General features: G+C 32.9%; 4 protein-coding genes across 5 annotated transcripts; 2 read left to right on the top strand and 2 right to left on the bottom strand.

Moving 5' to 3' along the window:
* The first annotated feature begins 1,330 nt into the window (after nt 1-1,330).
* Nucleotides 1,331-4,259, top strand: LOC132745847 (uncharacterized). The gene is made up of 3 exons (XM_060734842.1): nt 1,331-1,510; nt 2,501-2,626; nt 4,090-4,259. Exons 1-3 carry the CDS (start codon nt 1,459-1,461, stop codon nt 4,257-4,259), a joined length of 348 nt encoding a protein of 115 aa, XP_060590825.1. The 5' UTR covers nt 1,331-1,458.
* Nucleotides 4,260-16,745: 12,486 nt separating this feature from the next.
* Nucleotides 16,746-21,376, top strand: LOC132745844 (uncharacterized). Its single transcript, XM_060734838.1, has 3 exons — nt 16,746-16,903; nt 18,261-18,386; nt 20,937-21,376. Exons 1-3 carry the CDS (start codon nt 16,852-16,854, stop codon nt 21,101-21,103), a joined length of 345 nt encoding a protein of 114 aa, XP_060590821.1. The 5' UTR covers nt 16,746-16,851; the 3' UTR covers nt 21,104-21,376.
* Nucleotides 21,377-32,822: 11,446 nt separating this feature from the next.
* On the bottom strand, nt 32,823-37,762 carry LOC132745846 (uncharacterized). The gene is made up of 3 exons (XM_060734841.1): nt 37,628-37,762; nt 36,164-36,283; nt 32,823-33,452 (listed from the first exon to the last, which is right to left on the bottom strand). Exons 1-3 carry the CDS (start codon nt 37,692-37,694, stop codon nt 33,286-33,288), a joined length of 354 nt encoding a protein of 117 aa, XP_060590824.1. The 5' UTR covers nt 37,695-37,762; the 3' UTR covers nt 32,823-33,285.
* A 12,974-nt stretch (nt 37,763-50,736) lies between these two features.
* On the bottom strand, nt 50,737-67,043 carry LOC132745845 (protein Mo25-like). 2 transcript variants are annotated; one of them, XM_060734840.1, is made up of 8 exons: nt 66,849-67,043; nt 62,388-62,537; nt 61,428-61,592; nt 59,280-59,398; nt 58,323-58,491; nt 55,744-55,869; nt 53,669-53,812; nt 50,737-52,872 (listed from the first exon to the last, which is right to left on the bottom strand). In XM_060734840.1, the coding sequence occupies exons 2-8, from the start codon at nt 62,493-62,495 to the stop codon at nt 52,690-52,692; spliced, it is 1,014 nt and encodes a 337-aa protein (XP_060590823.1). In that variant the 5' UTR covers nt 62,496-62,537; nt 66,849-67,043; the 3' UTR covers nt 50,737-52,689. The 2 variants fall into 2 exon arrangements, with proteins under 2 accessions (XP_060590823.1, XP_060590822.1); XM_060734839.1 differs by having other exon boundaries at nt 66,911-67,043.
* Between the last annotated feature and the right edge of the window lie 4,122 nt (nt 67,044-71,165).

Below are 71,165 nucleotides of genomic sequence, written 5' to 3'. Positions count from 1 at the left end.
AAAAATAATTGTGAGAAATAACCATTACCAATCAAAAAAAAAAAATGTGAAAAATTTTTACTAGATTTAAACATTAATTCGCGTTATTATATAAAAAAACGTTGTCAAAAAAAACACAATTTGTCACTGCCTATATTTTTTTGAATTTTTAGCAGAGTAATCTACTTGCTTTTCATAATTTTCCCCTTTTAAAAAAATCAGCAAATCATTTGATATATTTCTGCATCACTTTACATTTCAAGTGTTATCAATCTACGTCCTTTCATCAGCGGGAAATTTCCATTTTCAAATGGAGATGAATAAAAGTAAGTAGATTAAACATATTTTATGAAATATCATTCGGGTCCTTGTATTCCCGCTGTCCATGACCATGAAAAAAACTGTAGAGTGCCATGTTAGTAGTTGTACGGTGGAAGTGTCTGTGAATTGCACACCACTTTAGTCCTTGCTCATATTTGTAACCATTAGTGTTAACGAGAAATGTAAGGTCCGATTAAACGGACTGTTGATAATCATGAATTAAACGCATATCTATGTCTTTATTAAATAGATACGATTTATGTGTGCAAAAGTATACACATTCAATAAGAGTCAAAAACTATTTAATCTTCAAATTGTCATTATCCCTAAGTCTACGAGATGATTTAGAAATACATCAAAGGAGGACCTTTATGTTTTGCCCACAGAAAATGTAATTGTTGCAGGCTCTTTTTTATATAAACAAGTTTAATTGTTCATTTGATTAAAAAAACATATAACTATGAATAAAAACCTAAAAAAACTGTGCAGTTAAAAAAATTTTAAAAAAAAAATGGTTTTAATTTTCTGTAATATTGTTAAGCATTATACATGTTAACTAAACAATCATTATTATGTTTTATTTCCCTTTTAAAAAGTTTCATAAAAAAAAAGAAAAAAGAATCCCAAAAAAAAGTAACAGCAAATTGAAAATTTTTGCAGGCTTAATATGATTGAAGCCGGTTCATAAGTATTGAGATAACTTTCTTCTGTGATAAAAAAAGGACATGCCTTACTTTGATATTTAAATACAATTTTTTTATGAGTCTGATTGATTGATCATGATTGACTGTTTGATTGATCTACTGACGTTTGATTAATTATATAAGCCTATATGTAATAACATGTCGTTTTAATGGTCGTGTAAGTTTGATAAAATTGTATCAGATAAAGGAAACAGTTTATTCTGTATCATACAATATCACCTGTATCATGCATTCACATAAAACAACCGCGTAGAAGATAAAAGCTTAATTTCGACGAAATGAGGTCGGTTTTCAGCTTTTCTTAATAAAAGTAGTCCGATGAGCCTGGGAACGAAAAAGTAGTCCGATGAGCCTGGGAACGAAAATTTGCTCATTTAAGGCCTGGACAGCGTTAAAGAAGGATTAGTCAATATAATAAATATCAGTTATTTATAATAGCTTAGTTTCTTTCAAAATGAACAGTTCAAATATATTGATGTTTGGCATTTTGATATTTCTCATGACTGGTGAGTAATAAAACTATAATTATTTGTTAAAAATATGATACGTGTATGAATACACATATAATTATACAGAACAGTTCATGAATCGTTAATTAATCATGAAATAAAACAAAGCATTGATGGTCTTTTTATAATAAAAGACTTATAATAGTAAAAGGTCAACTTGGAAGTCAGGTTGTGTAACAAACTTTTTAGTAAATTATACTGAAAACTGTTGGTATTGCTTGTTTTGTGAAATATCCCTCGCAAATACACACACTTAATTTTTGTAAGGTGTGATATTTTATATTGTTTCAGTAAGAACGATTTTTACAGAGTTACGTTTTTTTCCGTGTACATGCAATAATTTTACAGTAATGTTACTTTGATTTCAATACTTAAATATCGTCCTTTTTGCAGCATTTGGTTGGTGTATATATGTAAGCGATTGAGAAACAGTGTAATTTTATTGAAATTCACTGTTTTTTTTTTTTGTTGTTGTTGTTTTTTCTGTTGTTGTGTAACCTCCTTTTTTATTAATACCCTATTATAGATATATACATAACTATACATATATAATTATATCGTGCTATAATGCATATGGCAAAATTATAAAATGTTGCGGACGGTACTAAAAAGTCCAGGTTACGGTCAGCGAACCTTAGCACTGGCTTACGCAGCATTTAATATGTGAACTTTTTAAACATCCGCAAATGTGTTCATACGGCGGTTATCATGAAGCCTTAAATTCATACGTCAGGGCCATTCCATGAAAAGCGATTTGTCCCCAAATAAAGAAGTTCAGTTTCTGTCCGATACAAGGTCAATCCCAAATTTTGTGATAAAAACGCTTTTAAAAAGAATATCTGAGCATGTCAATTAGGTGTTATTTCTTTAAATTTTCTAATATTCCTGAATTGAAAACCTAATTTGAACTCAGAAAATACCCAGTGACGTCGGCAGCAGGTTAACAATGACCATGTTTTTTTATAATGTTTCTTCTTTATGTTTCAGTAATAAGCGTACAGTCTATAAAATGTTACCAGTGTTTGAGCTGCAACGACCCTTTCAATGAAAAAGATAGCGATGTCACAATAGAAACGTGCGCGGGATCATGTGTTAAGGGCAAATATGAAGGTGGTAAGTGATATAAAGATAACAAGCCATGTCTTTGGAAACAGACACAATGCACCTCCATACAGACAGGGCCCAGTCAGGTAACCATGACCTTTGACTTGCAACAAATGCATGGTTATTATGAAAAGAATGTTACAAGAATACAGACACAAATACTTTTATTCTCAGTGTATCCATAAAGACATTACCAGACAAAACCATCAGTATACTATCTTGACATTCAAGTATAACCTTTACCTTTCTGTCAACCTTTTCCGTTTCTGTGTTACAGACAAACTTTCCTAATGTGCAACAAAGTAAGCTTAGTTATTTCAAAATCTAGTCATGAGTGACATAGATGACGACTTGAAAAGACTGGTCAATTTACGTTTATAAAACTATAAATCTTAAATCTAATTTGACCTTGTCCTTTAAGCTACAACTTTGTTCCTATTCATCATTAATTAGGTTTTAATTAAAGTACCATATGCAACATAAGCAACATTATTACAAAATCTACCTCTGAATGGCAAAAAGATATGGACTGGACGTTAATCTTGCGCATGGCACATTGCCCCAATATGCTTAACAGTCTACACAAAAATCAACTAGGACACTCAGAACTGAAAACTATGAAAAAATGTAATAACGAAATATTCTCAACATTCTATTGAAAATCGATATTTAGTTCAATCTTCAGCCTAATTGGATCTAAGACAGTTCAAAACGCTGTTTAGTTTTAGGCCATTTTATACAATCCAAGAAGACGGATTAGGCGAATAATCTGAATTTTTTTTGGTACAGATCTTAAGCAAAAGGTATAAATATGTCGAAATATATTTCCAATAACGTCGTGTCATAAAGACCAATAATGCAAAAATAAGTGAACAAAAAAGAACATAATGTCGAGGAAGCACATAAGAAACACCCGTCAAGAATGTTGAAAAGTTTAGATATTCTTGAAAGTTTTAATGCATAATTTTCATATTTGAAACTTTATGTTATAATATAATAAAATGTTGCTATAATAAATATAATGTTGTTATATTTTCATCATCAAGGGATTGTTCGGCGTTCAGTGTTGGTGTTCCCCTCCATGTCCAGCCTTCATAATTAACTGGTTCTTGTTGCTGGGTAGTATGAGGGTTGCGTTCATTGAACACCGCCTTTCCTTGTTGATCTTGTTTATCATATTTAATGGATTTTTTGTTAGTTATAATCATACGTTCCAAAAAACACAATCACATTTCATGTATCAGATGTTAGTGTAGCATAATAATCAAATATTGATGATAAAAATAAAATTCCTTTTGTTAATAGAATATAATTTGATATTTGCGAATGTGATTCAAACATGCTCATTTGTTATATTTTGGCTAATTTTTAAGGTGAGCAGAGATAAAAGGGGCATTTTCTTTTTTCATCCCTATTTCTTATTTATATCTATACTGAGTATCCTTAAAAGACTTTATTTTATCATTTTACAGCTGTTGCCAGAGCCTGTTCAGATTACAGTGGAGGCGACCAGTGTGCAAAAGTTGGCGAAGCTCATTCATGTTCGTGTACGTCTGATTTGTGTAACAGTGCATCTGGAGTCAGGCGTCTCATTTTTGCGTCGCTAAGCTTATCATCTTGTTTTTATGGGTGTTTCCCCTAAAGAACGGGATTTTATAAAAAAAATAATATACTGTTAGTAACTTGAATTTGGAAGCATAAAACCGGCCCTTTTATCTTGGTGTTTTATGATTTTTCCTTATTATTGTGATTTTGAACTTCTGATTTGGACTTACCTTTTCCATAAATCGGGCGGCGCGTTTTCGAATGAAATGGCGAGCAAAACGCGTTTATTTCTAGAACAAATTTTCCCCATTTAATTGAGGCCCCGTTTTATAACACAGTTCTTTCAAAATAGTATTTTATTGCGATTCAGCGTGCAATTTAAAGGCTGCTGCGCATCTCGTATTGTCGACAGTTGTTGGGACTTAAATTCAAAAATTGTAAGTGTTATACAAACCTCTCTCACGTGTAGATTCTCTTAAAATTTATTGTTTTAATGACGGTTGTGGAAGCTGTTCATATCCTGTAAATTAAGATAGTATCTGATAAATTCGAGGGTTGATGGATTTTTTAATTTTAAAATATATATTCACATTAATCTATTTGCTAGCTAGCGCATAGTGTCGCTCAGGGTAGCAGTCTGACTGAGTTGTTCACACAATTGACTTATGATAGGAGGATTTGCTGGCAGTCTAGGTTTTAATCCTGCTAGGTTTGTGCTAGCTGGCTTCACTGCAAAAAAACTAAAACAACCATTGCTGAAGTTCCTATAAGAGATTCTAGAGAGTGTCTGTAAGCTCCAACCTTTCTGCACTATCATACTAAAATAAATTATGTTATGTATTATGTATTATCCAAAGCAAACCCTTGACATGCGAGTTAAAGATTGAAAAAAAAACAAAAAAAAAAAACACGAAAACAATTCATGCTAGATTTTTCTTTATACTATGCTAGAACATATAATACCAGATATATTGTTGTTATTTGCACTTATCATCCTAACTGTTAACACTATTTTTCATATACTTTACAGATACTGACAGATACTGATATAGATGAACAGAAATAAAATGAAGATTGGGCTCATATTATTAATGATTTGGCACTTTTTTATGTGGTGATGTGTGTTGTACCAACCTATTTGCCAAAGCAAACTTTGAAACAGATGTCCGAACTTATTATTGAATATTACAAACTTGGTTTTCGAATACACCGAGATTCTAGGATTTTTATTAAATAGACATAAAATTTTGTTGTTAATGCGGCAATTATATAGATTCCTAAAGAAGTTTAAAAATAAAACGTCGGGGATTACAACCCCACAGTTATTAATACCATTCACAAAGAGCTGAATACTTGTGGACAAACTATGGGTAATAGGTTTTTGTGGCAACGGCTTCAAATTAATCATAATGTGAAGACAACTCATCAGGAAGTTATGGAGGTAATGAAGATTTTATATCCTGGGGGCACTCATCTGATCTGAGAAGAACCTATCGTCTCAAAAGGCGTGTTTATTGTGCGAAAGGTCCCAACTATATTTGGCATTTAGATGGTTATTGCAAGTTAAAAACCCTTTGGATTTTGTATCCATGGTATTATTGATAGATTAAGTAGAAGACTGATCTGGCTAGAGGTATCGGATACAAACAATAATCCATACCTCATTCCAAAGTATTTTTTTTAAATTCCCTGAAGTCAATTGAAAAGACACTCGTATCATACGTTGTGATGCTAGAACAGAAAACTCTGATGTATACCTTTTTACAACAGGTCTTTCGGTACAATGCAATTGACGCTTTTGCAAAACACAAAAAGTGTTATAATTGGTAAAAGTACTTCCAATCAGCGAGTTGAACGTTGGTTAGGCTCTTTACGACAAAAAGATTTACAGTGGTGGCTCAGCTTTTTTAAAGAATTGCGTGATTCTTGACGATATGATAAACTCGACCCAGTCCACTCTGTTAATCTGAAGTTTTGCTTCATGGATCTAATTCAAACACACCTTGATCGAATTGCTCAAAACTGGAATACTCACGCTATTAGACCCCAAAAGAATAACGAGCTCAATATGGAAAACCTGACGTAATGTTCTATTTACCCGAACTATTTGATAGTCTAGATTTCAGTACAAAAGTTGATATACAAGACGTAATTTGTTGTCAACGGATGTATTCAATTTCGAAGAACAGAAATAAAGACTTTAAAGAATTGGCTAAACTCTTGAAACCGGATTTACAAATGGCACATGACGCTGAAACGGCATTGCTTTATTGTTTTTCGAGCTCAAAAAATTGGTATGGTTAACAGTCAACCTGCGTCTAAAACGTCAATGCAACACGACTAAACAGCTGTAAATATATAAATAGCTACTACAAATGTATGTAATTATGTCTCCACAACACTGTCAAACTGGGTAGAAATAGTTCGTCACCGCTTTGTTCTTTCTACATGGATGAAGGATTTTGAAATAATTTAGCACAAATGTTCACCATCATAAGATGTGTCCCAGTATAAGACACATTTCCGCACTGAAGGTCAAAGTCACACTTAGAGGTTAAACGTCCACTTCTATATGAATGAGTGGGTTTTGAAATAACTTGGCACAAATGTCCACCATCACGAGACGACGTGTCGCTATATACAGCCGCAACCCTGAGTTGAAGGTCAAGGTCACTTGGACAGATTATAACTAATCTGTTATATATTCTTTCTTATTTAAGCCAAAGCCTTGATGTTTTGACAAAATTTCATTTGGACAAAAGCAGCCTTCGTCTGAAATGTCAACATTTGGTGTTGACCCATACTTGACATTGACCTTTATTATTAAAGGTTAGAGATGTGTCTGCATACCGGGTACATCTTCTTACGATGGTGAACGTTTGTGCCAAATTATTTCAAAATCCATCCATCTAATGTACATAGATGATACTACTGAACCTATTCCGGTAACTACCGCTATATCACACTCAGTGGTGCCGCAGTTATCTGCACCGAGCGGTCTGCCATCCAGTGGAGAAACCGGTACTCCTACAAGGCTAGGAAGATAAACAGAGACAGCCTTTTTCTGTGGAACATTAATAGACTATCCTCATTGATAATCGACAGTGGTTTCTTTTCTTTTTTGATCAATTATGATATCATTCTTATGTTGATACATACAACTTTTGTTAATGTCCGCACCTCAAATTCAATAAAATGGCTAAACGTCATAGTAGTAGCGTACTTATATATACACGTGTACATGTATTCGCAATAAATATTTCAATCATGACAATAATGAGCTTGGTGTTTTGGATTAATCACAAGACACTCAAAACTGGAACAGTCAAAGACATTTGTGTTTTGCATATAAAAATACGAGAATTGCAGATATGGCTTATTCCGAGGGATCACTTTGTTTCGAGATTTTTATTACCATGGCGTGCCCACGTGTGCTGTTGTAAGATTGTTGATGTAATCTATTAAAAAATATATACATGTAATTGGAAATTCATCAATCAATGTGTCCGACCAAATTTGACAGACAAGTCCCAATCCAAACAACATATATCATTTCTAGTTTACCTTACAACATGACGATGACTTTAGGTCAACTGACAAGTTTAATTATAAATCAAGGGGGTCGAACGTATAGCGGTGCGATACTCCTTTAAGCGAGGTGATTTCATGCGATACGTCCTAATGGCGGATTTACCCGTGTAAACACACGTCAGAGTGAGTGTTTTTTATTAAGTATTTCATAAATTTTCGATTACAATTGCGTATTATGTATTGAGGATGAGGATGTGAAGGTAGGACCGACACAAATTTCATTAAAATTACAGAGGCCTAAATTCATAATTAAAAAAGTTATTGAAGGTAAACTGACGGCAACTAATTTTGGGTCGGTTAATAAAATCGCTTAATGCAAGCTTATATTATTATAGTTAATTTCTTTTTCTTTTTTATGCTATAAGAGTAATCATAATTGAGTTGCATAGCAAGTACCTTTGTGCTCCGATATACATAGACGCTTACTGGTCAAAATATTTAAGTGTACGCTGGATTTTGGTGCGATAAAATAACTGTACGCTGTGAAAGGTTCGATATTTTTCATTATCACACCTGTTGAACATGTTTTCCTATGATTATACTAAGATATCTACCATATATGTGCCCGTGTCCGGAATTCTGAAATCGTCTTCTTTCTTTAGAGATTTATTTGAAATAAAAGTTTTGTATAACCATCTATATAAGTGTTTGAACTTAATTTGAATAATTGATAATAATTTTCCTGTGGTAATTAGGAGTTGGATAAAAGTAACCTTTACTCTAAGATCTTAGATAAAAAGTAGGAATTTGACCAAAATATGTAAGAATGAATTTAAGAAACCAATTTAGAAATCTTGTATAAATTAACTCACTTTCAAAGCAGAACATTTCATAAAAATAGCAGTTAATATGTGATATAAGGGTGTTTACTTCATGATGTTCTAAAATCTTTTGTACATGCTGCTGTCAAACTGATATTTTTCATATTATAAATATAATTGAACATTTCAAACAACCTATAAAATACAGTGAAAGTACATTGCGCTGCTGTTCTAGAGATAGAGACTGAGAACCAGGTGGTAAAAATCTTTAGGTGGTAAAATTCTTTTCTAAAATGTTGCTTAGAACAGGCTATTTTTGTAGTGCACATAATTGTGGCCTGTCAGGAAAAAACACAAAACTTCAATTTCAAACTTCAGTCAGACATTGGACACCAAACAGCTCAGTGTCTTTCTTAGGAACAGCTGATGCTCACATGTGCAAATACACAGTTGTAAATGTTGCAGAGCTATTAAAACATAACAACTTGATTAACAAACAAAACTACTATCAGATAGGTAAAGTAATGCTGACACATGTGCTAATAAACAAAAAGCTAATGAGTATATAATATTAGATTGAGTCACACTGGTTATGGAGTAGTATATAAATAACACATGGGTTTGTGGGTTACAGTTAAAATATCATATCAAGGAAAATACTGTTAGCCAAGGTGTTTGCCGAGGAAAACAGTATTTTTAGGAGGGTTGATATTTTTACTGTTGTGTGCTTGTGTGTTATTTATTTTATTTCCCGAACAGATGCTGTAATCTATAATACTTTTATTTACATAAAAAACACTTGCCCAGATTTTATACTGTTAAAAAGTACTATTGGCCTGTAACAGTATAAATCTCTTAGCCACATGGTACACTTGCTTTAACAGCAAGAGTAACTCCCAGTGGAAATGAATATTTACAACAAAAAGTGAGGGGTAATGCTATACATTAAATGTTGCAGAGAAAGCCTAGTTTTAAAAGTAAAACTACTGGCAGATAGTATGAATGCTTTCATAAGCAAATACACAAAACTGTTTGGTATACACTGGTTATGGAGTAGTATGGTTATACATGTATATTCAAAGCGTCAGAGCTTATGACAAACATCAGAATTACTGAATTACAATGATGTGCTTTGTATATAATATATAACATCAAATCAATAGAGGAAATCAAACCAGTATTTTTTAAAATTAATTTCAAGTTCTATATAAAAAAATACATGTAGTTCTCAAGGTATTGAATGAATATAAGAATGGATGGGAGCGTTTTGCGACCAGTGCATGTAATACAATAGTAGATCCATTTCTCATAAGTTGCTTTTTTAATTAAAGTTATTTTCTCTGACAACATAGATATGTTATTAATAATAGAAAAACATATTATTAAATGATAAAACCTTTACTGAATAAATGGAAGAAACAAAACGAATATTATCGTGACTATTGATTATTTGATAGAATTTCAAATTTCTGTGCAATAACTTATCTCATTTGAATGATTAACCTTTGTGAGAAAAGAATATTTAAATTAAGTGTATCATAGTATAATACATTAATTGACACTGTTATTTTAATTGACACTGTGATTTACATATGATTAACATACAAACTCAAAACTTAATATTTATCAATATTGAATAAGAATGTACTGTAATTAGGAAGTTGCTACAGAAAAACATACCAACATTTGTGCGTACAGTTGGTTTATCGGACCAAATATTAGGCGTACAGTAAGAAAACTGGAAATATTTTATATATTTTCGAATAGATATGGAAAACTACTCTTGTATATCGTTTTGTTTTTCAAAAATAAACATGTTGGGACTTAAACTAATCGAATATCTCGTTTTTAATCGACTGATACATTATTCGTTTGCATGTGCATATCAGGTTGACGGTTGAATTTGCAGCAACAAATACCTCAATAACTTCCTCAATTCTATAAGTTTTAGTATTTTATTTTGACAATCATGCACAATTATAAGTTCTGATCAGCATGCACAATGCTATTCTTCGAAAAATTACAATAGACAACAAATATTTGGAAAAAACATGCTCATACCCACTTTCGTTTTCGCTCCCGTCCGCCATTAGGGCGTATCGCATGAATTCACTTCGCTTAAAGGAGTATCGCACCGCTATACGTTCGACCCCCTGTAAATGTATGTCAAGAACAAAGTTTGCCCGTGCCTGCTACTGTTTCATTAGCAAAAGTACAAGTATCCGAGTCTCTTTAAATTGTTTTCAAACAGATAACATCAACAATATTCAAACAGCAGATGATGATGCGACATGGTAAGTAATGCCTGTCACACATATTTTTAAAGTAACAAAGTCAATGGTGAGTGTCACAGTACCGAACCAAAGTGTATATATATATATATATATATATATATATATATATATATATATATATATATATATATATATATATATATATATATATATATATATATATATATTCATATCTTCACTTACGGGCCCATATATAAGACCGAGTTGAGTGGCATTATTTCATGCAGTCAATTTTTATATACGCCACTATATAGGCCTATAATGTACATTTCCATACAACAGAACTAAGGGGTACTAAGTTATATATATAAACTATATATTTGATTTTACCATAGGTGAAAACATATTGACCAATAACATAAAACCCCATAATAAATATATACATTTGTGGGACATAGACATTAGAAAGTTTGAATGCTTAAGATCAAAGCACTTAGATTATATGACCATTTGAAGTCTTTGCACTTGTTGGTCATGGTTACCACAATGTGACCTTTTGACCATTAACAGAATAATGGATGTGGTATGTAGAACTCATGTAGGTGCATTTACATATAAAGTTTGAAGGTCCAATGTCAATGGGTCAATGTCACACTTAGAGGTCAAAGGTCACATTGTGGTGTAACGTTTCGTGTCTCGAATATAAGTCATTCACTGATGATTGGATTTTCATATAACCTTGCAAAAATGTTCACTTCTACCAGATGATTTGACACCACACAGATTCCTCGCTTCAAGGTCAATGTCACACTTAGAGGTCAAAGGTCACATTTTTGTAAAACATTTTGTTTAATGAGTAAATGATGATGGGATGTTCAAATAGTCTAGCCAAATTTCCAATATAAATAGAAATTGTGCTGCACGCCCAGGTCCCTCTTTCTATGGCAAAGGTCTCAGAGGCTAATTCATGAATTGTCAAATTGTGGTGCATTTTTGTGTCATGTTGGCACGGCATTATTGAAAGTAGTATGTCTCACATTGGCATGCAACTTCCTCAATGAGGTACATGCAAAGGTGTTTTTGGTTGCAAAGAAAAAGACCTCAAAGATTTCACTTTATTTCTGAAACTGATTGTTTCATTTTTTTAAACTATAGAAGGAACACAAAAACAAAGCAAGAGATGTTCGAAAATTATTGCCACATGACCACTTTCTGGAAAACCAATAAAGATATTATAAAGATTTGTTTTTGCACATTAAAGAATGATCTTTCTGTTGAAGACTACGTATTTTTTTCTTTCTTAAATCTTGCAGATAACCATTCGATTTTTTGCCCAGTATATAAACCATACCCACTACTGATATGTATTGCTGATATGCATCGTGCATTGATTTTCGCAACATTATATGGTTGTAAAGCAGGAAGATAAATGACTAGCAAATACAATAAAACTTTTTATAACATCTCATCCTCTAATAGTTTTCCAGAAAAAAGTCGAGTTACAACACTTTTCGAACTACCCTCGTTTTATTGGACCTTACAACGACCCATACAACTACACCTCCCTTCTTTCCAAAATAAGGACATATACCATTGTCTCTCCTCTTTACTAAGATTTTGCTGATATTTACTCTATTTCACTATCAACATAAAATCCAAAAAGTTATTTCAATTATTATTAAACTACATACGATAATCAAAACAATGACAAACAACAACGATAACAAATTGAATTACATAAGCTTATGTTACTACATGTAAAATAAATGTTGTTTTAAATAAGTTGTATGCAGTGTGTACGTTTGAAGAAAAAAACTACACACCCAAAGCTTAGTTACATGAATATCTATAAATTGTGCATGCACCTTGTGAAGAAATCTAGTAGTTTACATAAATCTGAATCTGTTTAGCAATAGTTAACTAAAGGTTACACTCTCATAGGTACTTTATAGGAAAGATGATCAGACGCACTGTCACAACATTTAAATTAAACAAACGCAATCTATAACAAATCGAGAAAAGTACTTAAAATGTAGATTATATTAAAATTAACTGATACAATTCAATGAACAAAAATATTCTATGTAAAAACTCGTGTCTGCCATATTTCATTCAAAAACGCGCCGAATTATCATGTTCAACAGACAAGTCAAAAGTCACAAGTCACAAGTCATAAGTCACAAGTCACAAGTCAAAAGTCATAAGACACAAGTTAAAAGGGCAGGTTTATGCTTCCATAGTTGAAGGAATTTTTTCCTATAACAGATGTGTCTTCTTTTCAGTCCTTTTCAGGAACTTTCTGACCAGAGCATTTAATCTTTGCAACTAGGACATTTGGGAAGGAAGTGTTTGTAATATATGCTACCTATAGCAACATATTTCAAATCATGACTGCTTTTAATATTTAAAAAACCGTTCTTGACATAACATTAATCATTAATAAAATTTAAAAATATGTTTGTACCCTCCTTCTTTTTTATTACCCTCCTGGGTGTCTCACGGATGGTTCTGTAAGGCTTGGTGTTGTTTGGGACTGCGTTTCGTGAATGGTGCTCTAATTTGATTATTTGTTTTATTCACTTAATAATTTTTGTATGAAACGGCAATGTCCATTTTCATAATTATGATCACCATATGTAAGTAAATTTAAATCGGGTTAAGGCATTTCAACAATGTGCATATATTCAAAGGCCGGCAGTTTTGTTTAGTTTTGGTTGTTTTTGTTTTTGCTTCAAACCAAGTTTAAGCGTGTTCTGTAATGAAAATTAAGCAAGCAAATAGACCTGGATCCTCCAAAATTACAGCAGATGCTTGGGGACCAGATCCAATCCCATCCTTGTTCCGTTCTCATTTTTTGGACATATTTTTGTCTTACATAAATGCCATCAAGATTACCTTTAATGTTTATGTTAATAGAAATAGAACCATACAGAAGTAACAAAACATGCTAAGTGAATTATGCCATACAGAAACAAGTCATGTCAACCGAGGCGTTTGCCAAGCATCTCTCAGCAATTTATGAATCTATTTCAATCATAACATAGAGAAAAAAGGAATATCCTAAAACGGCAAAAATTTAAATTGTTAAAGTCTCGCTGTGGCTGAGTTCTTTCCGCGTTATGTTAAAAAAGTAAAAGAAAATTCCCATTTACCATCAAGACTTGTTAGTATATATAAAATAGAGACATACAGAATCCCTAAAGAAGGCCCAACACTGCAAAATTGAAAATGTTGCAGGCTTGATTTGATCTCATCCAACCGCAATTTTCACCCAAAACAAGCGATGTCAACCGAGACGTTTTCCGAGTTACCTGCTTAGGGTGATCTGTGGAATATTAGATTAGATTATATTTTATTCAAAATCAAGGCATATGATATGCATAGGGGTATAAAAAGGTCAGCATCATTTGATAAATAACAATTTTTAAAAAATCGATTCAACACTAAAGGATTTGAAAACAAAGGTCATGTTAAATGAACGCATCTACAAGCATCAAGCCATACAGAACCACCTGAGAAATACCTAGGAGAGCACCGAAAAAAAAACATTAGGTATTTAATTAAAACATACTTGATAGTGAACAAATGTCCACGTCCTGTAGCGTTCATCAGTTAAATCTCATGTTATCTTTGACCCGCACATGAATCAACGTGTTTTGTTCAAGTGTTTTCGATTTGAACATTTCCCTGAAAGGAATGTTTATAGTAACTACTTTCGGTACAATCTCGAGTGATATCCGATAAAAGCGGGTTTACGGCAGTTATTTTCAAATATACGTGTATGCATTTTTGATACCTATTTTTACGTTTCGGAAATAGATTCAATTGAAGGATTAATAGTTTTGAATCTATTACAGTACGATACTGTGTTAAGAAAGCGATGCTCAAGTAACTTTGTTTCACAATTTCGTAAGAAACGGGCTGTATTTGCTCAAGCACAGTACGTTTTCTGCAAACGAACAAAACAATGAGTGAGCTAACAAACTTTAGAAGTGGCTTGAACTGACAACGTAGTTAGCATAACTCGTCAATATCATTTTAAAAATGAGGGAACCATATCTTAGCAATGAAACATAGATTTTGATACTCTCTCTAGAAATAATCAAGCTTTCTCAAAACAGATGTTTTCTTTATATACGATAGGTAAAGTATATGTGCAAATGTGAACAAGAAAGAGCTACTTTCACGGCCCAAAGCCTCCGTAACATGCGAATAAAAAGCGATAAGTAAGCCCATACAAGTACAAATCAAGAACTGCTTCTTCAACATTCGACGAGCCACTATAATGTGTCGGACGGGTAATTGGTTTTTGCAACCCTGTCTTAATAAGACAAAGCCAAACTCAATTGTCACAGGTCACCTAAACCGGTTAAATGACGTTAGCCAAATAACGCTAAATATATAAAAGATAACCGCAAAACACAAAGTGTTGAAACAAAAGGTTGATCAAATTACTGCTGCGGTAGTGTAATCTTTTTTTGTTAAGAAGAGATAATTATGCCAAAATGATTTTTCACACATTCACGACCTGGCCCTTAAATGCTGTGTAATCGAATTTAATTCGATTACTTTTCTCGGTTTTTCTACGTTACATATCAACAATTTGAAACTAGTAGAAAGAAGTTATTTTCCTTCTTTGTTTTACAAAATGTTCATGATCGAAAATTTTATGTTTAACAATATAAGAAAAGCAAACAAACACTTTAAAAATATACAACAACTTAAACATTATAGGAAATAACCATGACACAATAACAGATGAAATAATTGTGAAAAAGTCTTACTAGATAAAACACATGTAATTCGTGATATTGATCACGAAAACGACGTTGTCAAAATAAACACAATTGTGTCACTGCCTAAATAGTTTTTGGAATGTTTAGCAGCAGTATATCTACTTACTTTGAATAATATTGCTCTATATAAAAATCAGCAATATCATTTGATATTATGATTCTGCATCACTTAAATTTTCAAGTGTTATCAATCTACGTCCTTCATCAGCAGGATTTCCACTTCAAAAGGGGATAGATAAAGGTAAGTAGATTAAAAATAATTTTACGAAAATATCATTGGGTCCTTGTATTGATTTTGTCAATTCACCGCTATCCTATACCATGATAAAGCTGTAGGTGTGCCCTGTGAGTAGTGTTACGCCTAGACTTTCGTGGACATTGCACACACTTGTTGATCTTTAGACTCATATTGTAACATCACTGGAGTGAGAAATGTGAGGTCCGATTAACGGACTGTTGATAATCAAGATACCTGGAAATGTTTTATCTGTCTCTTTATACATTAAATAGACGCCATTTCTGTGTGCAAAAATATACACATTTCAATAGAAGTCAAGAAACTATCAATCTTCAAATTGTTATTAATCCAAAATCATACGAGTTGATTTCAGGATCACATCAAAATTAAAACCTTAAATGTTGCAAAACATATGTTGTTCGTAAAAAACAACAACAACAACATACAAACAAACACATTATTCACATTACTAAGAATAAAAAACAAAAATGTTGCTCAGTTAATTCTAAAAGAGATGTTCTGCAATTTTCTGATATAAAGTTTGGCATTATTTACTAAACTAACATTACTCTGGTATTATACAATACATTGAACTGTTTCTTAAGTCATTGATGACTTTGGGAATTTCTAGGGTCCTTGCTTAAAATGAAAAAGATTTTTTAAAAAATTGATTACTTTCTTTGGTGATTTAAAGGATGATGTCTTTCCTTTTATATTTATTACAATTATATTGTGATTCATACTGATGATTGATTTATTAAAAGCCTATATATCATAACATGTCGTTGTCATGGTCGTGTAAGTTTTATAAAATGGTGTCAGATAAAGGTAACTGTTCATTCTGTATCATACAAATAATACCTTTATCATTCAATAACATAACACATCCGCGTAAAAGATAAAAGCTTAATTTCGAAGAAATGAGGTCGGTTTACATCTTAATTAAAGTAGTCCGATTAGCCTGAGCATGAAATTTTGCTCAGTTGAGGTCTGGACAGTGTTAAAGAAGGTTTATCTATAAAAATTATCAGTAATTCATAATAATTTATTTTTTTCGAAATTGTTCAAAATGAACAGTTCAAATGCATTGCTGTTTGGTATTTTGATATTTCTTTTGACTGGTGAGTAATTTAATTATTGTATCATAATTTGGAGACCTTTTAGTTGAAAATGTGTCATAGTTAAATCGTATACATATACATGCAAAGTGCGTTAAATGGAGTTCAGTTAATAGTTACCCGCACTCCAGAGCATGCCCATTGATTGGCTCATTTTTGTAAACTTTTTTTTAGTTTACTTTTTGTGACGACAGAGAGGGATGGATAACGATAGGAATATTATTATTCAGCTTATTCATTGGTTTCGTTGTGTTTTTTTCTTGTTTTTTTTTTGGGGGGGGGGGGGGTTGGGGGGCACGGGAGTTCATGTTGTGACAACAGGGAACGTGTTTTTTTTTGCCTATGATACACCCCCTCGTACAAATCTTTCTATTACTTCTTTGTTTTTAATATGATTATTGTTTAAATACATATATAATTTTACATTACAGTTTATGCATCGTTAATCATGAAATAAAACAAAACAGTTCCTCATAGAATTATAGAGATATAATAGTAAAGGTTCAACTTGGAAGGAAGTCAGATTGTGTAACAAAACTTCTAGTAAATTATACTAAAAACTGTTGGTATTGCGCGTTTTATTTTATATCCCTTGCAAATACACGACGTTTAATTTTTGTAAGGTATGATATTTTATATTGTTTCAGTAATAACGATGTTTACAAATCTAAGTTTTCCGTGTACAATAAATATACAGTTGCATTAATTTCAATGCTTAAATGCTATACTTTTGACGAAGCATTTGTATATATGTAAGCGATTGATTAACAATGCAATTAGATTTATACTTATACACTTATTGTTTTACTTACCTAGAAGTTTTATCATTGTAGCCGCCGTTTTAATCAGTATTTTGCTTTTGTTCTTTTTTCTGTTAAATTTTAAAATATTAATCTTTAATTTTGTATGTTAATATTTTGTAATATTTTGTATGTAAAATACTGATAATACTGAGCTTTCTGCTCTGTTTGATTGAGCCTATTCTTGGACGGTACTGACAAGTACAAGTAACCGTCCGCATACTTTTGCACCGGCTTACGCAGAATTCAACATTTGAAACAAATGCAAATGTTTTCATACGGTGGTTATCATGAAGCTTTTAATTCATACGTAAGTGCCTGCCATGAATAAAAAAGTATAAGTTCAGTTTCTGTCCATTACAAAGTCAATCCCAAATTTTATAATAGAAACGCTTTCAAAAAGAATATTTGAGCATGTCATTTCGCTGTCATTTCTTTACATTGCTAATATTCCTGAATTGAAAAAATATTTTGAACTCATTGAAAATACCCAGTGACGTCAACACCAGGTTAACGATGACCATGTATATTTTTTATAATATTTATTCTTTATGTTTCAGTAATAAGCGTACAGTCTTTAAAATGTTACCAGTGTGTGGGCTGCAATGACCCATTCAATGAAAAAGATAGCGCCGTCTCAATAGAAACGTGTGCGGGATCATGTTTTAAGGGCACATTTAAAGGTGGTAAGTGATATAAAGATAAACAATCCATGTCGTTGGAAACAGACACATTGCACCCAATCCCAGGCAGGTCTCAGTCAGGTAACCAAGACCTTTGACTTTCAACAAATTAATTTAATGCATGGTTACTATAAATAGAGTGTTACAAGAATACAAACACAAATACTTTTTAATATTCCCAGGGTGTTTATATCAACTAGAACTCGAGTCGGATGTGTCACCTTGTGAACAATATAGTTTAGGGGAGTGGCCAGGACAAAAATGAAATATGAAAATTACCAATAACTCAAAAAGTAACAAGTGCAAAGCAGCAGTTTCTGTACCTTGCACTTCTTACTAATAAGATCTATCATCCTATGAAGTTTCAAGTCTATAGCTTTTATAATTTATGAGAAGTGGCCTGGACAAAAATAAAGTATGCAAATTTACAAAGGGTAATTATTTTAAAATTAGAATTGCAGAGTACCGGTTCTTGTACACTGCACTATTTTTTAATGAGATCTATCATCCTATGAAGTTTAAAGACCATAGCTTTTATACTTTAGGAGAAATGGCCTGGACAAAAATAAAGTACGCCAATTAATAAAGGGTAATAACTCAAAAATAGAAGTGCAGAGTACCGGTTCTTGTACACTGCACTTTTTCTTAATGAGATCTATCATCCTATGAAGTTTAAAGACCATAGCTTTTATACTTAAGAAGGAATGGCCTGGACAAAAATAAAGTATGAAAATTAACAAAGGGCAATAACTCAAAAAATAAGAAATGCAGAGTACTGGTTCATGTGCATTGCACTTTGGGTCATTATAAAAAGCATGCATACAACGTTTGAAGTCAATCTGACTTATAATGACTGACTTATGCTCTGGAGAAGCTTAGGGGGACGCCGACGCCGCCAACAAAACTAAACCCTATATGTCGCCTTTTTCAAGGCGACACAAAACAACATCAATGAAGACATAACCAGACATAATTATCAATGTATTTTCTTGACATTCAAGTACAACCGTTAACTTTCTGTCATCATTTCGTTTCTGTGTTCCAGACAAGTTTTCCTTAAGTGCAACAAAGTAAGCTTATTTATTTCAAAACTATTAATCTTAAATCTAATGTGACCTTGTCCTTTAAGCTACAAATTTTTCTCACACATCATAAATTGTTTTCAAGTACCATATGCAACGACCATGTTTCTTCATATGACACCAGTACTGGTTGATTCCAGGAGGCAGACTCGAAAGTGATTAATATAAGTTGCAAGAACTTGTTTCGCAATCGAGCTTAAATAAATATGTTTAAACCAACATTATTACAAAATCTGCCACTTAATGGCAAAACAGATATGGATTGGACCTTAATCTTGCACATGTCACATTGCCCCAATATGCTTAACAGCCTACACAAAGATCAACTAAGACACACTCAGAACTGAAAACTATGAAAATGACAAGTTCAAAATGTTGCTGCAATGCAGCAATTGAGAAGCTCCGCGCAAAAAATGCGCTCATTACAGATACCTTCCTATATCATTCCTACGCACAGGTCATGTTCTATTCAGATTAAGTGCTATTGTACATCATTCCGGATGTTTTGTAAATCATTTTTTGCATAATGATATCGTATGCACTTTCCATGAGAGAGGGACCAGATATTAATTTTTTTAAAATATGCTTTCAAATTTGATAAAAGACTATTCAAGAATGCTACAGACAAATTTTGGTTATCATCCATCAATTAGTTCTGTAGAAATAGACGTCATGTTCAGAGAAGTAGACGATTGTTGACGCATGACGACGGACGCCGGAGCATCTCACTATAATACTAATAGCCTACCCTGAACCTTCGATTCTCGTGAGCTAGAAATCTTTATGTAAGCCAGAACAAAAACTTGCATGGACTTTACTTTTCAAAATGTCCTTTGCACGTTTTGCGGCAAATGTGTATCATCATATTACAAGAAAAATATTGATGAAAAACATCAAAGGCGTCCAAGCAAGAATTGCAGTAAATGACGATGAACTATTAGAGTTTTCAATGGTTAATTGGATTTTACCAGAATTGTATATCATGACTGAATGTGAGGACAAAAGACATTATTTATCATGAACTTTGTCAGGTTTGCTAGAGATAAGAATATTTAAAAATGTATTTTCTTTGGAACATACAAAACAGTAGTAAAATGAACAAAGTCATTATTTTATAAAACCGATTGCCTTCAAACAAAATAAAATCAACTTCTTACAGAAAAATTTCGAGAAATCATGGTTAACATCAATTCATAATCATACATTCCAAACACAATCTCATTTCATGTATATGTTGTAAGTGAAGCATAATAATTAAATAATGATAAATATAAATTAAATTTCTTTTGTTAATAGAATATTATAATATTAATATGTATTTGCCAATGTGAATCAAACATGCTCATTTGTTATATTTTGGCTTAGTTAATTTCATTTCTTTCTAAGGTGAGATAAAAGGGGCATTTTCTTTTTTCATCCGCATTTTTTTTATATCTATATCCTTGTTAGACTTTATTTTATCATTTTACAGCTGCGGTCAGAGCTTGTTCATCATACAATGAAGGCGACCAGTGTAAAGAATTGGCTACCGATGCTTATTCATGTTGGTGTACATCAGATTTGTGTAACAGTGCGTCTGGATTCAGCGTCTCATTTCCTGTCATATCAGCTCTTATCATGTTTCTATGGGTGTTCTAAACGAACAGGCGATTTATATACAAAATAATATGCTGTAGTACTGTTTAAGTTATTGTATCCTGTAACAGGTGTGTCTTCTTTTCTGTCCTTTTCAGGTATTTTCTGAGCAGAGCATTTAATCTTTTATGTTATCACTAGGACATTCGGAAAGAAAGTGTTTGTAATATATGTCCTATAGCAACATATCTCAAAGCATGACTGCTTTTAATGTCGAAACAAATCGTTTATGACATAATACATGTAATATAAATCATTAATAAAACTTAAATTGTGTTTGTACCCCCCTTGTTTATTATCCTCCTGGGTGTCTCGCTGATGGTTCTGTAAGGCTTGGTGTTGTTTGGGACTGCGTTTCGTGAATGTTGCTCTCATTTGATTATTTTTTATTCACTTAATCATTTTTGTATGAAACGGCAATGCCCATTTTCATAATTATGATCACCATATGTAAGTAAATTTAAATCGGGTTAAGGCATAGCAACAATGAGCATATATTAAAAGGCCGGCAGTTTTGTTTAGCTTTGGTTGTTTTTGTATTTGCTTCAAACCAAGTTTAAGCGTGTTCTGTAATGAAAATTAAGCAAGCAAATAGACCTGGATCCTCCAAAATAACAGCAGATGCTTGGGGACCAGATCCAATCCCATCCTTGTTCCGTTCTCATTTTGGACATATTTTGTCTTACATAAATGCCATCAAGATTACCTTTAATGTTATGTTAATAGAAATAGAACCATACAGAAGTAACAAAACATGCTAAGTGAATTATGCCATACAGAAACAAGTCATGTCAACCGAGGCGTTTGCCAAGCATCTCTCAGCAATTTTCAACTTATGAATCTATTTCAATCATAACATAGAGAAAAGGGAATATCCTAAAACGGCAAAAATTGAAATTGTTTTAGTCTCGCTGCGGCTGAGTTCTTTCCGCGTTATGTTAAAAAAGTAAAAGAAAATTCCCATTTACCATCAAGACTTGTTAGTGTATATAAAATAGAGATATACAGAATCCCTAAAGAAGGCCCAACACTGCAAAATTGAAAATGTTGCAGGCTTGGTTTGATCTCATCCAACCGCAATTTTCACCCAAAACAAGCGATGTCAACCGAGGCGTTTTCCGAGTTACCTGCTTAGGGTGCTTTGTGGAATATTAGATTAGATTATATTTTATTCAAAATCAAGGCATATAATATGCATAGGGGTATAAAAAGGTCAGCATCATTTGATAAATAAAACTTTTTAAAAAATCGATTCAACACTTATTCAAAAATTGATGTACAAAACATTTTCAAATAGAATTATATAAAGAAGAAGAACATTTTTACTATCACAAACAAGTATTTGATTTATCTGTACTTTGGATATAATTTGTCTTACATAAATACCATCTAGATTTTTATTCATGGTATGTTACCCTACAAAAGTAACAAAAAGAGAAAATCATGCCATACAGGAGAATAAATTATTTGAAATAATAATTTTGCAGAATAATGCTAGTTTTTATAAAATTAACATGATTAAGTGGTCAGAGCTTTTCATTAAAAATTGAAGATGATTTGAGAATTTTGAAACAATAAACTTCTCGCGAATAAAATTTTAAAAAAAGATACATTCAAACAAGTAATGAAATTCATCCCCAAGAGATTGTTGCGGGCATAAATGGCATGTTCTTTCAATATATAAATGTCAACCTTTTATATTGGTAATAAATGGTACATAGTTCTGAACTTAACAAAGTATTTTTCAAAAATTGAAAGGTAATATATCTTAATATTCCTCAAAACAAAAATCTTTCTTATACACGCAATAAATCGAACATTTAGAATATTAATTCATGGTACGTTTTCAATTCTGTAAGAACTGGTCTTTTAATCTGTTTCTTTTTCTCACAATAGCTTTACAATTATTTAAATTACAAATACATTGACTATCAAAATATAGACTAATAAACCTAGCTCATCAAGAGTGTTTTTAACAAATGAGATCCAAGGAGTGATCATAGCATTATTGACATGTAAAGAGAGAACTGTATTATACAATGTTTTACATATTTTATCTTACTTTAAGTTACTAACTTATTCCAGTAAAACAATATTCTTGTTTAAACCTGCAGTTCTAATATATAGGGCAAAGACCTGTTCCACCAGATAGACATTTTCTGATTAAGTAAGAGTTTACAAAAACGTAATTGCAGTAGTTCAAGATTTTGTAAATTTTCTATACCTCAAACCTCACAATTATATAATACGTACTTAAGTATTACAGCCATACACCTGTAATGGAAAAAAAACCAAGAGCCAGTTGAACCGGGTGATGACCCCCGAACAGGTTTTGGAGTGGCGGTGTTGTTTGTAGTTTTCATTCCGGATCAGGACAGTAAGCCACATTAAATTCACTAGAGCATAGTTCAACCACCGCATTGTTCCTGGGCGGGCTGTCAAGCAGTCTACCAGTACTAGTTACCTTCACTTTCAAAAGGAACTGAAACTTCTGTACATACCTGAGCAGAGGCACAGTATGAATGATCGTAGAAAAAGATTTCATGATCAATTGCAATGAAAGTGACCTGCACCGTCCGGGAATCAAACCCGGGTCGCCCGATTCACAATCCAACGCTCTACCTTTGGAGCTTACCGGACGGTTACAGGTTTGGGACACAAAGAAACTAGTTGTTATTGATTCTCATGGTGAAAATATGAATAAAGGCAATAAATCTAGACAAGGCAGGCTTACCGTTTTTATGCATTCATTTCTACTTAATGATACAAAGTTTCTTGATGATAACTCTTGTAGTTTCAGAGTTATTTCCTGGACAAAGTTTTAAGTGTATAAATGAACAAAGGGCAATATCTCCAAAATTAGGCAAGGCAAAATTACGGTTCGTTGGCATTGCATTGTTACTCAATGAGATATTTCTACCCACAAAGTTTCCTGTTGATACCTCTTGTAGTTTCAGAGTTCTGTCTCGGACAAGAAAAGCGGCATACGGATGGACGGACGTTCTTACCAGAGCTACATTATGGGGTTTTCTTTTGTTATTTCTTTTGTTCTTTTTAACCCCACAATGCAAAAAATAACCCCACAAGAGAAACGAAATGAATGCGGCAAAGACATCTACTGTTATGAGAACAATAGACCAAACCCCATAATGTAGCTCTGGTTTGTACAGACATCTGGACGGACGGACAAAGCGTCGACTATATGCTCTCCCGTCGGGGAGCATAAAATGTAATAAAATTTCAAGTAAACGGTAAATACTGGTCTATTTTTAGTGCCACAAATAACTACAAATATCGAAATCAGTTTCCCTCTTTGTGTGATCTACGATCCAAGATTCAATACGTTTAAGATCACAGGTACTAGAAAAAACAGGATGATAAAATAAAATAGTATTACGAATATACCGTCGGTGGAAAAGCGAACACTATCAGTTATGAACATTTTAAAGTGTCAGTTCTATTTCTTTAAGTATATAATGTTTTGTGAAGAGAGATTTAGAAATATTAGTTGGGGGTTTTTTTTGGTTTTTTTTTTCATTTTACGCCTTTTTCCAACAGTATTTCAGTCATATAGGCGGGTAGTTTCCTAACCATCGTTCCTGGAGAGTTACACCAGTACTAGACTACCTTCTTCCGCGCTAAACTAACAAAGCATCTCCCGTGGATCGATTAGTAAGACGGTAGTTTTTCTGTTCTCTTCTGGAGGTGTTCTGCTTTAAACAAATGTAATTGAACAGATATGGGCAAATACAAGCCTTTTTAATAGCGGAAAGCATAGCTCTTGTAGACTAAACAAGTTTTGGCATATTTTTTCCAAATTTATCACATAAATTAAAGTAAGTATATATAATTAAACCTAAGTATATGAAACCATCTACTGTTTCCAAGTGTTTACCATAATGATTGTATTAAAGGCTTATGTGAACTAAAACTACTATTTTCGTCTTATCTTCATTCACATTTAGATCACATAACATACAATAATCATACATGTTATTAGAACAATTTTGTAGATCTAACTTGCATTCAGCTAATGAAATGGAATCATACAGAAACAGGTATAGTGTTAAGTAAACATCAACGGTATCGTTACTTAGATAATTAACTGTTGCTCTAGATATAGTAGTCCATGTTTAAAGACAAAAATTGAACGCCGCCTTTCCTCGTTGATCTTCTTTATCATGTTTTAAATCGTTTAGGAATATAGAAACAATATCGTGACAATTTTTCACCTTGACGGACACCAGTATGACTACACCTTTTATTTACTTTAACACACGATTTTACCTTATCATACATATCATAGATTATTTCTAACCATTTACCGTCAATATCATGCAACAATAGTTTGTACTAGAGATGTGTTCGGTTTATTGAATCGTACGTTTTTATAGTAAAAAAGGCCAATAATGTTTATGATACTAAATTCAACATTTTCATTTATTTCTGAAATAAGTTTCGCAATACGAAGATTCTTCCGGGCTTACTACGAAGCACTAATGGAGCTGCAAGAATATATTTCTCTTCAGTGTAAAAAGCTACAATGCTCAAAAGGTACATTATTCGAAATAGTAAGAGTAGCTGGGTTTGTTCGAGCGATTTGATTACATTATAGTAAAATTCTATAATAGTACAATAATTTTAGAAACCTAAAATTCCTTTCCTATACCGTTTAATATATGCATGTACTTTTCTTCTCGTTCCTTAAAGACCACTGTTATCTTTAAAAAAAAACGGGTTGAAGTACATAAATGGATTCACAATGTTACTTGTCTTGGGGACAAAAATATGTTAAACTCACTAAAATAAAGCTGTTAAGCTCTATAGAAATCTATAGAAAGTTTACCCACCACTTCAAAAGTTTGATAACGCAATCTTATTCCTTTCAATTTTGAGAAGAGTTTGAAAATGTTTGACAACAAATAAAACATAACAACAATGGAACGACTCAAAAACATTGTTATTTGGTATGTTTATTTTTCTCGTGTCTGGTGAATACGTGCTATTCATTTTTCTACGATAATTATCCAATTTAGCGAATACTGTCTTATTGTTGAGTAATGATAAATATTTAACCGAAGGTGATAAATTGCTTTCATTTTTACTTTTCACTTTTTCTTCTAAAAATCAGTGAACAATTATATAACATTTCATAGAACATCCGTCCGTGTGACGTTTTAATGGGAACATTGCTGATTACGCTAAAACTATTTTAGTTATGAACTCCACTACTGAGATCCAAAAATATACTCAGAAATAAATTGAAAATGTTTTTTTTGCGTGTGCTGTTCTTAGCTTGATTTGAGCGATAAACGTTAAACGCTTTTCATTTTTAGGTAATTTTTTAGAATTAGAATAATTATTCTGGATAATTGAAGTGAGCGACTGGTTTGAAATTTTGCACACATTGTATTGGGTAAGACCTACACAAAATGAAAATTTAATCCCAAAAATTTATTTTTAACCCCGTCATATTAAAAAAAACTCCGTGGAGTTCCTTTAAAACATCAATCATTCAGATTCACAATATTTTATGAAAATTTTGAAAATGTTTTTAAAAGTAAATTATTGTGCAGTGAATGAAAAGAGTCATTTACACATTGAAAACAGGCACTTATAAGTATCGTAAATTACCAAGAAGACGTTAAAATGTGCTAAAAGTAGCCTTTACTGCATTAGTCAGTCGTGCAGTTGAAATATGTTGATTAGTCTCGCATGACTAATTGATTTATGGATATTGAAATTTTTTACTTTTCTTAAGATATTATTACATTTTTCTCAAGTTTGATTTTCTTAAAATTATTTTGCCCATCTGCCATATTTGATTAACATCTCATTAAGTAAAAATGCATACAAAATGCGATTCTTAAAATAATGTTTTTAGGTTATTCCATTGTGCATTTTTGTTTCCCTCGGCAATAACTCTTACATTTGAGCCGCGCCACGACAAAACCAACATAATTGGTTTGCGACCAGCAGTGATCCAGACCAGCCTGCGCATTCGCGCAGTCTGATCAGGATCCATGCTGTTAGCTATCAGTTTCTCTACTTGTAATAGGGTTTGTAGCGAACAGCATGGATCCTAATCAGTCCTACGCACAAGCCCAAGATTTCCAGTTTTCCCCAAAATTTCCTATCTCTGGCCAGTGATGAGCATTTAATTATAATTACACGGCTTGTCACTGTATTACTGATAGCAGCACCATTGAATGTTTTATGATCCTATCATGTTTCAAGAATGTATAGTTTAAGCTGGAAGACTAGAAAACATTTTAGATGTAACGAAAAACTAATATTTAACTTTTTAGTGTAAAGAAGACAAATACAAATTGGACAAGTAGAGATTTTGATGCTAAAGCATCAAGTCGCCGAATAGAAAATGACTGCATGTATTATCATAAATATAAAAAAAATCAGTTTAATTAATGGTTCAGGTATAAAGAAAAGAGGAACAATTTATGTTGAGTAACTGTTTATTCACAATAAAACATCATATATGAAGCAAACTTGCTTAGCAATATTGTTAAGGAACTGCTATGATTATTAAGCAAGTATTTCGTACGTTAGTTTACGTAACTTATTATGATTTATGCTAAAGATTTTATTGATAGTATAGATCTCGATATTAAATTAATTAATATGTGGTAAGTATAGGACGAAGTTGTGACCTAGTAGGCCAAATTCGAATCTTTGAAAATCCCTTTTGCAGTTTTCATAAAACTATTTTTTTGCGCTATCAAAAAAAATAAGCTATTTAGTTGAAATCAATATTCCTGTCGTTACATACGATATAGTTAACGTTTAATTGTCTTTCTGTTCGATAAAATATTAACAAAAAGATATTTTATTAGTCTTAATTTTTATGTGTTTTGGTAACCTGCGCGACGGAAATCGACGGAATATAACAAAGACGACGATTACCACTATTTATTTCAATAAATGTGCCTCTTTAGCATAAATCTATTTTGTGATGTTCAACCTAAACTAAACTATTGAACATTGACAGAAAGGGCAAAATTTAACCCTTTACCAAGATAAAATGAAAAGGTTTTGAAAATTTATTTAATTCTTTAATGTACTAATCCTTTCTAATGATATAAAATATGAAACTGATTAATGAAAAATAACTTTGTAATTATTTATACATTTGCATCTAATTAGCCCCCATACCGTTTTCCAACTAGTATGTCTTATCAGCAATCTGTTACTATTAATAGATTCTATAACACTAATATACAACGTGTAGTCACGTGATTCTTACAATAGAACAGGGAGAATCTGTTTATAATTAGATAAAATAATGAAATATAATAGGTGTCATAAGATATAAAACAACCAGATAATTTAAATGTGTCATTTTAAATATCATTCATGATTCATCAATCATAAAATAGCAACGCTTGACACTTAGAAAAAAGTAAAAGTATCCCTAAATTCAATGACTGGTCCATAGGGATACGTTATTAATTCATTTTATGAAAATTGTAATGTTGCTTTTTAGGATGTCAATATTTGTATATTTCATTTCATTTAGCAACGTTAATTTATTTTTGAATTTTTAAGATTCTGAAAAATAATTGTGGTCCTTAATTGTTCAGTAATTGATTTGCTTTTATTTTCAGATTTTAAGGCCTTCTCCTACCATAGATATAATATTAAACTGTTACAAATATAGTCGCCGGTTTCTACCGGCGACTAATTACAGTAAAAAAAGGTTTTTTATCACTTACAACTCACAATGAAAATGATTTTGTAAATTACTTTCATATTAAAGGCATATCATACCTTAGTGATTTACATTCTTTTTCTTTTTTTTCAGAAGGAGCAAAATAATGTTTAGTAATGATAATAATGGATTCAAAGCATTATTGAAGCTTATCATTCAATCTAGTAGGGAAAGAGATGAATGTGATTTTTTTTTTACAAGCAAAAAGTAAATAAAGTTTTTAAAGTAAAGTTCTAAGTTCAAAGAGGAAATATCTCTTGAAATAAGGATACTAGAGTTATAAACCATGTCATGCATGATGTGAGTAATGACAAAGGAAAATTATCTTAAGTCTAGAGTTGATGTCATTTATAATAACAAAGATAATTGTTTGAAATATATTAATTTTCAATAAATCCCTAATTCAAAAATGAAATGGAGATAATTCTAGAAATACAGGACTAATGAGTTATAAATCTAATCCCATATAGGTGTTGATAAAAACATTTTTATGCCACCGAAGGCAGGCATATTAAAATCGCACCGTCCCTCTGTCTGTCTGGACGTCCGTCTGTCTGTGCGTCCCCACTTCATTCCTGTCCGGACTATAACTTTGTCATGCATGGAATGATATTTAAATAACTAGGGATTAATGTCTACCACATCAAGACGATGTGTCGCGTCCAAGAATTACGTCCCTACCTCAGAGGTCAAGGTCACACTAACATTTTGAAGTTTCACTTTATCACAATAAAAGTTTATAGGTTCACACATTTGTTTCCGGAATGTAACTTTGTCATGCATGGAAGAATTTTTAAAATAACTTGGGATAAATGTCTTCCACATCAAGACGATGTGTTACGCGTCAATTTATCACGCCCCTACCTCAAAGGTCAAGGTCACACTACCATTTTTAAGTTCACTATATCAAAATTAGAGTTTATAGTTACACACATTCGTGTCCGGACTGTCATGCATCAAAGGATTACAAAATAACTAGGCATAAATGTCTTCCACATCAAGACGACATGTCGCGACTAAGACCCCTATCCCTACTTTCAAGGTTAAGGTCATACTTACAGTTTGAAGGTATTCATTCTTTCGATAATAAATAAGACTGAAATTTTTAAACTGTCATATTTACAGTAGAGGTCTTTAGTGTTAGACTAGTGGATATCAATTTGCTGTTATGGTATAATTAACAATACCTTTATTCCTTAAGTAATCAGAAAAGTAAATTGTTGAAAGATCAAAATCAGAAACCAAGTTAAAGAGTTTATTTTTTGTTATTGTGATAATTCTATATTATATTCGTAATTATGCTGTAAACAAATGGCCAAATTTTATGTACTAAGTCTGAAAGTCAGTATCGTGATATGTATCGCATCGCAACATAAGAATCGCAATATGCATCGCATTTTTTCAAAGTATGCAATATATATCGTGAATCGCATCGTTTAGAAAAACAAGTATCGTGATATGTATCGTTACAGAAAAAAATGGCAATGCACAGCCCTACCATTTACAAAAGAAAGGAGAAAAAAACATTGATAAATTTAGTGAGTGTATCTTCTATAGAAATTTGATCCTTCAAAGTTGGGGCCATTAGATAAGAATACAGAGGGCCAATAAATAATGACAAAACTCTCAACTCAGTGGACGTGTTAATGGGAGATATACAGTTAATAGTGATTTACTAGCTGATAAGCCCTTACTGAGATTCAGCAGGCTGGAAGGGTTTATGCGTAGGACTGTAATCAGACTGCGCGGATGCGCAGGCTGGTCTGGATCCATGCTGGTCGCAAACCCATTATGTTGGTTTTATCGTGACACGGCTCATTTTTACTTTATTCAAAGCTGCATGCCGGAAGATAAGCCAAAAAAATTCAAGAATAACAACCTTTGAGAGAAATGTACTAAGACTGTGCAGTATTCATCTACATGTACTGCGTGACTTACGCAGTGATGGCTATTTTTGCACATTCTGACCTATTCTTTATAAGTTTTTATGTGCTGTTTGCAGTATGTAATTCTTCTAATTCGTTGTTCACTTGAGAATATTTTATCTTTTATTAATACATTTTAAGAATTTTCATGAAAATAAGCTTGAATCTAAAGGCAGGTTGCTTTTAGCGAAGAACTTTAATTCGTTTTTTTTTTCTATAATTGAATACTGCAAACTTACCTCCCTTTGTTTTAGATTCTTCATTTGTACAAGAAATGGTTATGTAACTATAAAAATTAACTGTAATATTCCTAGGGTCTAAATATGGTCATGGGGGAGTCCGTGGCCGAGTGGTTACGGTCGTTGACTTCAAACCACTTGCCCCTCACCGCTGTGGGTTCGAATCCCTACAGGGACTTGGATTCTTTCATTAGAGGAAGCTATCCAGCTAGCTTACGGAACGTCGGTGGTTCCACTCAGGTGCCCGTTCGTGCCTGAAATAATGCACGGAAGGGCACCTGAGATCTTCCTGGAACGTCGCGATATGACCTATACTGTGGCGATGTAACGTAAAACCCAATAAAAACAAAACAAACTAAATATGGTCAATTGTACTTCACATTAATTTCGTTGAAAGAATTTTGGATAATGTAGCAGAGAAACAATATAACAAACATTTGTTTTATCTAATTTTAATTGTTTTTATTAAATGGATATTATATTACATGAATAACAAGATTAGAAATCAATGCGACTTTTGGAGAAAACATCGCACAACAATTTCTATTTACTCGCCTGCAAGTCTCTTTAGTTTAACAAGACTCGTTTATTTATATTTTGATGTTGAGCTTTAAGTGACATTATGCTCATATTTTCATTGTCAAGTTGAGCTGAATTGACTTAATATTTTAAAAGATTGACTCAATGAATGGATCCATGCTGGTCGCAAACCCATTATGTGGTTTTGTCGTGACACGGCTCAGTCATAATTCAAAAACATTTCAGCTAGGCTAGTGTTTCTAGGTGAGGATTATAAAGCGAACGGTCATGAACAGACGACCATGCCATATACCATACCAAAGGCCCTCATATAAAATTGAAAATGTTGTAAAATAAAATACTTTAAACTTCGATTTATATGGATACTGGCCGCTTTCTGTAAATACAGGGTAAAATCAGAGATCGAAAATTTCATTGTCCACTCGTAAGATTACGAGTAGAATTTAAAAGAACCCGATGCAGGATGAGTAGAAAAATGTTGCCTGGACATTGGATTTACAAACTACTCGTCCTGCAGGACGAGTGACTCTCTGAAAATATTTTATCGATGTCTGGGTTTCTGTTTCAGCCCTGGGAACATGGTCATGTTCCAAAGATAACAGTGAAATCGATGGTTCGTGGATTGAATGACAAAATCACAGACCATTAGGCCACCGCTATCGTGTGTTAAACATAAACATAAATGTTGTGTATTGGCTGAATTTTTAAGGAATAAGTCAAACAAGATACCAATGAAAATACGGAAAATATTTTCACTGCAGTGAAAATATTTTTTTACAGTGAAAATACGAAAAATGAAAAATACACATTTTATTTCATCAATATTTCTCAATATTTCATTTAGATGTATATAATAGGTAGTACTTATTCACATATAAATTATGTACAGAGAATTTTTTGTCTCGTTTCGATGTCTCGTCAATACAACAAATCATTTGTATGGCATTAATTTATAAATGGTTAAGGAAAGGAGTATAGAGAAAAAAGATAAATAACAAAGAAATATGAATAAACAATGATTAGAAAAATACCTATGAATTGTCCACTGCAAATATTATACAAATGTGAACTTTTTAGCTGGTGAATATTATACAAATATTGACTTTTTAGCTGGTGAATATGATGTGATATGTACTGGAAAAAAATAATATTGACTGAGACGAAAGCCAAGGTCAATGATTTTTTTCAGTACATATCACATCATGTTTACTATCTGGAAAGTACAAATCTGTTTTATTATATAATTTATAAATCGTTTCTATATAGGATATCAAATCTCCCATAAATCGGTGTTTTTTCAGCTTGTCAACTTATTTAATAATTTGGCCCTGTATGTATTTAAATGCGCATTGGCACGCTAAATTCTTAAAGTCTTTTAAAGATGTAAAGACGGTACAATGTACCTAAAATAGACTAGGTTGATATTTTTTTTTTTTGCAAGTTGCCCGACGTTTGTTGTTGTTGTTGTTGTTGTTTGTTTGTTTTTGTTGTTGTTTTTTTTTTTTCAGAATAATAGAAACAAACTTAGCTTGACGTCACGTCATAGCACGCGTCTTTTGTGGGCTTTCCAGAAAATCTATTTTAAGAAGAAGAAAAACTGTTGTGAATATACTTTTATATTGACCTGTTATTTTTTACAAAAACTTACTTGTAAGCCTATCAGGGGCATTTCAAAGCTATTTATAGATTATATAAAAGTAATATGTCCCTTTATCGTTGTATTTTTGTGGGGAATGCACTTTGTATCATCGTTCATTACTTCAACAAAACTAATGCGATGAAAGACATTATCACACTAATTAGTGAAATGTTTCTTTTGTCGGATCCGTTACATAAATCCGTGGAGCAGAAGCAGGTTTCTGTGCCTTCTACCTTGCTACACTTTTCGTCAAATGGCATTCCCATACAATGTCTCTGTACAGCTGCTCAAAAAAGAATAAAATTTATTTAATATCTGTTAAATTAACACCGGAAGTGATAAATCTTTTGTCACCATTGTAAGAACCAGATCACCATACATGTGAACTTTTTTTTTCAATGCTCAAGTGGGAGGTTTTTCTTGAAAAAGAGGGAGATTTTAGAATTTGCAATAAACAAAGAAGGAAGTTCTGACATCAAAAATAGGGAGGCTTAATTTGTGAAAATACTCCTTATTTTAAGAAAAATGTTTGAAAATATTGCTGCAGATACTGGGAGTCTCCCGCTAAAAGTGGGAGAGTTCACATGTACGGATCACGCAGCCATCCGTGCAGTCTAACAAGGTTCTATACTATTTATAGCTCAATTATTGTAAATCTTTTAAATGAACTTCACTCAAGTCCAAACGCTTAGAAACATAAAATCTGAAATTCTTACGCTTTTCAATTTTCAGTCATCATGCTGCACAAATGGAAAAAAATATTCTGTAAAAAAACGGCAGTATGGGAATAATGTGAAATAATAAATTAAGCACACAAGTAATTGGTGTAGACGTACCTAAAATGGTAACAGTTACACTTATCAAGAAATATATTTAATAATAATAATAATAATAAATACTTTATTTAACGAGAGAACTCATTTGAACAAACATATCAATCTTCCATGAGGCCCTCAACAAGGAACAATATAAATTTAACATATTCAAACTATTAAAATACATAAATGTAAAAAAAACACATTTATGACGATTAACTTCAGTGGAGTCCCTTTAACCTTATGATCGACTACTCCGAAGTAAGAGCAGAGCATATACGAGTACATTTCATAAATTCAACATGTTATGAGTTACAAATATTTATTTCCTTGCCGTACCGAAATTACAATACTATTGACAATACTAAAGCTATGGCTACTCCGATTCCCTGCGTTAATTTACTATGATGACGTAGTGAAAGGGGAAGTAACTCCAGTCTAGTTCATGCGATCGCAATTACTCGGCCCTTTCCGTCAGTCTTCGAACACAATACAATGTAGTATGAATACACAGAACGGATGCGGTATTTCGGTCTAACCTACGCTAAGAAACTAAACATGTAAACAAATAGTAATTAAATGCTGGGAGTTGTTGACAAGTTTTTTTCCAGTATATGTAGTAAAAGTCCACCTAAAATTAGCGAATTCATAGGTACAAAAGCAAACAATACATTATTTATATATTTATAATTATGGCTGTAGAAACCGAAAGTACAAAAACCAACCTGTTAACATTTAGTCGGATTTGTTTAAAATTGAACATCAGTGGGCATATTTAAATTACAAATTGTTGTCAGACTTATTTTCAAGCATAAGAGTACCGGAACAGACATTAGATGTCAATTTTCATTATCTCTGTTTCTGTTTACATCTGAAACCACGTGGTAGTCCGGTTATTATAGATAATAGCCGAGGCAGTTTTCATGCGTTGAAAATAAGCGTGACTGAAAAAAAAGGTTTGGAGCACACTTAATACTGTATTCCAGTACATACCGGACAAGACGCTTAAATGCTAAAATATCGCCTTTCCACCTTACGGAATGAACTTTAAAAGGTCTAATTCATCTTTTCATAACGTTTTTGTTTTTTGTATGATAATGAATAAAAAATGTTATAATCAGCGAAAAAACGATATTTGTCTATTTTGTGAAAACGTCTAGAGGTACTGCTCCAATCCTGTATTGAGTTAAATTTTCAAAATATTAGGTGTAATAGACTGGTCATATACAAGGGTGTGTCCGGTAGGACATATAGGACTTGGACAAAGGTCCGAATCAGTTCGCTGATTTTTGGCTATTCTCTTTTGGAAAAGTGTCTTTTAATGTAAGAAACGTGTCTTTCTTGTTACAAACCGGTCCTTTACTACTCGAAACGGGATTTAACCATTACAACCGTGCCCTGCCAGTTACAAGCAGTTCATCAATATTAAAAACAGGTTATTAGAAAGAGTTCTTGGACATGGAGATTGTACATAAAGGAAAGAGCGGATTCCTCTGTTGGAAAAATGCCTTTCCATTCGTCCATGTACGGAATTGCCATTACACAAGGCATGACTAGTCGGACTGGGGGTGAGCCATGTTATAATCTATAAGACTTTGTGAATCTACATTTGTCATAAGCATGTTATTGTGTAAACGTACTCTTGTAGTTCTACAACTGAAAACACGTTTTCTTAAACTCTATTATCTGTATTCGAGTTTTACATTTCATTTGTATACGTATTTCAGGTACAGATAGATATCTATAAGTGAGAAAACTTGCATATGTATTGTATGCAATGGAAGATACGGACTTGTAAATTTGTTGCTGTTTTCCATGTTTGGTAAGTTGTTACGATCTATATGTATACTTGTTAAATAAAGGCCAGGATTAAGAGGCATATTATTTGCTAAGCACGGATACAATTAAAAATGTAGGTATACAAGTTCGCATTTTCCGAAGTAATTTTTAAAAGGAACTTTACAAGTCTGAAGTCTGATGTTTGAAGGGAGGGAGTAAGGACGGCTGGATGGATGTATACTTACCAGCGAGGGTTTTGACATTATTTGGAGATGGATTGGCGGATGGACTGATAAATGGATGGATGGATTTATCTATTGATAAATCAATGGATGGATATTTTGACCGAATCTCGTTAGAACGTAATGTAGTATTATGACGTCATTTGTGTCATACTTACTATCGTTTGCAATTAACTTCATACAAGTTCCGTGACAGGATTGTTGTTTGGCTTGGCTTTCGTCAAACGGATCCCCACAGCCAACGCAGGTGTAACACATAAAGGCCAGTACATATGTAACTGTATTACAAAAAAAAGTATATATATATATAATAATAATAATGCCTAAATTCGATCTTAATCCTGCAAACCTATTATATCACCTAGACAAAGTTTTCGCATTTTGTTACACAATTAAGCATGTTTGTAACGTCGATATTAAATATGACGTTAATATTGACGTGTAAATAAATACATGTCTGCAGCAAATTTATTAATCAATTCTCAACCTTTATCAAAGAAATCAATTCTTAAATACCCAGGACTAATAATTTCGTTATAAAAACTGTTTGAATAATATGGCCTTCAGCAAAAGTTTGTTAAGTGCATACCCTAGCCTGGCGTCTTCGGTTATATAACCTTACAGACGTTTATACTACGTTATATAACCCAGGCAAATGTCTTTATTACCATTTTATTTCTAAGGATATATAGAATTTACATCATGAGTTTTATTTGGGTACCAAAAGCTATGTCAAACATATTGCTGTATAAACTATTGTTTGTACCAAGGAAATTAAAATAAAAATCAAGGACAATTAAACTTAAAATACTAATCAATATCTAAATTTCAAATTATAGATAAAGCTCTACTCGGTTTATATGTATGAACACAATTAAGGTCCTCAATTGTCGAGTGAATATAAGGTCATTGACTTCAAACCACTTGATCGCTATGGATTCGAGCTCCATCAGGCTCTTAGTCTCTTTCGTGTGACCGGCGGTTCAAGTAAGTTATCTGCTGGTGTCGAAAATTGTGCATAAAAAGGCATCCGATGTATGAGCCCAAGAGTAAAAACTACCACGAAGAGTCGCCAAGATACATTCTTTAGATAAAATACTGGCTGGAGAACCCGTGCATTTTTTCTTTTGCACGACGGAATATATTCGGGTTGATATATCGTCAATATTGTTTTAAATACTGAATGGATTTTTCACAAATTAAATGACAAAATCAGGAAAAGAAAGTATATAAGTTCTCTTTCGTTCTTATCCCCTTTCAGTTATAGGTAAAAATTGAATACATTTAAATGTAATAAATGATGAAATATAAAAATAAATTTGCACTTAAATGAATAAATCGCATTAATAAAACCAACGAACCAAGTATTTTGCGGCTAATGACAACTTTGTATACTTCCTCTCGAAGTTTTCATCATTTTTTTCCAAAACGATTTAGTTAAAGAGTCCATTCTTACGGAACCTCGGCGGTTCTACTCAGGTGCCTGTTTGTGCCCGAAATAATGCACGGAAGACCACATGTAAAGCTGAAACGTCGCCATTATGACAAAACAAACAAAATACTATATATGCATACTCGCTAAAATATTACTAAAATTGAAATTCTATCAAAAAATTTCTTACCGGTTGCAGCTATAACCAACAGCCTGAAATACCAAAAAGATACGTGATGCATTTTTTTTTGTATCATGAACACCGTGAAAGTTTAGTTACAACTGAGTACGAAAACAATGCTTCCTGTTTAAACTACTTTGATTGGCCCACTTATCCACCCTCTTCACAAGCGGATTTGTCTACAGTGGGCACATTTCCAATATTTTTTTTTTTCAAATATTGATAAAATCAATAGAAATGTATCATTTGGATATTGTTATAAAAAAAGTATTTGAAACAAAAATGTTGATATACTATTAAGTAAATTAGAATGAACATTTCTATATGATGAATGATATATTGTTGTTGTTTTTTCTATTACGACATCGAGTGATGTTTTGTTTGTTTCATTTTACGCCTTTTCCCTACAGTATTTCAGTCATATAGGCGGGTAGTTTCCTAACCATCGTTCCTTGAGAGTTACACCAGTACTAGACTACCTTCCTCCGCGCTAAACTACCAAAGCATCTCCCGGGGATCGAACCCACGCCAGAGAGGTGACTGGATTAGAAGTCATGGAAGCGTTTGTCCTAAAAAAAAGTCGAGGCCGTTAGACAAGGAATACTATAATACTCCTTATAACCAAGTGACTAACGGGTTTCTTACATTAAAAATGTTTTATCACAATTTCATAAAGATTTTTTTTTTGTAACACAAATCAGTAAAATGTTTATATGTCCAGTGATTTTCCTCTCTTGTGCCCTTTTACTTTTGTGTAAAATGTAAACGATAGAAAATATTAACCAATATCTGTTAATTAATCTATGTTTTTTTGTTACTGGTGATGATGATCATGATGCTGCTGATGATAATGCTGATGATGAAGAAGAAAATGATGATGATGAAAAAGAAGAAGCAGAAGAAGAAGATGATGATGATGATGATGATGATTATGATGATGACTATGAGGATGAAAAAGAAGATAAAGATCATGGTGGTGATGATGATGATGATTATGATGATGATGATTATGATGAAAATACTCATGAAAATACTGAAGAAAGTGACGATAATCATGAATTTTGATGAAAATGATGATTAAGGTGATGAATATTTTTTAATAAATGAAAATTTGGTGATGGTGATAGATTTGATGGCAATAATAAATATAGTTACGATGATGGTGATGAAGGTGATGATGATGATGATGATGATGGTGATATTAATGATTTTGATACTGATGGATGATGATGATGATAATGATGGAAAAGTGATAATTTTGATGATGATTATTGAGGTAATAATGATTTGATGATGATGATTATGATGATGACGACGACGACGATGATGAAGATGATGATGATGATGGTAATGATGATGATTGTGATAATGGTAATGATGATGATACATGCGACGATTATATTGATTTCAATTATACTGATGCAGATGACTTTTCATTAACGGCGAGGGTGTTGATGATTTTTTAATGATGATTATGGGGGTGATGATGTTCTGATGATGAAGGACCCGTTGATGTTTTAATTAATGATAAACATGATGGTGATTTTTCTGATGATGATGTTGATGACAATGTTGATGAAAGTGATAATTGTCATGACTTTGCTGATGAGCTCTATGCGGTGTAAACAACTCTCCCTTGGCTGATAAGAACAGAAAAAAGTAGATATAGGCAAACACAAAAATGACATCAATTATAGGCCTACATTATATCTTTAAAAATAATTATATTTTAACGTGTTCAGGTATGGCTAATATACAAAGTATTATTTTTTTTACAATTATATACAATTTTATGATAAAGTATCCTTCTGTTTATTTAATATTCTCTTCAATTGTTTCTATTGTTCCAGTATATTTCGCTCTTACTATAAAACTACCGTGTACTTGAAACGAGAGTAAGAATGCGGTTTCAACACAAGATGATCCGAGGAGACACAAGTATATACAAGTTGTTGAATATAAATAATATAATTTATCATAACCATTTTTTTCCTGCAGCATTTGACTTTATATGACTGTTTAAAAAAGCCACAATTTAATGACCTTGTTGTATGGTTGACTGTTGGATCAGGAAAATAAAAAATATGAATAAAAGATTTTTAAGTGCCCGGTAATAGATCTAAGTTTGTATCATTAAATTTTTTTTAATAATATCAGATAGAAAATCGTTGCTTGACTTTGACAATTCTGTATTGTTTCAAAATAAATATTTCAGTAATTTTATCTTGACGAAGTGCATCATATCACCGAAAGCCTGCTTCGAGAGCTACGCCACAGTGACACGGTGCATATCCATATCGGTACCCTCTTTGCGAAATCTGCTGAAACGGTACCCTATTTGCACATGCACAGGTCATTCTCTGGTAAAAACAAACCAGCGATGGATAACAATCCAGTAAAATTTCATTGTAATAAGGAAAGGAGGGATGACACTTAGAAAACATGTATAGTCCATCACCTCGACATACTGTTCGGGCTGAAATGAACCTGTGGCTTAATTATATATGCATTATACATATTTAATTTGTTCATTTACTTATCATATTCGGACAAATGGCAGTATATTGTCAAAAATAAATGTAAAATTCATAAAAACACCCTTCTTTCGGTTTTGCAGCTGCACGGGCTACCTCTCTTCATTTGAATTTTAATATCACAGGTACCCTCTCATTTTTTAACACATAGGTACCCTCAAGGCACGACATATGCTTTTATTTGCTTTAATCGTTATATTTCTTACTTTTATGTAAATATTACATACTTAACCATTCACGCAAATAAAAGCAGGTGAGGTGATGGACGAGACAAGACATGTCGATTTTTTGTTGCTTATTGTGAAGTTGCAGTACATGAAAAACGGGCACATGAATAATCAGCACATAAATAAAACATTCCAGTGTTCCGTGGTAGTGTCTTCCCTCCTTTCCTTATTACAGTGAAATTTTACTGGATTGTTATCCATCGCTGGTTTGTTTTTAGCAGAGAATGTCCTATGCATGTGCAAATACGGTACCGTTTCAGCAGATTTCGCAAAGAGGGTACCGATATGGATATGCACCGTGAGTGATGTTCATTTCAAAAATAGAAGAGAGATCGGGAAACGAATCGTCCGCTTTACGCGGACCGGTAGATTAGAGGTTTCGGGGGGTCCTTATCGTTTATGTATTTTATCGTCGGCATATTTCATATTCCACCTTATTTTTTTTTATTTGACGATTAATCTAAACAAAACATATTGAACCTTAAGAAAAGCCAAAGGCCGCTTTAACAACGTACAATGAACCATTCCCCTATTTGTTTCCTGTTGTGTCAAACAATGTTTAAGTAAGAAACCAAAAGAAAATTATTCATCAAGTGTTTATGGTTTCTGTTTAAGTTTTTAAGTAATAGGGATGCTAATAAAAAATAATAATCGACAGACTAAGGGCCAACTGTACAATATAGGTGTTTATTAGCATTTAAATTTTTTCTTATTTATTTAAATAATACAGATTTTCTGAAGTTTCATCCTATCAAAATTAAAGTATGGTTCAATAGTTGACAGTTCAACCTGGAAACTGATTTTATAAATGCTCGATGATATATACATCTATCAACAAGCCTACGTTTGGCCTAAATCGTCAGTAGAAAGTCTCTATGCTGAAGCAGGAGAGCTATCACATTATCAACCAGAACAGAATATTTGTTGTTACCATGCAATAAGTGATTTTAAAACTCTCTTATTAGTAAACTTATATCATCTGAAAGTTTAATCAAACTTGGACAAAGCTGTATTAAACAAACTCCATGATATCAACCCGGTCTTGTTTAACCACAATCTCTATCTCTTTTAAAGCGTCAATCATGGGTGGCCCTTCTACTTTGCTAAACCATGACTGCCTTTATATTTTCTGTTAACTAAAAATAGAATGATAAGACGGCCTTACATTTTTGCCAAAATCCTGACAGCGATTTGATTGGCTTCGCTCAAATCACTGCTTTTACAAGCTTCACGTGATCATAGAAAACGTCACATGACTTCAAAATGGAAGCTACTAAAACTACGCCACATTAAAATATTGTAGCCAAAATATTTCTTTTTTATGAAAAACAGACTTTTTACTTTCTTTTAATACCGCAAGATAAAAGGATGACAGATTTTATATTTTCCTTTACAACGGGACAAAATGACGTCAGACCTTATATGTTCCTTGATCTTGGGATGATCTGATGGCTGACCTCAAACTTTCCTTGACCTTGGGATAAAATGACGACTTTTTGTATACTTTTCTTGGTCTACGAATAGAATGACAGATAACTGTATATTTTACTGACATAGAGATAAAATGATGACTGACCTTATACTTTTTGACCTTGGAATAAAAGGACGGCACCCTTTATATCTTCCTGGACCTTTGGATAAAATAAAGAGAGTCTTCCTGGACCTTGTGATAAAGTAAGGGGAGACTTTATATCTTCCTGGACCTTGGGATAAAATAAGGAGAGACTTTATATCTTCCTGGACCTTGTGATAAAATAAGGGGAGACTTTATATCTTCCTGGACCTTGGGATAAAATAAGGGGAGACTTTATATCTTCCTGGACCTTGTGATAAAGTAAGGGGAGACTTTATATCTTCCTGGACCTTGGGATAAAATAAGGGGAGACTTTATATCTTCCTGGACCTTGGGATAAAATAAGGGGAGACTTTATATCTTCCTGGACCTTGTGATAAAATAAGGGGAGACTTTATATCTTCCTGGACCTTGTGATAAAGTAAGGAGAGACTTTATATCTTCCTGGACCTTGGGATAAAATAAGGGGAGACTTTATATCTTCCTGGACCTTGGGATAAAATAAAGAGAGTCTTCCTGGACCTTGGGATAAAATAAGGGGAGACTTTATATCTTCCTGGACCTTGGGATAAAATAAGGGGAGACATTTATCTTCCTGGACCTTGGGATAAAATAAAGAGAGGGTTCCTGGACCTTGGGATAAAATAAGGGGAGACTTTATATCTTCCTGGACCTTGGGATAAAATAAGGGGAGACTTTATATCTTCCTGGACCTTGGGATAAAATAAGGGGAGACTTTATATCTTCCTGGACCTTGGGATAAAATAAGGGGAGACATTTATCTTCCTGGACCTTGGGATAAAATAAACGGAGACCTTTATTTTCCTGGTCATAGGGATAAAATAAGGGGATACATTTATCTTCCTGGACCTTGGGAAAAAATAAAGGGAGACCTTTATCTTCCTGGACCTTTGGATAAAATAGGGGGATACCTTTATCTTCCTGGACCTTGGGATAAAAGAAAGGTAAACCTTTATCTTCCTGGACCTTGGGATAAACTAAAGGTAGACCTTTACCTTCCTGGACCTTGGGATAAAATAAGGGGAGATCTTTATCTTCCTGGACCTTTGGATAAAATACGGGGATACCTTGTATTTTCCTATCCCTTAGGATTAAATGGCAGCTGACGTTAAGATTTTCCTTGAACAAGAGTAAAAATGATGGCGAACCTTATAATTTTCTTGACTTAGGGATAATAAATAAGCTGACATTTTATTGTTCTTTACCTTGGGATAAAATGACGGTTATCTTTATTTTCCTGGAACTTAGGATTAAATTATTGCTAGTCCATACTTTCCTTGACCTAAGGATAAAATGACGGCTGACTTAATACTTTCCTTCAATACTTTTCTTCACCTAAGGATAAAATGACTTAATACTTTTCTCCACCTAAGGATAAAATGACTGCAGATCTTATAATTTCTTTTCAACTAATATTGCTTTTTCCTTGACCTAGGGATAAAATGACGGAAAACATTACATTTTCTTGACTTAAGGATAAAATAACAACAACCATGTCATATAGGAGTAGTATTTATATTTTCTTTGAACACATACCCCAGTTTTGATGTTCATAATAATACATTTGAATATTTTATCATTTAACATAGTCATCATGATTTGAGCCGCGTCATGACAAAACCAACATAGTGCGTTTGCGAACAGCATGGTTCCAGACCAGCCTGCGAATCAGCGCAGTCTGATCTGGATCCATGCTGTTCGCTGATCAGGATCCATGTTGTTTGCTATCAGTTTCCCTACTTGTAAAATGCTTTGTTAGCAAACAGCATGGATCCTGATCAGAGTGGGTGGATGCGCAGGCTGGTCTGGATCCATGCTGGTCGTTAATGCACTATCTTGGTTTTTTTTCTTGGCGCGGTTCATTTATTCTTTACAACTTATTTGCATTTTTTTGTCTGTTCAAAATTTCTTATTTAAATAAGATTTTTACCAAGACATGGGAAAATAATCATTACCAAGTTAGTATTAAATACATGTATGTACAAACTCAACATTAATCATTCTATGGAAACGAAGGCCTATTACAAAGCAACTTTAATTTTGAACTCGGGTACAATTTATACATATTAAAGTCATGTGTTAAAACTACTATTTTTTTCATGAAAACTGACCAACAAAATCAGAAGAGGCTTCATTTCAAACCGACATGTCAAGAACATTTTAAAAAAGACTTATTTCTTGAAAAACATATTAATATTTTGACTTTCATAACTTCAAAACACAGTTTATTTTGCGTTTCCTTTGTAAAGATGTAAAAAAATTGTTTGAAATTCAAAACTTACTTACTTCTGGTGGAAATAATTTAGCAAAATATTTGAGCAGTGTCTGAGGGAAGCCAAATCACCGTCAAAGAAGTTTTCCATCCTATACTATATACTATGAAACACTTTCCTGATTTCAGATCAGTCAATCAAAACATCCATCTTATTTTATCAAACAGTAGGAACAAAATATTTTTTTATCACACAAGCAATTCAAATATACAACCAAATACAAATAGTAAACAAAAAAACAAAATGTGCAAATAAAGGTTGAGTAGTAATATACATGTTGTATATATGCATATGCATGTACATATACTAAAGAATTATTAGTTTATTATCACTAGTTAACTTTATTGAATGGTGGTATTTCTTTGATCTACAATTAAGTCGTCATTTTGAATAAATTAGGGAAGAATTTACTATAATTTATTACTTTTGTTTCGGTTTTAAGTCCCACCAACACTTTAATGATCATATGACACACTTTAAGCCTTATCGGTGAAGACCTCATGTGCCCCTTCATGTATTACTTCAGGTACGCTCAAACACCTGAATAAAACCGTCATCCTTCCATACATTTATTCATCCACAAACCGGCACCTGAATTCAACCACAGGCCTCCCGTAAGGTTGCTGTTGTGCCTCTCCACATGAAATAATCAAAAGTCTCTAATAAAATTCAAGCCAAAAATTGTGAAAAGTCAGTGACCTTGACCACTAAGCCACAAAAGCCCCCACGTTTCTTACAGCAATCAAAATAACTATTAACATTTCAAATATTTTCATCAAAAACAAAATCTATGTGCATCTGGAAATTACGAATCCCAGTAAGAACCTCCCCACAAACCCACCAACTGAATAAGTGTGTGCAATTATACATGTGCAGATAGTAATGCCCTTTACCTACAGGAACCGAAAATTATAAGACTTTGTCACTATTACAGAGGTAGGCTCTATGTTTTTGGTAGCAAATTTTTTGTATTTTGATAATAAAATCCCTTACACTTCAAATGGACTGTTCCAAATTCAAAACAGGAATAGTCTATATCACAAATTTGGCAGGTTACACATTAAGCAAACGCAGTGAAATGATCTGGAAAGTAAAAGTAGCACACTTGTTTTTAAAGATTGCCAACATTTATAAAAGACAGAAGAAAAGAAAATAAACAAAATACTTCAGAAATGGTAGCCAAACAATCCATATAATTCACATAATACTCTACTAACCACCCTGGCTATTTATCTATTTATCTCAAGTCTAAAAATAGAATACAGGTTCTGTTCTGTTGTAAGCAATAACCTTTACCCTATTGGCTGTTTTTAAAATATTCTATAAACTTAAAGGTTATTATCTATATTGCATGAAATTCGCCTGTTAAACTTGATATCCAAACTGATTTTTGGTTTAAAAAGAAAACAAAAGTTATTTGTCATATAAAAGTAAGAGTTATACAGCAAAAATAAATTTGTCTTTGATCAATTGGGGGGAAAGGGATAACAACAAACCATATAAAACAATTTATATGATCATGTATTATATAGCCCTTGATAATGTAAAATGAAGCAGGAACATATACTGTCATGTACAACTTAAACGATATAATCAAACACAAGGAACAATATAAAAGTGGGCAGGACAATAATTTCAAAGTTCAAGGGTTTGTAATCAGTGATCTGAAGTGTACGGTTAGCCATAATTTCCTTTCAATTGCATGAACGATAAATAATTCACGTGGCCAAAGAAAATTTCTGTAAATATCTATTGGAATATCACTTCACTTGTAACGCCCCATTTATAAAACAAGAGGGCCATGATGGCCCTGAGGTCGCTCACCTGTATATGGCCCCCCCCCCCCACCCGGACCAATTTTTACCCAAGGCTTTATTTGTTTATTTAAACAGACTTAGTAGACACCCATAAGAAAATGTTTCATGCTAAACATCTAAGTTCTTGCTCATTGGGTTTTTAAAAGAAGATTTTTAAAGTTTTTACTATACACATATAGTTAAAAACAATGACACCCCTGGGGCAGGGCCAGTTTTGACCCCCGGGCCTTTATTTGAACAAACTTTGTAGATATTTACTTAAAGATGTTTCATGCTTTATTATCTAAACTCTAGCTTTTTGGGTTTTTTCAAAGAAGATTTTTAAGTTTTTGCTATACACAGATAAGGAAAATCAATGACCCCCCCCCCCCGGGGCGGGGCCAGTTTTGACCCCAGGGCTTTTATTTGAACATACTTGGTAGACACCCATTAGAACATCTTTCATGCTAAATATCTTAGCTCTAGCTTATTGAGTTCTTTAAAAGAAGATTTTTTAAGTTTTTACTACATGCATATAGGGATAATCATTGACCCCCTGGGGCTGGGCCAATTTTGACCCCAGGGCTTTTATTTGAACAAACTTGGTAGACACTCACTAGAAGATGTTTCATGCTAAATATCTTAGCTCTAGCTCTTTGGGTTCTTTAAAAGAAGATTTTTTAAGTTTTTACTATATGCATATAGGGAAAATCAATGACCCCCTGGGGCGGGGCCAATTTTGACCCCAGGGTTTTTAATTTGAACAAACTTGGTAGACACTCACTAGAAGATGTTTCATGCTTAATATCTTACCTCTAGCTCTTTGGGTTCTTTAAAAGAAGATTTTTTAAGTTTTTACTATATGCATATAGGGAAAATCAATGACCCCCTGGGGCAGGGCCAATTTTGACCCCAGGGCTTTTATTTGAACAAACTTGGTAGACATTCACTACAAGATGTTTCATGCTTAATATCTAAGCTCTAGCTCTTACGGTTCTTTAAAAGAAGATTTTTAAGTTTTTACTATATGCATATAGGGAAAATCAATGACCCCCCGGGGCGGGGCCAATTTTCACCCCAGGGCTTTTATTTGAACAAACTTGGTAGACACTCACTAGAAGATGTTTCATGCCAAATATCTTAGCTCTAGCTTTTACGGTTCTTTAAAAGAAGATTTTTTAAGTTTTTACTATATGCATATAGGGAAAATCAATGACCCCCTGGGGCGGGGCCAATTTTGACCCCAGGGCTTTTATTTGAACAAACTTGGTAGACACTCACTAGAAGATATTTCATGCCAAATATCTAAGCTCTAGCTCTTAGGGTTGTTTAAAAGAAGATATTTAAAGATTTTTCTTTCGGTTGCCATGGCAACCAGAGTTCTACATGGAATTAAATTCTTTGAACAATTTTTAAAGGTGACCACCAAAGGAACATTCCTGTGAAGTTTGGATGAAATTGGCTCAGTGGTTTATGAGGAGATGTCATTTAAAGCAAAAGTTTACGGACGGACGACGGACGGACGACGGACGGACGGACGCCGGACGAAAAGCGATCACAAAAGCTCACCCTGTCACTTTGTGACAGGTGAGCTAAAAAGTAGGGAAGTCTTTTCATATTTTAGCCAGATTCATATTTTATTCTTAATATTTTCCAATATCAACTGTTGGTCAATCAACATTATAACAGTCAATGTTTTGAAATACATAGTCAATTTAACTCAACTTGACAATGAAAATATGAGCAAAATATCACTTAAAGTATAACAGAAATGTGTTCATACTCCAGTTGAACCAACATGAATATAATTTGAAAATAATTTTCCGGTGCAGTAAAATTTTGTTCACTGTTTCTTTTTTTCCTCCATTTAAGGTAGAGTAATACAAATTCAGACCAGAAGAATTTGTCTGGATTTTAAGGGCACATAATGCCTCAGAAATCCATATGTATATAATACTTTAGAAATGTCACATGAGTTTGTTATACTGCTTAGTATAATCAAGTAAATACTTGCACAACATTTTTTCATCTTCACTTATGCTGTGTTTATTTAAGTGAAATTTAAAGATTGCTTATATAGTGAAAATCATAATCACATGAAATAACCCCAGTTTATGGTAGCGTGCTCTGTAACTAAAAAAAACAAGCAACAAAGAAAATCAATGTGAAAATTGTTTGTTTTTTTTTTTTGCTCATTATAAATTCAATGTATGATATATTATTTTATCAAATGACGATGAATAATTCTTTTCAAGAAGGTAAAATCGAATGACCATAACCCATGGTCCTACAATACATTATTGTTTAGTATGCTAAAGGCACATTATGCCTAAGAAATGAATAAAATTTTACTTGTGTAGAAAGGGAAAAACATGAATTTTCTATGTTCGAATGATAGTTTAGAAAATCTTAAGATAACTGTCACTTTGACTCCCAAACAAAAAACTAAATCACTTTTATTGAACATATATTGCCAAAAATCAACAGAAGAAAAATCTGGTTCAAGTAATTGGCCAATGAGTAACTGTTTGGAAACTATAAAGATACACACAAAAAATGTGTTTGAGAAATAAAATAAAATAAAATAAAAAATAAAATAGATACATTTGCGGGGCATAATGGGCCTTTAACAGTAATTAATGCTTACAATACATAATATATATATATACTTTTACATCAATGCACTACATAGTACACTGTAAATCATTAAATGAGCCGCGTCACGACAAAACCAACATAATGGGTTTGCGAACAGCATGGATCCTGATCAGACTGCGCGGATGCGCAGGCTGGTCTGGATCCATGCTGTTCGCAAACGCACTATGTTGGTTTTTTCATGACACGGCTCACTACAACTACATTTTCTTGAATAATATGTTTAAACTTAAATAAGTATACAGATTTTTGTCTCACACAACTTCTTAACAACAAAATTTACACCAGAGATAAATTTTAAAGTAAAGTTTAATTACACAATTGTGTACCACATTTTGGGTTTGAACATAATTTGTACAACATATGAAAGTAAAAGTTGTTAAAAAAATAAAGAAAAGAAAATAGAATGCAATAAATTCAAAATCAAAAAATGAAATGGTTCATTAAAAATAGCACTCCTTTGTATTTATAAGCACTTTTAGATATTCGTAGTCTACATGCAGAAACAAATGCATGACCTTATACATTTTTTTTTGGATTAAATGTATTCTATACATGCATAAAATTCAGTATTGACCCTAACCCTCAGGGATAGTCCCAGATATCAAGGATTGTCCCGTAAATTCAGGACGGTCCCAGAAATCAAGAATTGTCCCAGAAATCAGGTTTCTAAAACAAAAGTGTCAAAATATAGATATAATATCAAAATAATATTGACATGATTCTGTATACTTATATCAAGAGATTTAAAGAAGGAAAGAGTTTTATTTGAAAATGAATACATCTTAGAATTTCTTTCTTTCCTATGTTCTGTAGATCAACATAAAAGTTAATTCTGAATAAAAGAGAAAAAAGACTGCAAATGATTGAGATTCTAGAATACATTGTAGTATTCCTATGCTTGTAAGTCATTCACTGAATTGTCACACATTATATAACACATACTTACATGTTGTTTCATTTGGATTTATAACAAACAATTTATTAGCAGAATTAAAAAAAAATATCTAGCAATTTTGCCAGGTAAATTCTCTATGTTTTGCTTTAAAGTAGATGATTAAAAATCCTTTGAGAAATTAGCTTAGTAATGAATCATTTGATTAAAATATAGAACGATTCCTTGTGAATAATTTTTCATCTATTTTGTTAAGGTTTAGATTTCAATGGTTGTGCACCACTTCAAACAGGAGCTGATACATGGGTAGAGTCAAAGGCCATCGTCAACTAGCAGTATAGTTTCCTTACATGATTAACTTAATGTGGGTATTGAGCAAGTGGCAGTGGGTCACTGATTTTCTCATCAGTAACCTAATAATCACTAAGCAACAAATTCCTCGAAAGAATATATGGAACATACAAGTAAATAGTTTATAATAAATTAAAATTCAAGCGCCATACTTAAGAGTAAGGTACACAAATATAAGCAAGCAATCTCTTTGCAGTGAAATTGACTATAGTGAAAACGTGAATTATTGATATTGATGTATGGTAATGCAAGGTTTAAAGTGGCACAGCTCCAGAATTATGTTTATGAAAATTAAGAATGTATCTCAAGTAGCAAAAATACTGTCATGTCAAAAAGTAAAAGAATGCCTGGCCACAGATGCCCCAAGCATGTAAGAGATTTTGAGTTAAAAACAGAAAATTCAGTCATATAACATATATGCATTGTGGCTTAAAGTGGATTGGTCCACAATGGGTATGATCTTCAAGTGTTGATAAAAACCATAGAAATGTATCAATTGGATAATCTTATTAAATATTCCTAAAAAAAAATGTTGACAAGATTAGTGTTCAATGTGATTTAGTATTAACACATAATGATGAATAATATTTTGTTCTAGATCTGCTACATATAAATATGCATCCCACACTAACAAACAACATTCAATATAAAGCTTTTCTGGGGTGTTTTTTTTGTCACAAATGATACTAAGTAAATGCAATCAACTTAATTATCGACATTTTCACAGCTATCAAATTATTGACCAATTCACTTTAAATATGACATTTTTAAATTTTGTTGTTGTTTTTCATAATGTTTTTGTTGTTGTTTTTTTATCATCTAGAAACATGCTGCTTTAAACCTGACATTGACTTTACAAATTCAAAATCAAAGGTGCAGAAAAGTTCAATTAAGCCTTCAGTGTAGAGTTTTCCAAAATTCTTAAAATAAAACCAATACTGTTAATCAATGATATACAGCAAATCTGCATCAAATGACACTGAATGCCCAGAAAAAGAAAGATAAATCAAGGACATTATATATGATATTTATATATGACACAGATATAAGCGTTTGATACATAAATACACTTATGTTACCGAATATATATATATGTATGATGAAAACAAAATAATGTTAAGTATGAAACAAAACAAAAAATGATCTTTTTACAACATCTTTACATACAGCTCTATTTAATTCCTTTTAAATAAATGTCAGATAAAATAAAATGTACATATATCAATATATCTTTAGGTCGAAATAATGAACTTAAAAGAAAATCCGCAAAAAACCAAGGTATTTTGATGCAAAAACTCCAACAAATAATTAAAAACCTTCACTAGCATGTACTACGGTTGTCCGGAAAGTTTGTAGACACCTGGTTTAATACAAGTATTTCACATCAGAATTATATGAAACTATAGCTGTAAAATATATGTACTAAATGAAATAGATTTTCACTCAACTGTCTTAAATATACCTGGCGATCAAAACAGAGAGTCCAGTCTTGAACAACTGAGAATTTCGCGATTAAAAAAACAACACAGTAATGTTTCATATGAGCAGTGCATTTGCCTTGTTAAACATAAGCTGCAGGAATAACAGTCTTGCAAATAATACTGCTAGTTCTTAATTTACATGTTTTCAGTTTACATGTTTATATTTAAGTATACAAGGTTTTCAGTTTACCATTTTTAGTTTTCAATTCATTGTGAAAGCTACATGTATAAGCCTAAAGAAACACACTTGAATACGTTCCTGAAATCAAACCATACCAAGCAATGAGTGTTATGTTTCTTCCTCAAGGAAGCGACAGCTTGTCCCTAACGGAGTTTGAACCCTCACAGCCAGTTATCCTTAGATTACTAATTAAGCGCATCAAGTTGAGTGCCTGGAACTGACAAATTAACAGTACTGGTAAACTAGGAAACATGATCTTCACACAAGCTGGGCTTTGAGTCTTTATCCCTGGTTTTCATTCCAGTTTCAACTGCTTGAGAGCACGTCAACCAAAAGTAAAAATCACAATTTAAGTAAAAACCACACTTGAGCCTGTTTCTGGGAATAAATCATTACTAGTAACAAATAAGGAAAATTTTGTTTGTTCCAGTTTTTACACTGATTTAGAGTATTTTGCAATGAGGAAGTAAGTTAAAAACAATCAAAAGATTTTGAACATATAACTTAAAGACATTAACAGTACAATTAAACCTACAAAATCTGTATGTAATTTCTTTATCATCTAACAGCTTATTTTATTCAGAATATTCCATTCACAAAAATTCTTCTTTCACAATGAAAAATTAAATTCTTTGATTTGGCCTATAAAAAAACAATAATTTGACTTCCACTCTTATGATTAATTGAATTTTTATCCACAAGATAATGAATTTTTGGCAGTATTTTTACATGTCATTCCATCAAAATTTCTTAACAATTTCATCTAAATAACGATTTTAAAACAATTTAAGACATGAGTTCAAATAAATTATTAATAACTCTTTACACCTACAATATCACCATACAGTGGCAGCAACAAATAAACAAAGATTATGCAGACAGACAACTCCGTAAAAACTCTTGAATTGTTTCCCTTGCATCCATATTTCATCAGTTTGTTTTGTTTTTTTTCTACCTTAACACACAAGTTTTATCATCATGTTTTGCAACCGAATAATATAAAATGCATATCACATCAATTTTTCTTCATTGAAAAAAAAAAAGAAAATCCAGGAAAAAAAATCATCTAGGCGTTTTCCAGACGTTACGTTTCTTCCGTCTGCTTTAATTCTTTAATTTGCTTTATTAAGTAGGCTTTTTCATCGTTAAACTGTTCATCATCGGACCGGTCCGTATGAAACTTGGTGAGGAAGTCCACCAGTTTATCCTTGTTCCGTAGTAAAATGTCGAGAATTGGCTTTGGTTTGTTAGGGTTTGCGACGAATACCTATAAATAGAAAAAATAGACACTTGAAAGTTATATTTTGCTCAAATTAGATATTTGAAAAAAAAAATGATTATAACTGTACAGCCTCTTCTGAAATGTAAAAGAAACATCTTTTGAATACGTACAGAGAAAATATGTAATGTTTTAAACACTACACACTACAGGTAATCACAATATGATTACATAGTGGCATTAAAAAAATCAACTGGCAGTTTTCATGAGAATAGACCAAATTAACATAAGTAATAGGGGATGCAGCTTCTCAAACATAGTTTATACATTCACCTATTCAAATTAATCCATATTCAGGAAGAATTTACTAGATTTCACTAAATTCCGGCAATAACAGTATTTTACCCAAAGATGAGCATAGAATATCTTAAATCCTAATCATGCTAAATATCTTAAAATGTATAAAACTATAAGCAATAATTATGTGCCATTCGCTTTTTTTAAAAAAAAAAAAAATATTTTTTTTGAAAGTGCTTAAAAATATAAAGATCATTCAATCATTTAACTTGATCAACCTCAAATATTAAATGGGAAACCTTTCATGACAGAAACCATCAACCTTCAATGACCTTGCTGGTTGAGTAAAATTAACTTTTAGACTTTAATACTAGATCAAATGAACACTGGTCCCACATGAAAGTGAGGCAAAATATTTATCATCATATGTTTGAATAAACACTGATCCTGGATAAAAGCGAGGCAAAAATTTATCATGACATATTCTATGCCTTCAATATCTAATTATAATACAATTAAATTTTGTATAAGTGCTTCAATATCTTACTTTAAAGACATGGAAGGCTTCAAACTGAATATTCCTGCTCTTCTCTCGTAACATATTCATCATCATCTTCAAGTTGTCCGGGTTACTGATATATCGTGTCATTATAGTAAAGTTGTGACGATCTAACAACAGCTCACCCAGCAACTATAATAATTATATACAAAAACATTAAATTAGCTAATCAACATGAATATTACTTTAGAACTGTTAACACAAATGGCAATTGGTTTGATTGGTTGTTTTTATGCTGATTTTAACACATTTCTGGTCATACCTCAATGGTCGTTCCACCTGTCCAGCTGCAGTGACTTTTCATCTTATATAACAGATGCCTATAAATGGTCTCTTCCCAATCAAAATTTTCTTCAAAATCATGCAGTTTTCCCAAATATCTGATTTTACACCAGCTTTTTTACTTCCCAAATTAGCAATTTTAGCAATATTTTTTCCCAAAATCAAAAGACTAAGGCCTCTTCCCATTCAAGGCAGAAAACCACTGAGGCCTCTATGAATATCTAAATGGTTAATTACCAATCTCTGCAAGTATTTGACTTCTAACCCCACATGACTTGTGATTCATCGCTGCAAGGTAAATGACCATAAGCCTCAATGTCTCGGGTCAATTGTCATAGAAAAATTTTGCCTTGCAAGTTGCAATAAAGAACTTCCTCACATGCACAGGGTGTTCACTAGCCATGATATCCTGAGAGTCATTTTGACGTAGTTTTACCGACTACAAGGCCAAATCCCTATGATTTTAACAAAATTTGACCCTCCAGTTAAAATTCTGAGGGTCAAATCACGCCTTTTAGAAATTTGAAGGGTCAAAGAGTCATTTCAAGGGTAAAACGGACACCCTGCATGGACTAGTATAAACTTGCTATACACCAAGTTTGATTACAATATCTCATTCCTAACTCTAGTTATTGTCCGGAGACCATCTTTCTATTTTTAGTAATGGTGACCTTGACCCCAGGGGTCCAAATGCAATACCAAAAGGGGTCTTCATATAAGGTTGCTATATACCAAGTTTGATTACAATACCTCATTCCAAACTCCAGTTATCATCTGGAAACCATTATGTGGACGGACCGACCGGCCAACAAGCCGACTCCTATATACCCCTAAAATTCATTTGTTGGGGTATAATAAGTAGGAACATATGAAAAAAGACCACCAAAGTGATGTATACACTCCACTTTTTAAGTGGGGCACAAAAATCTATCTTTTATCAATATCCCCTTTAAAAGTTAAACATGAGTGCAAGGATTAATATTGACTTTAATATGAACGTTTGTGTCAAAGGGAGAAAATCACAAACTATATAAGAAAAAAATCTGAACTTCCATTACCTCCCTTTAATCTAAAAAGGTATATTAGAATATGTAAAAATCTCAGTTTCTCTATCAGAAATTTCTAATATCACATGATATTGGTGTTTAGTGTTTATGTTCTATAAAACCAGAAAATTGCATTCTTCAGAACCAAAGATTGTGTTCTTCAGAACCAAAGATTTTGTTCTTCAGCAAAAATAAAAACATCAGAAAACATGAAAACCCTGAATTTAGCAATATTTCAATTCATTTTGTATAGAAAACAGAGAGCTTTCAAGACTAAAATCTGAAAACTTGCACCCATGTATTTCGTCATCAAAACAAATCCCATCACAATTTCTCAACAGGGCACAGTCAGGGACAAATGGAAAGTCAAAACTTGGCTTATTTCTCCAGCAATCTCTGCTATTTTCTCCTTCCTTCCCCCTGTCTTTTTTCCACAAGTTGATTGAACTGGGTTACAACTGACTGGGGCATTACTTCTTGACCTGTCGGAACCAAAAGCGATCATTCTTTGTCACCAGTATAGAGCCAGGCCAGCCTGCATATCCGTGCAGTCTGACCGGGTTTTAAACTATTGGCAGCTTAATTTTTGTATTCTGATACTGAAATCCCTTTAACTTTGAACAGACGGCTTCAAATTCAAAGCTGGACAGATCCATTACAGAAAAATAGGAGGAAAATATAGCAGGTTCACTATTAAATTCCGAATTTTAAGAATATTATACAAACTATGGGTACCTTTAAAGCTTGCCTCCTTGTCACATAATTGTCAGAGACCAATAAACTCTGGTAAGGTATGAACACTTTGTCATAGTTTGCTTCTAGGAAATTAGCAGCTAGGATCTTGTGTTTTGTTAACAACTCCTGTAATTTAAAAGATTATTGATCAAAACAATATCTTGTGTTTTGTTAACTCCTGTAATTTCAATAAAAAAAAAGTCGAGCTAAAAATAATTCCTTTTAAAGGAACTCCACTCAGGTTTTTTTTTTAAAAATAGACTGGAAATATTTTTTTCAAGACTTGGGTATCATTTGATTTAGGTCTGGACTTATAACTTGTGTGTGAAATTTCAGATCAATCCCTAAATCTGTTTTTCCAGAAAAATAATTTTAATTGCGCAAAATGACCACAAACTATTTTAACTTATACTGGGCTATGTATTTTAAACAAGAGCTGTCAGTAGGAGACAATGCTCGACTATTCTTAGTGCTTGATAATAAAAGAGTCTTGATAATTTTCTGTGTGAATAACAAAAGGACAAAGTTTTTTCTTTAAATCCATGTTACAGTTATAGGCCTTGGAGAGAGTCCTATTATGCTCTCAAAGAAAAGTATAAAATTTCAATTTGTTTCAAAAGAATATGAAAATATCTGAGGTGGTATGCAAACCTAAATGTAAATTCTAACTCGAAAAAGGGGCATAATTCTGTTAAAATGCTTAATACAGTTACCTCCTCCTGTCTACAGGTTGGGGTCATGAAGGTGAACAAGTGTGCAAAGTTTCAAAGCCATATGTCATTGGACTTTGAACATATTTTAGGTATTACAAAAATTTTAACGTAAATTCGAAAAAGGGGCATAATTCTGTCAAAATGCTTGTTACAGTTACCTCCTCCTGTCTACATGTTGGGAAAGCCATATGTCAATGGACTTTGAAAATATTTGAGGTATTTCAAAAACTTTAACATAAGTGGTTACGAGGACCCCGAGTGGACGCCGATGCCGACACCAACGCTCGGGTGACTACAATAGCTCTCCTTATTCTTATCGAATAGTCGAGCTAAACATTATTATCAATTTAATTCTAAGTATATTTCTATATCAACTTCTACAGATCTTTATCTATGTAATTATTTTAAATTTTTTGTTTGTTTTTTTAACTTATTGTTTTGTTTTGTACCTTTAACTTCAGTGGAGTTCCTTTAATATTTAAATTATAAGGCTATGTTTTGTGAATTCAAGACTAAACAAAACATGTCTGTATTAGAAAAGACCCTCAATCATTGTGAATATATATATAATCACAGAAAGATTAACTTGTTTGCAACATCAGCATAAAAACACTTCACTGTCTGCACTGGTATTACCTGGAGAACTAAGCAGCCAAATTAGAGAGTTTAGTTTCTGAGCCAGTACAAGTTCAGTGTAGATTTTAGACCCAACCCATGGCTTTTTTTACTTTCCTACACAATTTTTGTTTTTTTGCGTGCCCATGCAATAAAATCATGTCCTTTGCAGTTATGTACATAAAATCAACATTCTGACAGTGATGTTTAAAATTCCTAAGTTTTATGTAACAGTGTTTGTAATTGAGCTTAAAAATTGTTATTTAAGGTTTGGTTCATAAATCTGTATTTGCTGTTTTTAAAGTCACTGAGAGTTGATATGTCATATTGCACATGCACTCATTCACTCGCCCATTATGTAAAAATAATTTTTTCAGGTAGCAAGGCAGCCGAGTGGATAATGACCTAATCTTGCCACCATGGCCTTGATATACCCTAGATTTTGTTACAATATATAGTAACATAGGTATTAATTTCTTTTATCACATAAACTGTGGCGCAAGAGTGTAATAAATAGAAGATATTGAATGAGTGTAGGTTTTATACTAAATTTATTGAACGAGTTGAATAAAATCATATTATGCGAGCTTCTGGCAAGCATAATATTGTTTTATTCAACAAATTCAATAAATTTAGTATTGAATCTACACGAATATAATATTCTATTTATCACATATATAAAACAAGAACGGTAAACTGTTATCAAGAGTCATTTTCCTTTGACGCGCCTATAGTGTAACGCTAAAATTAGCACGCTTTAACGCTATGTTTATAGCGCAAATGACGTGACGTCAAAGTGTTATTACACTAGTGTAATATTGTCTAGTGTAATATCGTTTTTATAAAATGGCTTTATTACACTCCTGCGCCTCAGTTTATGTGATAAAGCCATTTAATATAAACGATGTTACACTAGTGTAATAACGCTTTGATGTGACGTCATTTGTGCTATATATAAACATAGCCTTAAAGCCCACTAATGTGAGTGTTACACTATAGGTGCCTCAATGAGTAATGACTCTTTTTAACTGTAAACTGTTCTCTTTTTGAATATGTGATAAATAAATATTATATTTGTGTCAATTCAATACTAAATTTAATGAGCTCGTTGAATAAAACAATATTATGCTCGCCAGAGGCTCGCATTATATGACTTTATTCAACTCATTCAATAAATTTAGTATTAAACCTAAACTCATTCAATATCCTCTATATATGGAGGTGTGCAGTTTCATAAATACTTTACCATACCTTGAACGTAGAGAATGCATCAGAAGCCACATCAAATGTCGACACCTCAACATATGTGAAGAACATGAAAAACTGGTCAGAGTACAACATTGTCTTTGCCAACTGTTCATATCTACAACACTCCCGCAACATCATACCACAATTCAATGCTATTTCTTGACTCTCGTACCTAAATAAGTGCAAAGTGATCAATGATATAATACACACAAATGAATAAATATCTAACCATTTCTCTCTAACCATATTGGCCTTTATAAAGTTGAAACGCTACATATCTAAACCAAATATCTTAAATTGACTTATAATCTGGGCAAAACCATTCATCATTTTAAGTCTGACCTGGATGCATGGATTAATTAAGTTGCTGCTAGAAGGCTTAGGGGTTAATACATTTTCTAGCTGTATGCATTTAACACTCCTTCATATTACTCCATATCTATAACTTTTGAAATAAAAATGTGTGATACTCATAAAATAAGACGATGAAGTAGTGATTGTGACATCCAAGCAAGACCCCCACCACCATTCTCTCAATTCAGAACAGCCACTGCATTATATTATTAAGCAGCAAGGGAGTATAGCCTGGACAGACAAAGCTGTTTTGATTCAATACTAGTGACAAAAGCCTTCCAATTTTGCAATTTGCATTCAAAAAGTAACTGACTGTGTTGCTGATTTTTATATGTATAATTTACTGCTCATGACTTTTTTTCACATATATTCTTAGGAAAGTGGCCTTATGAAATAATAAATATGTTTGATATATGACATTTGTTATATAAAAACAGTGACTTAAACATAAGGGCAAAACGCATGAATAAAACGCAACCTCCACTGTGGTGTAGTGGACCGGCAATCCAGAGACCCGTGGTTTGAGTCGCGTCTGCAGTGTGGCAATTTTTTTGTTTGACATATAAACATATTTAAAACATTTGTGGGTCAAAGAATACACTTTACCCTTTCATTAAGTCTAATAGAATTTCCTTTCTGGGTCCGAGATGATCAACTGTAGGTGCTCTAGTACCGATCTGGCGTCGCAACATATTGTTGAAAATCTGGGCAACATCTTTCCTACCCTGAAACATATTCATATCATTTATTTATTTTTTACATTCCTAAATATCTTAAATTTTCAATCTGACCAAATACCATTAATTATTTTGGGAAATTTCAATACAAATAACAGCACAGAAAATAATCAGTACAAAGTAAGCAAAACTAATTAATCATAGTAAAATTTATGTTTTATTTAAATTATGTGATGAAACTGCTTTAATAATTATGCTCATTTTTTCCCTACGGTATATATTTAAAGTAATTGACTACTACAATGGTTATTGACCAAATAATTGATAATCTAAAATGTTATTGATTATACACATGAACTACTAGACTGTGAAATTGAAAACAATTATGGCAAAATCTATAATTATTATGACTTTCACCTGTACACCTACCATTAACACTTGGACTGGCAAATGTAACTTTAGCAAAATTAACTAGAACTGCCACTGTCATGGCATGAATACCCCCGCATACCACTTTGTCAGAATCAACAGTGGCCATTTAGAGCTCAAGGACAACCTCCCTGCCAAATCTGAGGTTACTAAGCCAGTGCACTGCTAAGTTATGTATTCTACATGATTCAAATGTGAAAATGTCAAAAATCAATACACTTCGGACAGGCATTCTTAAGCATTTGTGCAGACAAGCTTATTTTAGTAAAAACCCTGTGACCTTGACTTTTGACATTATAAGTCACCTTAAAATCAAAAGGGGTCATCTACTAGTCATAAATAACCTCAATACTAAATATGAAGACTGTTGACCAAAGCATTCTTAAGCAATGGAGGGGACAAGCTTTTTAAGTCAAGGCCCCTGTGACCTTGACCTTTGACCCAGTGACTTCAAAATCAATAGGGGTCACCTAATTGTCATGATCAACCTCCATGCCAAATATGAAGACAGTGAGTCAAAAGTTTCTTAAGTTATTGGGCAGACAATTTTTTTGAAGTCAAAGTCCCTGTGACCTTGACCTTTGACCCAGTGACCTCAAAATCGATAGGGAGCATCTACTTATCATGACCAATCTAAATACCAAATATGAAAACTGTGGGTCAAAGGAATCTTCAGTTATTTGCGGACAAGCTTTTTGAAGTCAAGGCCCCTGTGACCTTGACCTTTGACCCAGTGACCTCAAAATCAATAGTGATCATCTTCTTATCATGACCAATCTAAATACCAAATATAAAGACTTTGGGTCAAAGGAATCTTAAGTTATTGGGCGGACAAGCTTTTTGTAGTCAAGGCCCCTGTGACCTTGACCTTTGACCCAGTGACCTCAAAATCAATAAGGATCATCTTCTAACCATGACCAATCTAAACACCAAATATGAGGACTGTGGGTCTAAAGAATCTTAAGTTATTGGGCAGACAAGGAAAAACCGACGGACGGCCGGACAGGGCGACGGCTGGACGGACAAGCTGATTCCAGTATACCCCCCTTACAACTTCGTTGTGCGGGGGTATAATAAAACTAATTAATAATCTGAAGAAAATCAGCTCCTAATTAACGCAACACATTAGGATCCGACGACCACCAATAGGTTGTGACCTTCTTGGTACCTTTCAAACAACTAATCATCGGCCAGCTTAAGTGATGCCATTTCTAATTTTAACTGCTGGAAAGCCAATACTGAGTAGGTTATTTTCACAATTTTGAGAACATGGTGTTGTCTGTATAGCTGTCTAATAAACTTGCAAAACAATCTTGCCCATTAAAAATTGAGTCTATCATTTCCAGTTCATTTGTTTCAAATTACTTCAAACATTTTTTCATAACAAAAAACAACAATTTGTTTTATTTTCACAAACAACATTTTTATACCACGTTTAATGCCTATCTGTAAAGGACGGTATTAATCACGTGGCTAAAAAAAACTTTTCCGGGAAAATACGAATCACAATGAAGGCAAAACAAACATGGTGGCAATCAGATCTACATGTAAGAAATAACATAAGTAGATCTGAACTTTAGTCAGATCAGAGTCTTTCAGATAGATATATAGAATATTTGAAAACTGGTCATACTGACAAAACACTTACCTCAAAATCAATCTTTCCCAGGTTTTGAACCAGTAGATACAGCATATTATTGTCATACATTTCATGGGCTAGCTGGGCCACCTGGTCTGTCTGAGGCTCCTGATTCTCTGTGCCGTACAGTACTGTCTTAATGGCCGCAAGGTTCTTAGACACATCATCACTGGCCTAATGATGGTATACAAAATAATACAAATACAGTTACCATGAGCCCTTACCAAGTTACCATTCTTAATTTTTTTCTATGATATTAATGGCTGCAAGGTTCTTAGACACATCATCACTGGCCTAATGATGGTATACAAAATAATACAAATACAGTTACCATGACCCTTACCAAGTTACCATTCTTAATTTTTTTCTATGATATTAATGGCTGCAAGGTTCTTAGACACATCATCACTGGCCTAATGATGGTATACAAAATAAAACAAATACAGTTACCATGAGTCCTTACCAAGCTTAATATCATAAAAAAGTTTTTTATGCACTTGTCCATCTTTCAATCTCGAAAAAAACATTGATCATTTTAGGGTAAAGTTCATAATTAGTACTGAATGAATATCAAAAGTGCAGACCATGATCAGACTGCACAAATTTCATTCAAATTCAAGACAATCTATCTATATAGACTAAATCCGGAATTAAGACTTTTTTGGTTTTCCCAGCTGACTACTCTATTCTTAATAGTAGTGCACCGTGAATATAATGGTAATAAAAGTTTGCAAAGTTCAAAACAGCAACTATTGTAATTGTCTTTGATCACTTAAAGTTGTTGTTTTTATAACAATTACGAGGCAGCTTTTTATAAGACCTTGTCTGTCGCTTCAAATCTGACAAGCTTAAACGGAATTAATACATATATAAACATTAGGGGGAAAAAAAGACAGTTTGGGTCAAGACTGATTTTACAATATATGCATTTGTCATTTTAGTACATCTATTAATGGAAATTTTATTTACCTTATCCAGTTTCTTCTCTCCAGTCTCTCGTGTTAGAGCAGTCAGGCCTTCCTTTAAGGACTTTACAAGCTCCTGTGGACTCTTCTGTGACTTTCCAAACAAAGGCATTCTCACAGAAAACAAGCCACCAACTCTGAAACAAATCTATTTCTGAAAAGAACAAAAAACAGATATTATATAAGTCAATGTCACATAAATAATTAGTAATGGTGTTATTGTTTCAGTAAATTACAAGCCATGTCCCAGCTCAGAAAGCAAACCAAAGCCAAGAACTGTCCAACACCAAGAATTTGTACTTACATTTTGGTGTCTGCAATCATTACTTTTTTTAGACTAAATGGAACATGGGATTTTATTGGTAGTCAGACTATTCTCTCCCTTACTAGTTCCTCTTTCAACAGTTCTCCCCCTATTTGGGGGGGGGACCATCTGCATGAATTTGTGCAATATTTGCAGGCTACTTGTCTCCAATTTTATTCTTTCAATAGATCAGTACACTTTTTGATGTTTATGAAATAGATAGGTAATTATTAATCTATATAAAATAAGGAGAAAAACTATCTTTTTAGCAGATTACTAAACATTATTTTATTGTACATTTCAATATATATAACTTACTTTGATATATAACTGTGTACCAAAACAGTTAATATTTTATGACATACCAGAGCATATATTTAACCTCTAGTTTACAATACAAGCTATTTAAACAAATGATTGGAGTTGACTGATTTATCAACAGACCATAATGATAATTGCAGGTGTTTATAAACAAGTCACCAATGAAGGTGTTGATAATTTGATTGGATTAAAATACCTGAAAAGGATGTTAAAAAGTACAGCAACTTTTCCTGACAGATGAACACGTCATTAATTTTAAAACATTTTTAAGTAGGATTTTCAGGAATATTCTTGTAACAAAATGTCTTAATATCAATCAAATTCATTGAAATATTAAGTCTTCATTAAGAAATCTATGATGATAAAATCTACACAATATTTCCAACATTTCTCATAGTAAACAATGATATGTCAGTGTTTTTTCTCTACTTTGGGAATTGTGCCGGAACCAGACTGATTGGAAAAAAAATGTGTTGTTTTGACTTAAATTGGGAATTTTTATTATGCATTTTCATCTACAAATAAGATTAATCATCATGAATAAAGACAGCTAACAGCTTCTATTGCCCAGGTAGAACCATTGAGTGATGACAATTGACTGATGATTTATATGAATATATGTTTGAATTAAATGATTTCAGAGAAATCTCTTGGCCTTGTGGGAATTTTGAACAGCCATTTTGGGAATTTCAACACTGGAAATTGGGAATTTTAATGTCTATTTTCAAATGGGAACAGTGCCGTTTTAGGGTAGTAGTTATATAAAGAAACTAGAAATGTGTCATCATGCCACGGATGCCCCCGCATGCAGTCAAAATTTCAGATGTTATAATATTTAGTTCCAAATTTGTTTGTACAAATTATTTTTTTCATTTTAAGTTCAAAGCCCTTAAAACTTTTCAATGTTAACACAAACCATTTTCATACAATGTTCAAGGCACTGAAATTATTCAGTCTATAGCATATTTCATAATGGCTACATACATTTCCACAAAAGTATTGGTGCTGAAACTGAAAGTTCAAAATTTTTCCAACATTCAAGAAAGATATGTTTGTCCAAAATCATTGAACCACGACCAAATTCAAACTTAAACTGCTTATTCCTAAGATGTATCTATATTATTTTCAAAGTGAAAGGGACATAACTCTGCCAAAAAAAATCATCAAACCATGACCAAATTCCAACTTGACCTGCCCATTCCTTTGACATATCCATATGTCAAATTTGAGTTGAATATAATGTAACACTGTTGGGTAGATAATGAACAGAAACTGTAAATTTCATATTATTTTCAAAGTGAAAGGGGCATTACTCTGCCAAAAATCATTGAACCATGACCAAATTCGAATTTGGCCTGGGCATTCCAAAAACATATCCATATGTCAAATTTGAGTTGAATGTGTTGTACCGTTGGGGAGATAATAAACAGAAACTGAAAATTTCATATTATTTTCAAAGTGAAAGGGGCATAACTCTGCCAAAAATCATTGAACCATGACCAAATTTGAACTTGACCTGGGCATTCCAAAAACATATCCATATGTCAAGTTTCAGTTGAATGTGTTGTACTGTAGGGGAGATAATGAACGGAAACTGAAAATTTCATATTATTTTCAAAGTGAAAGGGGCATAACTCTGCCAAAAATCATCGAACCATGACCAAATTCAAACTGGGCCTGTATTTTCTCACGACATATCCATATGTCAAATTTGAGTTGAATGTGTTGTACAGTTTGGGAGATAATGAACGGAAACTGAAAATTTCATATTATTTTCAAAGTAAAAGGGGCATAACTCTGCCAAAAATCATCGAACCATGACCTAATTCGAACTTGACCTGTATTTTCTCATGACATAACCATATGTCAAGTTTGAGTTGAATGTGTTGTACCGTTGGGGAGATAATGAACGGAAACTGAAAATTTCATATTATTTTAAAGTAAAAGGGGCATAACTCTGCCAAAAATCATCGAACCATGACCAAATTCGAACTTGATCTTTATTTTGTTATGACATATCCATATGTCAAATTTGAGTTGAATGTGTGCAACCGTTACTAAGATAATGAACAGAAACTGATGATGACGGAATGACAGAATGACGGAATAGGGTAACACTATATGCCCAGGCCATTACATGGCGGGGCATAAAAAAACACTGTACGTTCAATAAAACTCCTTTATAAGACACAGGTGCTAGTTGCATTGATTTGACCTAAAATGTGTTTGACCTTGTTATTTATTCAATAAAATATCAATATATTAAAAAAAAAAAAAAAAAAAAATTTCACTGTTATATTATTATAGACAAGGTATGCAACATTCAATTACGAAAATTATGGGTACGCCGGTTATCTGTGTTAAAATTTTTCACCGGGCGGTAATATCGTCGGATTTTTGCATGGAATCAATGCACAATATATTTTTCTATTACAATTTACTATTTACAGATCCCCAATTAACCACTAGTTAATGTTTTAAAGCCCGAAAGTAAGAAATCACCCAGGTCCGAAAGATGAGACCGTCATGACATGTATATTGTAAGCTGGTATTTACGCTTGAAATACATCAACAAAGAGATCAAACGGGTCGAACTCACATGCAAACAACTGGATTTTACATACTTTTAAATGGTTTTATCCTCCACGAGTCAAACTTAGTCCTATGAGCCTGTATTTAAAGAAATATCCTACATGTAGACGATATTTTTAGAAGGTAATTCCCACCGGAAGTATTCTCCGGCTTCCGTTTTACATACATTGACAAAGAGCGGAACAGGGAACCAAGCACGTGTTGCGGAGAACACTTCCGATTTAGGAATTACCTTATACATGTAGAATTTTTCTTAAAATACGGGCACATAGGACTTAGTGCCACTCGTGGAGGATAAAACCATTTAAAAGTATGTAAAATCCAGTTGTTTGCATGTGAGTTCGACCCGTTTGATCTCTTTGTTGATGTTTTTCAAGCGTAAATACCAGCTTACAATGTACATGTCATGACGGTCTCATCTTTCGGACCTGGGTGATTTCTTACTTTCGGGCTTTAAAACATTAACTAGTGGTTAATTGGGAATCTGTAAATAGTAAATTGTAATAGAAAAATATATTGTGCATTGATTCCATGCAAAAATCCGACGATATTACCGCCCGGTGAAAAATTTTAACACAGATAACCGGCGTACCCATAATTTTCGTACCTGAATGTTGCATACCTTGTCTATAATAATATAACAGTGAAAAAAAATTATTTTTTTTTTTTTTTTTTTTTAATATATTGATTTTTTTTTGTATAAATAAAAAGGTCAAACAAATTTTAGTTCAAATCAATGCAACTAGCACCTGTGTTATAAGATATGAAAATAAACTGTTTGAACATTTCAGATTTGGGGCAGAACTGTCAGGTGATGAAACGGTTTGAAAGAGAACCATCAGGGGGTGGAACTGGTATTCTGGTAAGGGGCAGAATAGTCTGATGTCATTCTATTTAATTTGTATACCCCATTTGTGTCCAGATGTTAAAAGATTTTTATGGACCGTTTACAGGGGTGGTTCAAGCCGCGAATAAGGTATAACCACCATATTTCTGAGATCACTGACATATAAATATTTCAAGAGTTAAGCTCCTCATGTTGGAATAAAATGAATAAATTTATGTGACAAAACTGTTACAAATTCGGTGAAAGCATAACAATTCAAATTTCTTCAGACATTCTTTTGTGGTAAAAGAAAATTTCTCAAATTTTCCATGCATCGCGTCGATGAATAATTAACAGGTTTTTTTTTTAAAAAAAGTGGGCTGGGTCACAAATAATTTTATCATTGGGGAAAACAAACTGACCACAGTTGAAAAAAGTTGAGCCAAACCAAATATTTAGCAGGATATACGTAAATTCCACGTACAAATTGATGGACAAGACACTTGGGTCTTTAAACTGTGTCCTATTCGACAAGTCCTCCCATGAATCGTAAATAATAGAGCAAAAACGAATCTTAACAGTTGACCGATTTTCTTCTTTTTTTTCACCGGAAGTGACGATTGGTACAGTTGAAAATTAATCGAATACACTACAAACATTATTGTTGTCGCACCAGAATTTGTTTTTGTCGTTGTGGGATATTTAATTATAGCTCTGAGGTGGGACATATTTAATTGTTAGAAATTAGAACAAATACCGAATTCCATTTCCATTCTTTTGCATACGTTTTATGTATAACAAATTATAGTCTTTGAAAAACTAATGTTAAACGTATGTCGTTTCGACGTATATGTAACCTAGTTAGCAGAACCTAGTTAGCTCCCTTTACTTATGAATGACAACCAATGACTAAAATTAATTGGACTTATTATATTTTAAAATTAATTAGCACGCTAAATTATTGTAATATAGAAGTGGCATTCTTTGAATTTGGACTCATTTTGTTTTCTTAATGACGATCACTATACATCAAAATGCAAAATGAAGCAGTTAAAAGATATTCTAGTGTTATATACTTAATTAAGCTGTCGAATAGCAGCCTAGAGGTTAAGGCGTTTCCACCTCATCCCAGGGATTGTAGGTCCGAGTCCTGTTGAGGTCGCGAACATGTGTTATCATATGATATCAGTGTTTACTGGTTATAATGGATTAGCTAAAAGAAGTCAGCAGCATGCTTAAGTTAAATACACAGAGCTATATGTTTTATAAGTGGCTGGATAAATAATTAAGAATGACAGAACTAAGTTGTCCAGTGTACCGCTAAATCATGCTCCAACTCTATCAAAATGTAACGGTAGTGGTGGTGTTGGTAGTTTTCACTCCGGATCACGACCCAGTAAGCCACATAGAATTTACCAGAGCACAGCTCAGCCACGTATATAGTACATACCATAGTATTTAAAGATACAGAGCAAATAAAAATATTTCATGACCAATCTTAACGAAAGTGACCTGCACCATCGCTGATTAGAACCCGGGTCTACCGATTCACAGTCCAACACTACCTTCTGCAATGTTCTGAGCTAACCGGACGGTTTTCGTATTACTTACAAATCGTAATGTTCGGCCCTTTCCGTTACTCTCCGGATAAGCAGAAGATATTTTTTTATGTATTTTAGAATGAATAACCAAAACGGATAAACTACGCTAAAGCTAGTTAACAATTAGTATTTTAATTAAATGCTGGATATGTTGACTTTAATTCATGTTGCACCGTTTAAAAATCCACCTAAATTAAGTAAATATTTTAAAAAGGTACATTTTTGCCGGCTCGCCACGGCGAGCCGGTATTACGGTAGGATTTTACTGAGAAACAACCTAAAACTCCGAAGCCATCCAAAAATTTAATCGACGCTTGGCTTCCAGCTTTATACAAAATTTATCTATCAGGGCTAGGATCCAAAATTATTTAGCCAATCAAATTTAATCTTACATAGCGTCAAAAAACCTTCAATTTTCACGCCATTTTTAAAAATCAGCAAGTATTGTTTTGAGCGCAAAGATATAATGATGATTAAAATGTTTGTCTTTATGAATTCTTTTCAATAAATCATATTTACACTGACTTCTGATTTAGCGATTTCACCTGTTTTCTCTGTAGTAAGTTTTCGTTTGGTTAATTAACATAAGTGTACATCTGGTTCTGTGCATTTTTTATTTTTCCCTTTTTCCGGTCATTTTATCCTTTCCGGTATTGCGTGTATGTATTTACTGGCCGGGATCCGGGACGCCCGGGATCCGGGATCGTATAAGATATGGAGGAAAAAACCTAATGAACTATATTTGTGTTGATTGTTGTCGTAATGAAAGGCCATTAAACGTTAATTTTTTTTTATTGTATATAATGAACGTTAAATTAATTTAACTTAGAATATAGATATATTTAGAGCTATTTATTTACAAACTTAAAATGCGGAAATTCACAATACTTATAATTATATGCCTAATTAATTGGAAAAATCAAAGACTATTTTCTTGAATTGGTCAAATCCCGGGATCCCTATATGTTTTAAAACGATCCCAGCTTTTCTGAAAACTATATACTTGAACTGGCCAATCCGTGAGATCTATTTACATTTTAATACGATCCCGGCTTTTCTGAAAACTATATTCTTGAACTGGTCAATTCCCGGGATCCCTATATGTTTTAATAGGATCCCGGCTTATCTGAAAAACATCTTCTTTAGACTGGTCAATTTCCGGGATCCCTATATTTTTTTAATAGGATCCCGGCTTTTCTGGCTGAATTGATTGACAACTTGTGTGTTTACTTTAGGACTTGTGCCTCTCATTCCAATACTAAATAGCATACATGTATTACAACTTAATTTTGTATAAAGAGACATCTTTATGAAATCTACCTATCTAACATTTTGTGGTCAAGGTCAACAGGCCATATAGTAAATGTGCATAGACATAGGGTCTTCATTCTATCTGTTTACATGCACCTTCATATATACTCATACTCATCTTGGTTAAACTGAGAGAACTTTATGTGTCACTTTCAGTCAATGAGTTTAAGATTTTGAATTTACTGGCCCGAATTCCAGTTTTGAATTTATTCTACTAAATAATTAACAAAATTTTCTTAAATTTACACTGGCCTGAACTTATATACACTGGCCATCGGGCACCGGGCCAGTGTTGACTTCACTTTTGTTTTGATGTTCGCTGAAGTCTCTTCAGCTAACAGAACTGTCATTTTTACATTTAAACACACCCCTTGAAAAAAATTACGAAGCGAGTCGCTACTAGCTTTTTTAAAAGCTAACCTTGTATATACTTTAATATATTTCCATTGTAGAAACCGGAAGTATATAATATCTATACCCGTTGACAATAATTCGGATTTGTTTATAATTGTACGTCAATTTGCGTTTTTAATTGACTCTGATAATTGTCAGATAATATTTTCACCATCGATACCACTGCATTTTGTACTGTATTTCGAAAACATTTATACAATAGACCTGGGTATAATATCGTATATATATTTATTATATACTTTTAAATGAAATATTGAGAAATATAATGGAATGAAATGTGTTTTTTTTCCTCATTTTCCGTATTTTCACTGTAAAAATTTATTTTTCACTGCAGTGAAGCACATTTTTCGTAATTCCACTGGTGTCTTGCCGGACTATACTTTTTTCTATACTTTTTTCTAAATTCAGCCAATATACAAAATTCTTTCCAATCAAAGGTTCAAAAGGAGAAAAAGGTATACAATAAACAGAAAATTTAAGTTTTCCAATCAATACATTATTTATTTTCATCTTGTGGTATGAAAATTATCGCATTTCGCTCGTGGCTACTGCCACTCGTGAAATACTATTTTCATACCACCTATGGAAATAAATCCTGTATTTTATAGAAAGAAACCTGAGTATCCTCTATATATCATGTGCGTGCGTGCGTACGGATCAACCATATGGGCCAGAGCATCTGCTCACTTGCTGTTCCGACCGTCTGCGGCGTAATGTCAAGCAGAATGTTTCCTCTAGCCTGTTCTTCATGCGATGGTGGCCAGGAGATAACATTACTTCCCTGGCATCATTGTTTTTCTAACAAAACGACTCTTGTTATCGCCACCCTCCTGAGTAAGTCACGACAGGTCAACCAGTCATCCCTGGTATAAGTTCTTTGGATGACTTGACCTTGACCTGCCTTGTGACTGTTCCGCGAAGTGCACTCCTCGGGAAGGATTTGAGAAGTATACATCTTGTGCCAGAATGGGTCGACTTGCATGCATATTTAGTATTATTTAGTGAATTTTAGGTCACATTTCGGTAGATAATAACCTTTGAGGACATGAATGTTGACATGTCTGGGATCCGTACACTCAGTGCCTGAAAGGACGGATTGACCCTAATTAAGACTATAGAATGCATATACACAGTTTTAAGTGTTCCGGTTGATTTATGTAAGATTTTCAAATTCAACCTTTTTAAGTTCTTGGGCCACAGAGGAGCTGAGATTTGGTCAGTATTTGATTTTTGAAAAAGGTATCCTTATATTGTCCCCTTATATTTAAGAAAAACAGCAAATAAAAAACAAAAACATTTTAACAAAAAAAAAACAACAACAACAAAAAAAAACATGCATTATTATTTTCAAATTTTCTATGTTTTTGCGATATCCATTTGCCTAATTTAATACTTCTGACCTCGTTACTAAAA

The sequence above is a fragment of the Ruditapes philippinarum genome, unplaced genomic scaffold, assembly GCF_026571515.1.
Source record: "Ruditapes philippinarum isolate M1 unplaced genomic scaffold, ASM2657151v2 ctg4144_1_1_1_1, whole genome shotgun sequence".
Lineage (NCBI taxonomy): Eukaryota > Metazoa > Mollusca > Bivalvia > Venerida > Veneridae > Ruditapes > Ruditapes philippinarum.
The sequence above is the reverse complement of the archived record's forward strand: the minus strand, read 5'-3'. Positions and strand labels throughout refer to the sequence as shown.

Bases quoted from the DNA above. Each gene is read 5' to 3' on its own strand.
- LOC132745844 (XM_060734838.1), top strand. From the start codon at position 16,852: ATGAACAGTTCAAATGCATTGCTGTTTGGTATTTTGATATTTCTTTTG. The intron at 16,904-18,260 runs GTGAGTAATTTA...TTTATGTTTCAG, and splicing joins TTTGATATTTCTTTTGACTG to TAATAAGCGTACAGTCTTTA. The intron at 18,387-20,936 runs GTAAGTGATATA...ATCATTTTACAG, and splicing joins TAAGGGCACATTTAAAGGTG to CTGCGGTCAGAGCTTGTTCA.
- LOC132745845 (XM_060734840.1), bottom strand. From the start codon at position 62,495: ATGCCTTTGTTTGGAAAGTCACAGAAGAGTCCACAGGAGCTTGTAAAG. The intron at 59,399-61,427 runs GTAAGTGTTTTG...AATATGTTTCAG, and splicing joins TGGGAAAGATTGATTTTGAG to GGTAGGAAAGATGTTGCCCA. The intron at 55,870-58,322 runs GTATGGTAAAGT...TTTAAATTACAG, and splicing joins ATGCATTCTCTACGTTCAAG to GAGTTGTTAACAAAACACAA.
- LOC132745847 (XM_060734842.1), top strand. From the start codon at position 1,459: ATGAACAGTTCAAATATATTGATGTTTGGCATTTTGATATTTCTCATG. The intron at 1,511-2,500 runs GTGAGTAATAAA...TTTATGTTTCAG, and splicing joins TTTGATATTTCTCATGACTG to TAATAAGCGTACAGTCTATA. The intron at 2,627-4,089 runs GTAAGTGATATA...ATCATTTTACAG, and splicing joins TAAGGGCAAATATGAAGGTG to CTGTTGCCAGAGCCTGTTCA.
- LOC132745846 (XM_060734841.1), bottom strand. From the start codon at position 37,694: ATGATACAAAAAAAAATGCATCACGTATCTTTTTGGTATTTCAGGCTG. The intron at 36,284-37,627 runs GTAAGAAATTTT...TTTGTAATACAG, and splicing joins GTTGGTTATAGCTGCAACCG to TTACATATGTACTGGCCTTT. The intron at 33,453-36,163 runs GTAAGTATGACA...TTTTTTGAGCAG, and splicing joins GAAGTTAATTGCAAACGATA to CTGTACAGAGACATTGTATG.